Here is a 60318-nt window from a genome sequence, read left to right on the forward strand (position 1 = left end):
CTCTAGTCAAATCTTATGAACATCTATTGAGGATTTTAGTATCTTCACCTTCTGTCAAATATTTTAATAATAGCACATATGCATTTTGTAAGATTAAATGAGATGAAGAGAGGAAAGGTATTACAGATAAGACGACTACTGATTTCTCAATTTTTGACTTATACAAAATGATGACGGGTTACTCCTTAAAAAGTATCTAAGGGAGCTTTCGACATACTAATTTCTACCTACCAACTCCTTTGTTAAGTTACATCTATGACCCTTCTCTATAAATTATACCTAACAACTTTAACCTTTATTGAAAATTTTTTACATTATTTATCTGAATATAAATAATTCTAGATACAAGTCCAATATGGGAGAAAAACATGGGCTAAGATATGGGTAGTGATAATACATTTTAGACTAGCAACATATGGGTCTAATATAAAGCATGAACCCAAAAGTAGTTAAATCAAGTTTAATTTTGAATAAATACTTGGTTAATGCAAATCGATTCCTTAATGTTCGACTTCTGAAGGAGGTTGAAAAACAAAGATAATTGATGTTGCTAATCTAACAAAAAATATGTTTAATTAAGTTTAAATGAAAAGAGACATGATAGAATTTAAGGTGGGCTGACTTCTTCTACCGTCAAGCTCATATGTTGACCTGCTGGTCAAGCACTTCGTTCAATTGGGCCTAACTCTGATACTATGATAGAATTTGAGGTGAGTCTAACTCTTCACCCAATAAGGCCTTATTAAATGAGAGAATTACTCTCTCTTATAAATCAGTAAACTTGAGTGTGCTTAGTAGGTGTGAGACTCTAATAAGACATACAATGAGAGAAGTGAATAGTTAAGATTAGAAGTGGGCATTTGGGACTGGGTCCAAAAACCCGTTCCTAGGACTGGTCCTCTCAGGGACCGTCCTAGGAGGCTTGGTCCCAAAACGGGACCAAGCCTAAGGAGGAGGGCCCGGTCCCTCCACTGGGCCCTCCTCCAAGGCCTGGGTCCAAATTTGTTTACATATTTTTGTTTTAGTCTCTTGTACAATTACTAAAACTCTCTATAAATTTTGAAATAAACATAAATTATAGGGTTAAAAGAAAATTTTACAAAATTTATTTTAAAAAAAAATTCCAGGCCCTAAAAAATTTATAAAATTTACCTTTAAAAAATACTAAAAACCCCTTACAAAATTTTATTTCGCTCCAAAAAATAAAAAAAAATCGGGGGGGAAAAAAGAAATTTTTTAGAACCATAGAACTAGTCCTTAGGGCTGATCCGGGTCCCAGAATTCTCAAACCCATGAGCGACTGGTCCCATTTGGGACCAGTCCCAAAAGAACTAGTCCCAAACGGGCCAAGGCTTGGCCTGTTTGGGACAGGTCCTTGACCAACTCTAGTTAAGATAAAAACATCAAATGAACCCTCATTAAACATACAATTTGGTTCATCAATCAGTGAGAGGATCCTAATGATCAAATTATAGGTTGAATTGTCAGACAACTATAACTTTCTCGAGAAAATTATTTCGAGAAACAAACATAAAATTTAAAAGAAAAGTAAACAAGACCCGAAAAACGCATAGAATTCTGGAAACTTGAGAGAATTTTTATTAAAATCAACTAAAACTGATTTACTAGGGTTTATATAATGCGATTCAAATACAGGTTGTCAATCTTTTGTGAAATCCCTCTAATCCATCCAATTAATTACAAAACAAACACAACTGAACCTGATTTCAGCCGTCGGATTGACCAAACACCAGAGCTCATTAGTTCTAACTGCAGAAGCTGTTTCAATTCAGATTTTGTTGAACGGAAAACGCCGCCGTTTTGTGCTGAACTAACGGTGTTAAAGATGAGAAGTTGCCGTTAGCCTTCTTTTCTCATGTTATAAGTTAACTTTCGTCAGTTTCTGTTACTTTCACATCCTCCCTCAACCTCAAGCAAAGCAGAGGGTATCCTGCAGCAGCTTCCAGTCTCAACTTCTGATTCTGAAGCAAACATCCCAGCATTCTGCTGCAGTAACATAACAACCCAGAATCCTAACTCTTCATTTCTGCTCTGTTGTAATCCTGAAGCCTATTCAACCAGCCAACTTATCCTTCCTGAATCAGACTGTCATTCTTCCAAAAAACACAAAGCTAAGTTATCCTCTCTACACCAGATTGCTATCCTCATTCTTCGGTGCTAGCTGAACCATTTCCAGGTTTTTTTTTCTTCCTTCAACTCATCCTCAACTCCTCCTTTGAGCTTGAGCTAACATTCAGTGATTTTTTTTTTCTTTTTAGTGGCAGTATATTAATAGACAACAACCCTGATCAATCATGTGGTCATGAAAGAGAAGATTGCTTAATGATAATGTATTTCATTTAGAGAATACAATTTGTGTGCTTGTCAATTTAAAAGAAATGTCTCTTTGTTTTCAATTTTCTCTTCAAAATCTCTCTTCCATAGTTTATGTACTGATGAGAATATAGTACTTAGCATGACAGATTTCCGTTTAATTATTGTTTGATTAATGATAATTGTGAGGCAGAGTCGATAGAAAATTTTAAAGGAAAGCTAGTAATTTCTCTGAAGACAAACAAGTGAAACCGCTGTAGCTTGTAACAGAATCAAAGTTTGAATTTATGGCCATTCATCTTCATCATTTGGTGTTGTTGCAGATCCAAGAATAAATCATCTGCAATTTCAAGTCAATACGAAAGTGGTAAAGTCACCGTATGGTACCCTTGCGAATAATCGGAGAAACTGTTACTTTGATAATTGTTTTAATACATACCAACCCTCTGGCTTGTACTGAAAGTGAAAAAGAAAATTTGAATATAATCTAATGAATTTTATTTAGTTAGTAAGCTTGTAGGAAATTAATCTGTAACATATATTTTCTGGCTAACTTTTGTATCTGTAAAGATCTTTTGCAAATTATTTGATTTGTTTGCATATAACTCTATTATGTAATACATGTTGGTTGCAAAATCAGTACGAGAGTTTGAGCATTCCAAAAAAAAAAAAAGTATTTTTCAATACCATTCATATCATATATATGCAAGAAATTGAACACCTATATATAGCATATTAGTCTATGTTCTCTTTGTTGTATACTTAGTTCAGGAACAGGCCCCCTCAAGCCAAGCAGCAGGATGAGTTACTTAAATTTTGTCCCTGAGCTTTAGAAACCGTGAAATTGGCAGTGGCTTAGTTAGTATATTTGCACGCTGGTACTCATATGAAACATATATAATGCACAAACAACCAATTTTTAGCAAGAAAATCTCTCAAAATGCACATCTATTACAATGTGCATGGGAATATAAAATTTGAAGCCAAGGTCAAATCACATCACTGGTGTAGAGTTGAGTTCAAGTCCTAATTCTTTGAATAAAATATGTATCCATAGTATCTCTGTTGTTAATGCTTGTACCAAAGCCCTGTATCTTGCTTCAGTGGAGGAAACAAGGCTAATACCTTATGTTTCTAAAGCACTATCGAAATATATTGCCACCAAGAAAGATGCCATAACCACGAGTGGAGATCTCCTATCTAATAAGTCGCTCGCCCAAACTGCCTCTAGTTCAGAAAGAAGATTCCCGTTAGACTTAAAAGAGAGTCCATTATGAAGAGTTCCGTTGACATAACTTAGCATACTTGAGCTAACTCCCTCTCACTTTCTTGACTTAAGACTAATTGTAAACTAGCGGGTTTGGGCTTATAGGAAATAGGAAAAAATGAAGGCTGGTTTAGATTCCTTTGTTCTTATCCTCCATTTTTCCTCCCTTTCTTCTTAGAAAGGGAAAAAGGGAGAAGGATAAGTAATGCTTGTGTTTTATTGTATTAGATCAATTATTGTGACAAAGGGAAGTCCATTCCTAATGAATAATGAAATTAAAGTGAGAGATGTACATCTCTAGAAAAGATTGCTAGTGGTTGCTCATCATCATCTGCTAGTTAATGTGGTGTAATTCTAGATGTCATTTTGTTATACTTAGGACAATCGACAACATTTTTTTCTCCCTGTAATTTCTTGGAATAGCCAAGGGTGTCAAAACCTTTAATTTTTGGTAGGATGATAATTTAAAATTACACCTAAATGATGATAATGATAAATTAGTTAGGGTCAATTTTCTTTTATAAATGTTTTGGCTGTTGTTTCAGGAGTGGCTGAATTGAATAGTGGGCAAAGTGAAAAAACAAAAAGTTAGGCAGAAAAATAGATATCCTAGAAATTTTTGACATTCAAAATTTTTAAAAGCATTACGTTATATGGAATATCTTTAGTTTTCAGGTAAAGTTTTCTGTTTGAATAATATTAACAAGACAATTATTTCTGAAGGCGTAAACTTGTCAGGCACCCACTTTTCCTTCTGTAGCAAGTAGCAACGAAACAAATGAGCTGGGGCCTTCAAAGTAAAGAGGTAAACAAATGAGCTGGAAGTTGACCTGTATACCCGAATGGATTTGGGCTGGTTTGTGGGCTGGTGTGATAGAATTGATGGGTTTCGATTTGTGGGCCTGTTGGGTCATTTTGGTTGTTTGGGTCCATTTCTGTATTTGGGCTTGTTTTAGTGTTTCGGCTCATTTGGGCGTTTGGGTTGGGCTGAGTGTTGAGTGGGTTGGTTGAATCTAGGCCTATAGTTGGTGTGATGGGTTCCATTTTTGGTTTGACAAAGAAGAGGAACTAAACTGGATTTTTGTTTTGCAGGTGAGGCAACAACAGTGGATGAGATTGGACCAAGGAGAGTAGAGCAGTGAGGAAAGATTTGCTAGACAACCTGCTCTTATACCATGGTACAATCTGAAGAAGAAGCGACAAAAGCAGTAGTTGGACTACTTAAGACTGCTGGGAAGCAATAATAAAGGCAAGAGCAGCAACAAGTTGCAGAGATTGCCCAAGAAAAATAAAGCAACGTAAATGAAGAATCATTTTGTAAAAGTGTTTTTGTATAGTATTTTCATTGTATCAATGGTACAATTTATACATGAAGAGTGTAATATGTAAGGAAACAAATAAATATAAATATTTACATAATCAACACATAAATGGAAACAATATTTTGTTACTAATAATATTGTGATCTTGATCACATCAAGTCCTAACATTCCATCATCCAGTTGTCAACATTAATGAATCATGAAATTAAAGAGAGGGATATCTCTAGAAAAGATTGCTAATAGTTGCTCATCATTATCTACTATCTGGTTAATGTGGTGTAATTCTAGATGTCATTTTGTTATACTCAAGACAATCGACAATATTGTTACCTCCTTGTAGTTTCTTGGAATAGCCAAAGGTGTCAAAACCTTTAATTTTAGGCAGGATGATAATTTTAAATTATACCTGAGTAATGATAACGATAAATTAGCTAGGGTCAAACTTCTTTTATAAATTTTTTTTGTTGTTGTTTCAGAAGTGATTGAATGGAGTAGTGGGAAACATAGAAAAAAAAGTTAGACAGAAAAATAGATATCCTTATAAACTTTTTGACATTCAAAATTTAAAAGCATTACGTAATATGGAATATCTCTAGTTTTCGGGTCAAGTTTCTTGAATTTTTTTTTTAATAATATTAACAAGACAATTATTTATGAAGGCGTTAACTTGTCAGGCACCCACTTTTCCTTCTCCAGCAACGAAACAAATGAGCTAGGGTCTTCAAAGTAAAGGGGCACAGACAAGTATTCTAACTATTTAGCTAAGGAAGTTGAGCTGGAATCTTCATTTAGTATTTGATAGACTCTTTTTCAACTAATCTATGGTAAAGAAAATGGTTATGTCTCTTTCAACTTTATTTATTAATTTTTCTTAAAATGAAATTAGACAGAAGAAAAAAGGAAAAAAAAAAATAGAAACTTTTAAGCTCTAGGACTTTTGACCATTAACTCACACTACAGAAGTTTTTTTATCAGCTACAGTACGATGAAATTAATATAGTAGAAGTTGGTGTAAATGGGTCTAATTTTCCATGCGAATACAATTAGTCTTTGAGCATAAACGAAGAGTTTCAACGGTTATCAATTTATTCTCTATAATTTCCAGTCTTATGGTAGACACAAACACCTAGAAGTTGGCATTGGGATTTGGGAGGGTCTAAATTAGTTTTCATGTCATATGCAATTTTTAATAGGATATGATGGAATATTTATGTATGTGAAAGAATTAGCACAACATTTGACATTAATACAAAATATTATTCAATTCATCGTGGTTTGTGTGTAATGAAAATGGATTTGTGAATTCTGTCACAATAATTTTATAAACTTTTCAAAGATAAAAATAAGTGAATAAAGACTGATCATCAATCCTATAAGAGCTGTAATCTTTTATTAGTATAAGAAAATAAATAGTTGTACATTGACTAAACTATCCCTCACTTTTTGTTAACTATCAAACTTACTACATTTTTTGGTGGAAAACAGTAAAAAAATCACCCTTAAGCCGAAAGGTTATCCAATTCGGTTAAAGTTTTATAAAAAATCTATTTTGCCTCACTCTAATTAAATATGATAAAAAAATTTACCTTTGAATAAAATTGAAACCTAATTTATTAGTAGTGCAATACCTTACCTAAATTCAGTTATACGTGTGATTGATATTTTTATTTTTCTTTTAAATTTTTATGTTTGTGTAATAATTTATATAAAATGTTATTAATATATATTTGATTATAGTTTTGAATTGAATATTTACAAGTGCCGGGTTCAAAAATTGGAAATAACAAAAACAAATTAAAATATAATATGAAAGTTAGAACAAAATAATAATTTTACATAATTTTAAATTACAAGTTAACGGAATTGGATGACCTTAGGGCTTAAGTCTTCTTCACTTTCCCATTTTGATGTGTGAACAACGTCTTTTCATAATAGTCTCTTCTGCTCAAGGATGTAAACCATCACATCACATCTCACTCCAGCTGGAAATCAGAAATGCCTTCTTCATCTTCTAACATTTTTTGTGCATAATAAAGTATATTTAATTAACTCTAGAGTCTAGAGTCTACCCCTCATTTTCTTTGAGAATAAATCATTAACGTTTAATGCAACTAGCTAAATATACAGAAAGAACAACCATTTCCTTTGTAGAGACGTCTCTAAGACCCAAGTCTTTCTAAAGTCTAAACCAAAATTTTGGATGAAGGATCCACTAAAATATGGGTATTCATGGATTCATAAAATATCATAAATTTGGTTGAAATTTTTGGTCAAATATAAGAATATTTACTTGAAAACTTTGTATGAAACGGGTTTGGTATACGAAAATAAAGGTTATACATGTTACAAATTTTACATTTTTAATATTTATTGTATTATTATTATAATTTTAAAAATTAAAGATTTATGGAGGATTTCTGTTTCACCTAATTAATCAATGATTATTCTCTTCTTCCCATTTTGGTAAATCGAAGCAACATCTTGTTACTCCAACTGAAAGCAGTACTATGGTTTATAAATCAAACTGCAGTTAATAATTTGATTGGGCCAAACGATTTCTATCAAGTCCGCTGCGTGGCGTCAGTTGCTATTGATTTCACATGATTTACATGAACAGTATCTACGACGCTTTTTCTGTAACTTTTATATGTTTTGTTCAGATTTTGGTTTCTCTGAGTAATTGATTTTGTGAGATTTGCTTTAAGGAATTAAATACTAATTTATAAATAAAAAAGTTAAAATAAGGTTTTGATTAGTACTGGAAAGTCGGTTATACCGTCTACCTGCTAGTTTTCTATTCTATTAATAAAAAATGGGAGTAATGTTATATTCATAATTTCTTTTTACAAACTTTTTTTTATAACTCTAACATGGTAATTTGTCATTATAACTGTTTTTCATAACTCTAATATGATAATTTGTCATTAATCAGATTATAAAATGAGTCTTGTCTGTTTGTATGGATCCCGTCTATCCATTTACAAGCTAACAAATTACAAGTTACCACATCTGAGTTATAAAAAAATATTGTAAACTTAACGGGTCCATTTGGTTCATTATTCTGATAGTTTTTAGAATAATATTTTGAAAAAAAGTTAAATTAGGCGAGTATTACAATGTAGGATTTAGTAATTATAAAAATACCCCCTATATTTATTTATTTACTAAATACCCCTATAATAAAATATTAAAAGTTAACAAAAACACCCCCAACCCACCCATTAAATATGGACAGCCGACCACCACTGTCGGAGGGTGGCTGTAGTCACCGTATCGGCACATAACTGGTTGGATCTTGTTGATCGTGCGCCGATATGGCCTTTTCCATCTTTTTTAGACTTATAATTCAATTGAATTGATGGTTCACTATCTTGTATTTTCTTCCGTCTTTTTTAGACTTATAATTCAATTGAATTGATGGTTCACTATCTTGCATTTTCTTCTGTCTTTTTTAGACTTATAATTCAATTGAATTGATGGTTCATTATCTTGCATTTTCTTCTGTCTTTTTTAGAATAAGTAGGAAAATTCAAAGATTAAATTATTGATGCCCAAATGGTGAGTTTCCACTTTTAAATTCAATTGAAACAGAAGAAAAGCTGATGGAAAATCAATAAAGTTGGCAATATAGGACAATCATATAAGAAAATGCTTTTACAAACGTCCATGAAACACGTTTTGATCAATTAAAAGAATTTTTACTCGGAACTCAAACTATATAATAAACGCATTTGGTTTACGGAAAATAAAGCTTATATATGTTGTATCGCAATATCCTAGTATAGATCTCCATTTTGGCCCTTTAATTGCAGAGTTGTATTACAATATCCAATTCTAATATAATTATAATGTGATTCAAACTGAGATTGCATTTTTCATTGTCAAATTGCCTTGAATATTAAAATGTCGTTAATTAAAGACCTATATAAAGTCTTAATACATTGGATGTATATGTATCCGACCAATAAGAAAGTTCTTGCATGTCATGCACCATGACGAACACTCCTCACTTAGATGCATAAGCTATTTTTTTTTTACTCCTTGACTCTTACTACCTGAACTGGTAAAGAAGGAAAGAGTGGAGAAATAACCATTGAATACGTTGAGATACTGAAAGATCAATCTATACTAATAAAGAAGCAGAGAGTCGTATTTAAGAATCTGCTTTCACAATCTGTTAAATGCATAGAACCATTGAATACGTTGTGAAAATAAAGCTTAAAACAAATTGATCTTTAAGAGGAAAAAAAAAAAATCAAAATTTACTTAGAAAGATATTGAACTCGATCTCCTTTTGTTTCCATTTGATACGTAAACTTCCATTTGATATCCACCTAAATCTGACACATAGATTCTTTCCATTTATTTCGTGAAAATAATTAAAAATCTTAGATGGCATTACAATTGAAGGTTGGTTATTTATTATTTTCCACAAAAGTGCTATAAATAATAATTTCTAAAATTCTCCATTTAAAAAAATTGGGGAAGATTTTTGTTATTACAAGCCCCATGACTTTTCTTCTTCACCTTCTCATAGTCTCTTCTGCTCAAAATGTACACCCGAGGACAAGGGTAAACATAAATTCCTCTTCCATTTTTCTATATCTTCCTCCAAGTCTACAATCATGAAACAAGTTTCGGTCGATTATAAGAATATATACTTGGTAACTTTATATGAAACGCGTTTGGATCCAGCTAAATTCAATTGCTTTCTTCCTCATTGCTTTCTTCCTCACTTCACATGGTGGGTCACCGCTGTAATCAATTAAAATCAATTGACTGATATTCACTGTAATCTCTTTTCATCTTCAGTTTTCTTGTCCCTCAATACTTTCACACACAAACGTCTCTCACACCTTCAGGTACCATCTTAGAATTTTCTTCTGCCATCTCTGATTTTCTTTTAAATTTCTATAGGCTTTATGTGTGGTTGATGATATATGTTGTATTATTTAGTTATTATTATTATTATAATAATTAATCTGATTTCATTTTACAGTCTACAGTCTAAAATTAAAGTATGATAATTCTGATAAGTCTAAAATTAAAGTATGATAATTCTGATAAAAACTCCAAGTTTAACTATAAAATGAAAGTATGGAAAATGATATAAGAAAATACTTTTACAAAGTATGAAACACGTTTTGCTCAATTATAAGAATATTTACTTGGAAACTTTATATGAAACGCGTTTGGTATATGGAAAATAAAGCTTATATAAGTTTTACAATTTCAATATTTATTGTATTATTATTACAATTTCAAAAATTGAAGATTTATTCGGGATTCCTATTTCAGCTAATTAATTGAATGATTATTCTCTTCTTCCCATTTCGGTAAATCTTGTCACTCCAGCTGGAGAACAATACTATGGTTTATAAATCAAATTGCAGTTAATAATTTGATTGAGCCAAACGATTTTAATCCATTTAATACAAATTATTTCTATTGACTTTCACATGAACCGTATCTACCACGCTTGTTCTAGGACTTTTATTGTTTTGTTCATATTTTGGTTTCTTAAGTAATTGATTTTGTGAGATTTGGTTTAAGGAATTAAACATAAATTTATAAATAAATAAAAATAAAAAAAGGTTTTGATTAGTGCTGAAAAGTCAGATATACCGTCTACCTGTTAGTTTCACACTAACATCTTTCAACTTGAGGAACAATTCTGTTAATACAAAATAATTGTGTCATTGACTATACATAGAGAATCCAAGACTAGAACTATGCATCTTAGGAGCATCTTACAGTCTTCTTCTTTAAAAAAAAAAAAAAAAAAAAAAAAAAAAAAAAAAAAAATCACTAAGTATTAATGAATATGTTCCTATAATGAAAAACTATTCCGATCGTAAACAGAGAGCAAATTTGGTCCAAGCTATTAAGCCTTTTGAAGAGAGGAAGCCAATAAGTCTTTTGGTGATGAAAGATTAGATTTTGGTTGTTGGGATTGATCAGAATTTGACTTTGGAGGGGCGGCTGCTCAAACCCTAATCGCTCAATTGCCGATGATAGGTAGCGTTGGCGAGAGTAGGGTTTGAGGGGTTTTGGTGAGTGATGATCGAGGAAAAAAATGGTAGGGTCATTCCTTGCCTCCCATTGGCTCATAACTTAGGAAATATCCTCAAATTATTTGAAGTTTAGACAAGTGTGCGGTCTTCATTCGCTCATGGACAAAACCTGAATCTACTGGGTTGCTGTCAGTTGTATCATTTCTGTCTTGAGGTGACATGGCAGCTCTTGAACGACGTAAAACTTTTCTAAACTCTAATTGGTACTTGCTGACAGGGGTAGATCCAAAGTGTATTAAGGGTGGGCAATGGCCCACCTTCAATTTTTAAAAAACAAAAATTAAATACATTATTCTATTTAGTTTGACTTTGGCCCACCCTTAATTTTTATTGTCAAATATTAAATAAAAAATTTTATTTGGCCCACCTTAATAGAAATTTTTTGATCCGTCCCTGCTTGCTAATGTAAACTTACAGCAACCTTGATTTTTTAGGCATAACATTCTTAAATATATGTATGTGATCTTTGAAAATTAATTATGTACTATTACAAAATAAAAAACCATGTTCTGGTCATCTCTTTGAGAGAAAGGTTTTACTTTTTCTAGTTTTATTTTCCCGAGTAGGAAATTCAACTATAGCTAATTTTTTTTCATAATAATTTTAACTATACATATATTTTCTTCCTATTATAAATTTAATATTAGAAATAAAACCAAAATTCCACATTTAAAATTTTATAAGGGAGTGAATAATCCTAATTTATATTAATCATTTTCATAACATGTCGGTTCAATCTTAGAGAACAGACCAGGATGATATTTTCATTTCACATGGATTCTTTTGATGACCATTCGGCTGATATTTCCGGTGCATTAAATTTACATGTTCCCAAGGGTGGCTTAAAACGTACGGCCTTACAGCTCAATCCGATTCGAAAGCAGTTGGCTAAATTAATGCTTTCTTCATCTTTCGTTCTCTTCTTCCTTCTATCTCAGAAACTTTCTTCATATTTGTAGTTTTTTGAAGTTGGAGTGGGCTCCACTATTGATTCAACATTTCAAAAGTTATATACTATATTCATCCATTCTTTCTCTACGCACATCTCCTCATCTAGTGAAAGAAACTATATAGGATCATAATATAATACCACGGGAGAGTATCATACATTACCCGTAAGGATTTAAAATTTATAATTCGATGAAAATGAGCTCTAAAAGTTTAAAAACTATATCATAGATGCCCCTTAGTCCTAAGTTCATTATGTTATTGTTTGTAATAGATGGGTGAAATTAAAATGTCTGCTTTATAAGAAAGTGTTGAAAGAAAATGGTAACATTCGTTTTATAAAAAAGTGTTTGTAAATCTAAATGTAATGAAGTGGAAAATAGGTATATATGATAGAGGTTTTAAACATTAAGCGTCTGGTTGATTAAAAAAAAGTGTGAAAGTTGTCATCAAACGATAAATTTGAAAACCTCAAGGATAATTTGTGATATTATCCCTTAATTAATACTATTCAAGTCTGCAATTACAGTTTTAAATTAAGGGAAAGGATAGTAGCTGCCTGCGATAAAGACTTGCTATGAATTAAATGCCCAATTTGACAAATTTAAAGGCTGTAATTTAAAGTCTCTTTTTGCTCAAAACGTACAATCAATCTCCTTAAATATGACAATCAGGACCACTAATCAATCGATCTCAGGTCAACTTCAAAAGATCCGAGGGCTGAAAATGGGCAGAAGACTTGGACACTTTACGGTTGACTTGGGTGGCCGAAATCCCTTATAAGGGGCTTGACAGGGAAGACTTCGCTGTAGCTTCCGAATATCACGGTCTGCCAATCTATTATGCCAAAGCTGAAAATGCCAAAGATTGTGCTTTGCTTCATTTCTTCTCGGAGATTTGCTTTACTAGGGAATCCTTATTTAGAATAAAAGTTTGAATTAAAATTATTTGAATGTATAGTATCGGCCTTGATCATAAAGTAGTGAATTATACGAAAATTAATTTGATTTGTTGGCAGAAAAAGCAGTAAATTCCGATTATCCACTTCCTGTTATATCAAATTAACAAGTACTAATAAGTGAGTAGGCCTAGGTTATGGACCATCGCCATGGTAGACCAGCAATAGTCAAACTAACTTTTTATATCTAATCTTACTCCCTAACATCATTATTAATTCTTTAATAAAAATAAATGATATGATAAACATTTAGGAATATATCAGGTTAATGTATATGACGCATACGTAAATTGTAATTGAATAGATGTATATACTTTCATCTCACATAATACTTTTCTGTCAAAAATAACTTAAAACTCAGATACTAAATATACATGCATAAAAGTTTCAATGTGCCGAATAATTATCTAATCTCACACGTCACGCCAATATGTTTGACAATACACATGAATCGTAATTAAATAAATGGACATTTTTTATCTTAAATAAGATTTTCTCATTTAAAATACCCGAAACTCTGATTACTAAACTAGTGATTACTCTACCTAACAAAAAGTCTTTGTCTTAGCTTTGGAGGTTTACAAAATTTTCTCATAATGGACCACCATTAGTTTGGAAAAAATCTACTAATCTCATGATCTTCGTGTATGATCAAGACCTCCATCACCACCACCGTCCATTTCATGATTTGGACTCAAGTGCACCAACACAATTAACATTATAGTAATACCCAAACCCACAAATCATGAAGGCCCCATCAAGCTCTAAAACTTAATGTCATTATTTGCATAGCAGAGATCCCCTTGTGAGTTTTGGAGAATGAAGATGATAGACTTTGTTAAGATCTTGGTTTTTTAAGTAACTGATTTTATGAGATTTGGTCTAAGGTTTAATTAAACATACATTTATAAATGAAAAGAAATTAAAAAAAGGTTTTGATTGATTTCTATCAAGTTGAGGGACAATTTTGTTCATAAAAAATAATTGTGTCATTGATGTTAGTAGACCAAAACCATATGGGGGACAATCAGTTGACCCATAAAAAATTAATAGTTCTTTGAAATTACTTTTGAAACTAAAGATATGTTGAGAGAAAAGTAAAGTTGCTTTTCTTCAAAATTTCTGTTAATTTACCAATCAATACAAGATACTTTGGTCCTACAAAAATCAACCATAATTGGTTAAATTTTGTTGGCTCCTCCCAATCTTTAAGAAAATTCATGGAGATTCAACATACAAGTTAGCTTTATCATGATGCTTTTTCTTGTAATCTCTTCTACTTTTGTTAAAGGAAACCAAATAATCTTGATGCTTTTTTGTTCTTGAAGATTACCACATTACTTACCTAATTACTTAAACATAATAATTCTAGTTAATTAAGGATATTCATTAATTAATTTTGTCTCCGTTGCATCTGTCGTGCAAGTTTCGTAGAGAGATGAAGAAGATGATGATAGGAAGCAAAAGAAAGATAAGTATTGGAGGGGTTTGTTGAAATTAATCAGAAAGCAAGTTGAATAAATTATCAAAATATTTATTTAATAGTTAACAAATTATTTACCTGATTAGCTTTAGCAAGAGAAATCTAAGCTTTGCTTCTCTATTGTTACTGGATCGATTTTGTATAAGGATTATGGGCCCAGAGGGCCCGATTGAATTTGCATTGGCCCATACATTGAAGCCCGAGTTGTTTTATTTTAATCATTTTTTTGAGTTCTTTTCAAATAGCATTTATAAATATTAATTAATTTGGAAATTAATAACCGACAATGTGAGATTACTAAGAAATTAAAACATAGATTCTTTACATTGAATGTTAGGTTGCTGGTGAACGTTTTATGTAATGTTACTAGTTTCATATTTCATGTTATATTGTTGGTTTTCATAATCTTTTTATTTAAGTATGACATTAATATCGTAGAATCTTTTCTATTTCCGCTGTATAAAGAAACGGCACCGTTCTACTGATAAGAATTAACGCCGCTTAACGGAATGTGTAGTTTATGCCGTTAATCAAGCCGTTGAATAGTGAAGACTTTTTAAACAAACACTTTGTCGTTTATAAGAAGCCATAGCACCCAGGACTACCAAACTGAGTAGAAGCACAAGTAGAAATACACAGGCATCCACCAGTCGTTGAATCACTTTGATTGTTCGTTGATCAACAATGGCTGTGAATTGATTGAACACATCTGCAAGGAAAAAAAGGTTCCTGTCTGCAGCTTAATGAATTGATCACATGGTGGTCTAAAACATTTCAGAAGGACCAGCTCAATAAATGTAGTGTCTGTCCAACTATGACGCGTTGTATAAATACAAGTAATTTGCAGGCGTAGAAAATTTTGAAGTATTGCAGACACAAAAATATCTTTGAGTTTATTTGTATTAGACGATAACCATCCTCATTACAAGATGTGTTTGATTTTGTATAGTTCCCCACAATCCCCCATGTGTCTGTAATATTTTGATGCCTCATTAAAGCATTTGAGGAAGTAAAAGTTTTTATTTCGAATAGGTCCTGTCAGTAGGTTAATGAATTGATCACATGGTGGGTTTCCACCAATATTTAATTTAAAACTTTTCAATGGGACCAGCTCAGTAAATATAGTGTCTATCTAACTATGGCGCGTTACATCAATACAGGTAATTGCTGGGAATTGGGATATCCATCTGTTTTATTAAAGGCTTTTTCATATTAAATATAGTAGTACTACACTTGCAAAGTTCTTGTAGGAGGATATATATAAAAAGTGATATGTTACATTATAATTGAGAGATTGAAATGATAACTTAACTTTACAAATTGACTCTTTCAATTGAGTTAACAACTTTTTTCCGATTTAATGATATTTTTTCACCCAAAGATTTTTAAAACACCATTTTACTACTTAAATTTATATTCTGATAATAAACAAAGAGCAAATTCGGTCCAGACTATTGAGACTTTTGAAGAGGAGAAGCCAATGAGTCTTTTGACGGTGAAATGTTAGATTTTGGTTATTGAAATTGATCAGAATTTGACTTTAGAAGAACAACTGCGTAAACCCTAATCGCTCAATTACCCATGATCGGTGGCTTCGACGAGAGTAGGGTGCAACGATGTCAGAATCGGAAACGAAATATAAATTTAGATAGTAAAATGATATTTTAAAAGTCTATAGGTGAAAAGGTATTATTAAACAATTATTTGGGTAGGAAAAAGTCGTTCACTCCTCCCAAATCCCAATTAGGTATGACACATCTTTTGGATAGACACACCTTTTACTTTTTAGTTGATATAAGCTTTCTTTGGCCCTTTCATAAACCATAAACAATTCTCTGATATAGAAAAAATAGTCTTCTTTGATTGATTTTGAGTTGAGATTCTTGATATTGTTATTTATGCTGAAAAAGCAAACAAAGGCAACAAATAGGGGTTAATTTATATTTATATTAATTGTGATTTCCATTTCTAAAAAATTGTAATTCATTTTTCAAAGTTGTATTTTGATTTCATTAATTAAAATGAATATCATCACATCTTTCAATTTGTCAAATATACTAATTAAACCAACACAAATTTCAATATTGGGCCTCTAAAGACAGATTTGTATTACAGTATGCAAGTATTAATAATTTGGATAAATTACATTAAAAATTTAGTAAATCAATCGTCATTAGAAATGTTTTTTGAATTTAGTAAAAATCTCTGATACATAAAAGATGTTTATATTTAGACTGAAATGTAATTGAGAAAGAAAATATATGTTAAGATTTGCTTTACTGGGGAATTCTTATTTCAGAATAAAAGTCTGACATAATTTCGTAATCAAAATTACGATTTGGATGAATGATGTATAAGAAGTCACAGCAGCCAGGAATACCAAGCTGAGTAGAAGCACAAGTAGAAATACACAGGCATCCACAAGTCGTTGAATCACTTTGATTGTTCGTTGATCAACAATGGCTGTGAATTGATTGAACACATCTGCAAGGAAAAAAAGGTTCCTGTCTTCAAGTTAATGAATTGATCACATGGTGGGTTCCCATCAATATTAAATCTAAAACATTTCAAAAGGACCAGCTCAATAAATGTAGTGTCTATCCAACTATGACGCGTCGTATAAATACAAGTAATTTGCAGGCGTAGAAAATTTTGAGCTATTGCAGACACAAAAATATCTTTCAGTTTATTTGTATTAGACAATAACCATCCGCATTACAAGATGTGTTTGATTTTGTACAGTTCCTCACAATCCCCAATGTTTCTGTAATATTTTGATGCCTCATTAAAGCATTTGAGGAAGTAAAAGTTTTTATTTCGAATAGGTCCTGTCAGTAGGTTAATGAATTGATCACATGGTGGGTTTCCACCAATATTTAATTTAAAACTTTTCAATGGGACCAGCTCAGTAAATATAGTGTCTATCTAACTATGGCGCGTTACATCAATACAGGTAATTGCTGGGAATTGGGATATCCATCTGTTTTATTAAAGGCTTTTTCATATTAAATATAGTAGTACTACACTTGCAAAGTTCTTGTAGGAGGATATATATAAAAAGTGATATGTTACATTATAATTGAGAGATTGAAATGATAACTTAACTTTACAAATTGACTCTTTCAATTGAGTTAACAACTTTTTTCCGATTTAATGATATTTTTTCACCCAAAGATTTTTAAAACACCATTTTACTACTTAAATTTATATTCTGATAATAAACAAAGAGCAAATTCGGTCCAGACTATTGAGACTTTTGAAGAGGAGAAGCCAATGAGTCTTTTGACGGTGAAATGTTAGATTTTGGTTATTGAAATTGATCAGAATTTGACTTTAGAAGTTCTTCTGCGTAAACCCTAATCGCTCAATTGTCGATGATAGATAGCGTCGGCGAGAGTAGGGTTTGAGGGGTTTTGGCGAGTGATGATCGAGGAAAAAAATGGTAGGGTCGTTCCTTGCCTCCCATTGGCTCATAACTTCGAAAATATCCTCAAATTATCTGAAGTTTAGACAGGTGTGCGGTCCTCATTCACTCATGGACAAAACCTGAATCTACTAGGTTGCTGTCAGTTATATCATTTCTGTCTTGAGGTGACGTGATAGCTCTTGAACGACGTAAAACTTTTCTGAACTCTAATTGATACTTGCTGATATGAAAAAGCATACATAACTAGGCCTGCGTGATGGTGATCTTTGAAAATTAATTATGTACTATTACAAAATAAAAAACCATGTTCTGGTCATCTCTTTGAGAGAAAGGTTTTACTTTTTCTAGTTTTATTTTCTCGAGTAGGAATTTCAACTATAGCTAAATTTTTTTCATAATAATTTTAACTATGCATATATTTTCTTCCGATTATAAATTTAATATTAGAAATAAAACCAAAATTCCACATTTAAAATTTTATAAGGGAGTGAATAATCCTAATTTATATTAACCATTTTCATAACATGTCGGTTCAATCTTAGAGAACAGACCAGGATGATATTTTCATTTCACATGGATTCTTTTGATGACCATTCGGCTTATATTTCCGGTGCATTAAATTTACATGTTCCCGAGGGTGGCTTAAAACGTACGGCCTTACAGCTCAATCCTATTAGAAAGCAGTTGGCTAAATTAATGCTTTCTTCATCTTTCGTTCTCTTCTTCCTTCTATCTCATAAACTTTCTTCATATTTGTAGTTTTCTGAAGTTGGAATGGGCTCCACTATTGATTCAACACTTCAAAAGTTATACTATATTCATCCATTCTTTCTCTACGCACATCTCCTCATCTTTCCTTCTCCACTTGGCAGGATAAAACGTTTTAGTTAAGTGAAAGAAACTATATAGGATCATAATATAATACCACGGGAGAGTATCATACATTACCCATAAGGATTTAAAATTTATAATTCGATGAAAACGAACTCTAAAAGTTTGAAAACTATTTCATAGACGCCCCTTAGTCCTAAGTTCATTATGTTATTGTTTGTAATAGATGGGCGAAATTATAAAATTTCTGCTTTCTAAGAAAGTTTTGAGATAAAATGGTAACATTCGTTTTATAAGAAAATGTAATAGGTATATGTGATAAAGTTTTTAAACTTCGAGGGTCCAATTGATAAAAAAGTGTGAAAGTTGTCATCAACCGATGAATTTGAAAACCTCAAGGATAATTTGTGATATTCTCCCTTAATTAATACTATTCGAGTCTGCAATTACAGTTTTAAATTAAGAAACTATGAACGTTAGGTTTATCGGATTTCTTAATTTAAAACTTGAATAATAGATAAATGGCCGGCTACGTGAGACCCACCAAATTGAATTAATAATAAAGATTTTAATTAAAATTGTTAGGTTTGGGTCAATTGGCTGAGCGTTATGGGGAACTTTGATAAGGGAAAGAATAGTGGCTGCCTGCGATAAAGACGTGCTATGAATTAATTGCCTAATTTGACAAATTTAAAGGCTGTAATTTAAAGTCTCTTCTTGCTCAAAACGTACAATCAATCTCCCTAAATATGGCAATTACGATCACTAATCAATCGGTCTCAGGTCAACTGCAAAAGATCCAAGGGCTGAAAATGGGTAGAAGACATGGACACTTTATGGTTGACTTGGGTGGCTGAAATCCTCTTACTCAAATTCTTTATTATAATTTGTTTATTCATAAAAATAAGAATCCAATAAATTTTTTATTCTTTAAGTATAAATTAAAGAGTGAATTTGACTCTCCATGTTTAGAGAATCAAATTTAACTATTTATCCTAATTTTAAATAATAAATTACAAGTTTTTATGTATTTTATTTATTATTTATCTCTCATATTAGGTTTCTTTTTTGAAAAAACACATTTTCTCTTCTAAAATTTAAAGAGTCTATTGGATTTGAATAAAAATTTTATTCTTTATATTTAAAAATGAATGGAACTATTCTTTATTTATATGAAAGATGTACTTTAAAAAATAGAGCATCATTGGAGATGCTTTAAGGGATCTTGACTGGGAAGACTTCGTTGTAAGCTTCCGAAGCTATGAAGATCATGGTCTGCCAATCTATTATACCAAAGCTGAAAATGCCAAAGATTGTGCTTTGCTTCATTTCTTCTCGGATTTGTTTTTACTAGGGAATCCTTATTTCAAATACAGTAAAACCTTTCTATAGTCATAATGGTGGAACTAACTAAGTTGATTATTATGAGAAGATTATAACTTAATAAATGTGTAGTCATAATGGTGGAACTACACGCCTAACAATATTAAGATTTCAATTCATATTTTAATAATATTAAGGTTTCAATTCAATACTTCAATTGTCTACTTTTAAAACGGATAGAAGATCGTATTTTGAAGCTAACAAAGGTAACTGTCCTTGATGGAATTGTAAATGCAGTTGCTGCATGGCAACTTATGTGAAGCCACAAACAATTGGTAATTGTTTTAAGCATTACAAAATTAGGACCCCGAAAAAAGATTGCTGAACATATCTGCAAAAAGAAGAAACAGTGAAGAACAAGTGAACTATTCAATTGCCATTACTAACAAGCTGCAGCTATAGGACATCCTAGCTTGAGAGGAGCTGTCAAGATACAAGCTTAAGAACAGTCAGGGTTAAAATGCAACATTGGAAAGTAGCTGGATTATAAAATAGTTAGCTTAATCAGGGTTAAAATGTCAGAAATCAAAGTTCTGTAGAAACGCTGCGTTTTGTATCTACGGCTATATAAAAGAAGTCGTGCGCGTGATTCAGTTATTTAGTTAATCAATCAATGAAAACATCTTCTTCCTCTTCAATTTTTCTCTGTTTTTAGGTGCAATTAGTGATTAATAATGTAGTCAATCAGGAATGTTATACTGATCCTTTACAAACTCTTATTATAATCAAGTAAAAAGGAAAAAGAAGAGAAAAAGTTCTTTGAATTTAGGATATTTCTTCCATTTAGAGGATGAATTGTCCGTAGATGCTATATTTTCCACAACCTCAACAGCATAAATAGGCCTAGTTCCATTACCAATTTGACAAGGTTTGTTCTAATGATCTTTGGATGAACCTGTCGTTAGAATGTGATCGGATCTTAATATGTTGCATTAGCATATTTGAATCTAATGCTACAAATGAGCTGGATTTAGTTACTAGGGAGGTACTCAGCTGTACATAGAAAGTGTCCTGAGAACTTGGACCGAACACACAGCTGAACTCTTCACTTTACTAAGTTCTTCTTCATTAGTTGTACATAATTAACATATTTTCAAATGAATGATTATTCATAAAAATGTATGAATAATCATTCATTTGAAAATATTTTTTAGTACACTGAGAAGTTCATTAAAAGGGACATTAAAAGCTTCTATTAAATCACATAAGAGTAATTTATAGTTTTAATAACATTAGCTTAATAATGGTTGTAGATAGAATACTTGTTCAATCCTCCTTACCTTACCTTGCCTTTGATTTTGTCTTTAATTATTAAATTTTAAAGAGAAAAAAAAAGCGGTTGTGGAGCCACCCGTTGATTTGCGGAACTACACGCCTAACAAATAGAGGAGAGCAAAAAGAAAAAAGGGAAATTTAAAAAAAAGAGTTTTTTTATTGGGTGGCGGGGGCCACACGTGGGAAGGTCAGACGAATCTTCGTTGCGGAGAGTTAGAGAGAAGGGGGCCTCATGTGTTGACCAGTGTACAGTTTCGTCTTTCGTGGAAGCTGATTTTATTTTATTTTATTTTTTTTAAGTTTTAATTTAAGAAGAAAATTAATTTCTCTTCAGACTGGTTTTATTTTCCTATGCAAATATATAGGCAATACAGAGAATCTTTTTTAACTGTTAAGCTTGTGATAGATGTGTGGCTTCTTTTGCAAGGCTTTTGCTTTTGCTTTCGCTTGCTTAATTATTGTACCTGCCTATTTCAGAGTTCAGACTCAGATTTCAGATGGCTTGCTTTTGAAGGAGTCGTCGGGCCATTAATTCTCAGCTGAGATGGATTCCATTAATTCTCAGCTAAGATTTTTCTTTAATTTTGATCAAAGTTGCCGAGAAAAAAATTCTTGATACAATGGACGTATCTGTATTCCACAGATAAGAAAGGTCGTGCATTTCATGCGCCATGACTCATGAGGGAAACTCCTCATTGATCAGATGCATATGCATGTATGATCAATACGCATGTATTTGATCCAAACGAGATTGATCTTCATTATCCGATGTCAAATTTCTGATAATCTGATATTGAGAAAAATCTGGTGAAATTAAATGCTTGATGATTTTTTTTTTTTTTTTTTTTTTGAACTAAAATTTTGGGAAACCAATGTCTTTATACCAACAAAATTTTAATTCAGGGAAGTAAAATTTCTAATAATCTGATATTTTCTCTTAAAACTGCTAATATTTTCCTGAGAAAGTTTAGAGGCTCTGAAGAGAATCTTTTTTTATTGTTAGGCTTGTGATGTTTGTGTGATTTCTTTTGCTCAATGATTGTACTTGGCTTCAGAAGTTGCTCAGATTTCACATGGGTTTGCCTTTTTCTGTTTCTTCTTCATCATCGTCTGCAGATCACCCAATAATTCTGATAAAAACTCCTCCTCTATTTTTCTATAATAATTAATCCGATTTAATTTTACAGGCTACAGTCTACAATTAAAGTATGATAATTCTGATAAAAACTCCAAGTTTAACTATAAAATTAAAGTATGGAAAATGATATAAGAAAATGCTGTTTACACTTTACAAAGCATGAAACACGTTTTGCTCAATTATAAGAATATTTACATGGAAACTTTATATGAAACGGGTTTGGTATACGGAAAATAAAGCTTAAATAAGTTTTACAATTTCAATCAATCTTCCTCAATATTTTTTGGTGCATAATAATAAAGTATAATTAACCTACTCTACCCTTCCTTTTCTTTGAGAAAATTCATGAACAATAAGTTATATATATAGAATAATCATTTTCTTCTGTAGACATATCTTCTGGTCTTTATAAAAATCTAAACCAAAAGATAGACGTTCTTAGATTCGTAGTGTCATGAAATTGGCTAAATTTTATTATATAGAAATTATTAAATTGATGGGTCATATAATATAAAAAAAAATCAACAATTAAATTATGTGCCCAAATGGTGGGTTTCCACTTTTAAATTCAATTGAAACTTAAAAGAAAATTTGATGAAAAATCAATAAAGTTGGCGATATAAGACAATCATATAAGAAAATGTTTTTATAGATGTCCATGAAACACGTTTTGATCGATTAAAAGAATCTTTACTTAGAAACTATATATGAAACGCGTTTTGTATGCGGAAAACAAAGCTCATACATGTTGTATTAAAGTATCCTAGTATAAATCTCCATTTTGGCCCTTTAATTACTGAGTTGTATTACAGTATCCTAGTATAAATAATTTTGAAAATTTCTATTAAAATTTTGCAAATTCTAATCTAATTATAATGTGATTCAAACTAAGATTGCATTTTTCATTGTCAAATTGCCTTGAATGTTAAAAAGTCGTTAATTAGAGACCTATTCTTCAATTTATCATTATATATATATATAATTTGGTCAAAAACCTTTCTGCATAAAAGATGTTTATATTCAAACTGACTCTTAGCTGTGAAAGCACATGATCTTAAAATCAACTCAAATATTGATTTCTGCATAGATATTGACTAATTTATTATTGCAAAATGCAAATGATGCAGGTCAATCCTACCAGCATTAGTCAATACGTTCATAGCTTGGTTATTATACATCATTTAGATTAAAGTGATTAAGCTATGAAGGATTAACCAAACCCAAGTTTACGCAATAGAATTTAGATAAACACTACATTCGCTCTAAATTTATAATCTGAATCCATAAATATTAAAACTCAAAAAGGAATAATGTCAAATCCACAATAAGAAAGAAACAAAATTTTGGATTCAAATTAAGATTATGTTCCTTGCATGTCTACAATTTAAATGAGCAATGGAACCTATTTTATTTTGGGAAGTAAAATTATAAGACGTTGTTTAAGGGGAAGTATTTTCTCTTAAAACTGCTTATATTTTCCTGAGAAAGTTTATAGGCTCTGAAGAGAAACTTTTTTACTGTTAGGCTTGTGATGTTTGTGTGATTTCTTTTGCTTAATGATTGTACTTGGCTTCAGAAGTTGCTCAGATATCCACATGGGTTTGCTTTTTTCTGTTTCTTCTTCATCATCATCTGCAGATCACCCAATAATTCTGATAAAACTCCTCTACTATTTGTCTATAATTATTAATCTGATTTTAAGAAAGCTATGGAGAGATTAATTACTTAAATTCTGATTTTCTGAAATAAAAATTCTGAAAACCAATGGTTTAGTTAGTGGACTGATTATGATCACATAAGCTATGAAAAATAAATGACTTAATTACTAAATCATGTGAATTATACGTATATGAACAAATCTGAAATTCAGAATGAAGAAAATTTATAATTGAGAAGTAATACATGAACTATGCTAAAGCATATCCAAAAGCTCAATTCAAAGATCATCCATATGAATATTTCTTTTTAACTTATTTTTTATGAATATTTCTTTGTCTTTACTGCAAAGATTTTCAAAATGACTTGGACGAACATGAAGAAAAATCCTAATCAGACCCCACTCAATGCTTTGCTACGTAGCTTCCATTGCTTTCCCAAATTCTTCAATCCAACACACTAGAAATGTTAAAAATCTTTTTACATAAAAGATAATTATCAAAGAAAATAAATTAGAGTAATGGACCATTTACAGCCGGAAGATTTTGTATGCATGAAGTTATTCGTGTTGTTGCCTTAATAATTGCATATACAAGCCACCATTATCTACAAAGAGAAATGACGTTGAAAGGGAATGGAAAGATAAACTTAGAGAAAAGGCAAAAATATCTCTTTACTTGGTAGTAATATTAATTATTAGTCAACTTTGTGAGGCATTTCAGATAGCTCAGAGTTCTGTCAAAGATTCCGGTTGGAAGAAGTAATCTTCAATAGTTTGTGTGAGATTGAATGGTGGAAGGAACCCCTTACATTTACTAATTGTGTGAATTATGTATCTTTTGTGTACCTCGAACTATGTATATATTTACAAACTACTTTTGGTGCATTATGATGGTAGTTTATAAAATTTTATTATGAAAAGTTGTTGTAATCATTCTACTTAATCTTCTTTGATTGTTCTCGCATGCAAAATGATTCAGTGGTTGTTCATAAGAACTCAGCTCCAAGCCTGTTTCAGAATTAAAAATCTGCATCGCTGGTTGTTCTAATGTCTCTGTTTCAACTTTCAACTACTAAGTAATTTAATTGTTATGTTATATAAAACCCATTAAAACTAAAAAGAGAACAAAAACTTACATACAATTTAAATTATTGAAAAACTATTAAAAAATTCTCATTCTCAACATAAATTGGAGTTTAAGCAACAATCTCGTAAATTAAAAATCAAATCATTAATTCCTTGTCTCTTCTAAAAAAAAAAAAAAATTATTAAGTATAAAATGTTAAAGATAAAAGGGATCAACGCCATATAGTATATCAACAGACGACATTTCCTTAATTAGAGATGCATAAACAATGTAGTTATGGTGACATTTCACAACAAGATAATCGGATCATTGTAGCAATCCAACAAAGAAATACAAGTGAGGTAGCATTATCCTAATTACACTATAATGTTATCGTTAAAATAATGGCAAAAAAAAAAAAAAAAAAAAAAATACTAGCACTTCCCTTCCTAAACAATTAACTTTTACAAGTGATAATTTATCACGTTCTAAACTTGTAAGATAATTGTTCTACAAATATTCTGCGACCTTAATTAAATCCAAAAATTTAGGAATCCTACAAATGACATGGGATTTAGGATTCAGCGAAACTTTCCTCCCAAAAATAAAAATATTTGTTTATGTACAGGAGATGAAAGGGTTTTATTAATGAAGTCAATATTCAATAGTCAATTCTACCATATCAAACTTTTTCTTACTTCAATGAAATATAAATTTGTTCACACGATGAGTCTCCACCATCAATAAATTATTCTCATCAGGTCACATGAATAGAAACTAAAGAAATATTGATGGAAAATAAAGTTGCAAATTAATAGGATAAGTATTAAGAATGCGTTTTACAAACCATGAAACACGTTTTGAAAAATTATAAGAATCTGCTTTCACAATCCATTAAACGCAACAATTGAAGAAAATAAATTAGCTTATACTAGAACCATTAATATGTTGTGAAAATAAAGCTCAGTATGGATTGATCTTTCAAAAAGAATAAATACCTTTTTTGTTCTTTTTTTTTTACATAGTAAACGAAATGGGATTATACTTGTTTTTTTAGATCAAATCCAATGTTGGTTAATGCATCATCAATATGATAGATATTCTATTGGGATGCATTTTCTCTATTTCCTTTGCATATTCAGTACCCCATCTTAGCTAATTCAATAATTATTTCTCTCAGAGCTATAATGATATTAACTCCATAAAGTTTGATTAAATAATAAAATCTATTTTAAGTTTTCGAAATAGAAAAATTCTTTTATCCAATTATGTATTAAAATATAATTTAATAAATATTTATTAACTCATAATATTTTAAATTTTAACATTTTGACAAGATTCATTGTCTACCTCTCACCGTCTGTTAACTATCAAACTTATTAGATTTTTTTTGTGGGAAATAGTAAAAACCACCCGTAAGCCCTAACGTCATCCAATTTTGCAAGATAAATTTTTATAAAAGGATTTTCCTCTCAATAAGATTTTAACCTGATTCATCACTAGTTCATTATTTTAGCCAAATTAAATTATGTGTGAATGATACTTTTATTTTAATTTTAATTTTCATTGTTCGTATAATAATTTATATAAAATATTGTTGATACATACTTTGATTAGAGTTTTAAATTGAATATTTAGAAGTGCTGGGTCTGAATTAATGAAAGTGAGACCAGAATAATAATTTTACGTAAATTTCAAATTATAAGTTTAGGGATTTGGAATGTTGGGGCTAAAAGTGAGGGGTAATTTCGAAATTCTCGCTTGAAAAAGGGTTATTATTTTCTACATCCCTGAAACTTAAAAAACTCTTAACCCCCATAAACTTCAGAAACTGCCACAAACACTCCCCACAGTCACTTTTGGCCGTTAAACTTCAGAAACCATTTTTTTTTTTTTTTTTCCAAATTTCTTAAGTGTTCGTTTGCTTGTTTGATTTGTTGGTAAGGGTGAACTTGAATTTTTATTTTTTTATTTTTCAGATAAATGTTGTACAAAAATTATAATAATATTGTTGAAAAATTATAACATTTTACTCGTGCTCTTCGTAGTTTTTTTTTTTAAAGTTTCAGGGAGCGTGTGACTAACCCAAAAATTGAGGGAGATTTTTGATATTGCGAGCTCGAAGATATATCCGCATTGAATTTTAAAGAGATTAAAAAGCAGTTGCGGAGAGACCAATCTAATTTCTCTAATTACACAAAAAAAAATCTTATCTCTGATTGGTTACTTTCTTGAATCCCTTTAACACGTGGGGTCCGTTGATTCGTGGAACCACACGCCTAACAAAGAGAGGAGAGAAAAAAAGGGAGAAATTTTTAAAAAAGAGTTTTTTTTATTGGGTGGCGGGGGCCACACGTGAGTAGGGGAGACGGAATCTTCGTTGTGTACAGTTAAAGAGAAGAGCTAGAGGGCCTCATATGTTGACGCGTGTACAGTTCAGTGGGGCCAGTGGGGCCGAGTGGGGAGTTTTAGCAAAAGTCCAAATCCAGCTCTCTCTCTCTGATCTGATATTAATAATTAATAAAGTGCTTTTGGGGTAATGAGACAGAGGCACGTGGGATCGACGGGGCGGAACCCGCGTGCAAGGCCTAACTCAAGTGCTTTCTTCGTCTTTGCTTTTCTTCCTTCCTTCAATCTGTTAGACTTGTTACTTTTGTCGATGTTCAAGTGGTGGGTCGCCCCTGTAATCAATCATTCACTGTAATCTCTCTTCTTCTTCTTCAGTGTTCTTCTATCTCTCAATCTTTCAGAAATCACTAAAACACTTTCACTTGTAAACCTCTCTCAACTCTCATCCCTTCAGCTACCACAAAAAATACTCTTACTCGAAAACCAGATCGCTTGATTTTTCACTCCTCTCCTGTTCCCTTTTTTCTTGTTTACCAAAAAGAATCCTTTCCCATTTTCTTATTTTCCGTTTAGAAAAAAGAACGAAAAGATCTTCTGTATTTCGGTTTGCAGTTGTCCTGTTGCTTTCTCTGTTTTATTTTCTGCTATTTTTCCCCTTTTCCTTAATTCTTGTTAAAAAAAAAAAAAAAAAATATTTCAGCATTTTCGGTGTTTGTCCTCACCCCTCTTCTTTTCTTTGAGTTTGCATCATTGTTGTGTTGCTGTTATTTCTGTATTTTTCTTACCTCTTTTTTTTTGTGTGTTTTGCAAAATTGAAAGTTTGCACCCCCTAGTTGTCCTGCTTTAACTCTGTCTTAATATCATTTACTTTCTCTCTTATTTTTTTTCAATCTTAAAAAAAAAAAAAAGTGAAGGAGAAGGAAACAGTGTTGAGAATGGCCGATATCGCGAGTTTTGTTCTGGATGTTGTCAAGTGCTTGGCTGCTCCGGTTGGGCGTCAATTTATGTACCTGTACAACTACAAGAAGAACATTGACAATCTCCAAGGTGAAGTTAGGAAGCTGAAGAATACGAGAGAGGAAGTGCAAGTTAAGGTTACTGCTGCTGAAAGAAACGCGGAAGTGATCAAACAGAATGTTAAGGACTGGCAGACGGATGTTGAGAGGACCATTACTGAAGCAGAGCAGTTGATTCCAGAGGAAGGAAACAGCCCTCGATGTTTCAAGGGATTGTGCCCCAACTGGATCACCCGCTACAAACATGGCAAGAAAGCATTCAAGTTAAAGGAGAATGATATCAGTCAATTCCTAGATAAGAATAATTTTCCATTCCTACGGCTAGAAGATAATGTTGGCCATCCTACTATTTCTCAGGAGATATGGCTTAGATCTACCAAAGATTATGTGGCTTTGGAATCAAGAACTTCCACTGAGAAGAATGTTTGGGAAGCATTGAACGATGAGAGTATCTACATGATCGGTGTTTATGGGATGGGAGGTCTCGGCAAGACCACGCTTGTGCAGGGAGTTGGTAGGAAAGCCATGGAAGAACAACTCTTTGATGAGGTGGTTTTGATAGAAGTAACAGGAACTCCAAATATAGAGACCATTCAATCAAAAATTGCTCAAAAATTGGGTCTCAAATTGGATAAGGAGAGTGATGTAGCAGATAAGGCAAATAAGTTATATGAAAGATTGAAGATGACTAAGAAGGGTCAGAAGGATGAGAAGGGTAAGGAGGATGAGAAGGATATGAGGCCTGTGGAGATGAATAAGAAGGATGAGCAGGATGAGAAGGGTGACAAGGGTGACGAGGGTAAGAAGGATGAGAAGGATATGAGGCCTGTGAAGATTCTTTTGATTCTAGATAATATCTGGGAAGATCTTGATTTAGATGCTGTGGGAATTCCTTCCAAAGATGATCGTGGTGGATGTAAACTACTGCTCACAACAAGAAAACTTGAGGTGTTAAATAGCATGAATTCTTCCAAGAATTTCAAGATGGGTACTTTAAAAGAAGAAGAAGCTTGGAGCCTATTCCAGAAGATGGCAGGTAATTTAAGTTATAGAATTTTCACTTTTCTTCATATATTATATTTTTATTGAATTTCGTAATTTCTTTTTACTCGTACTATAGTCTTGGCCCTTCTACAAAATCTGTGTTATGGTTTCATGTGAATAAATAGAAAACTTAGACTATTAGTCTTAAGTAACGTTTAGACTAAAGGTTCAAACAAGTAACATTTTAAACTCGATTACTCATTACTCGATTGATATCAGTTGCCAGTTACCTGTTACCAACCTAACTAGCCTCCAAATTTTTACAAAAAGGTTAGGGCCTATAAAGGTTTTAGGATCGAATGAAAAGAGAAGCAGCAAGTTGCAAAACTTTCTAGAGAAACAAACAGAAAATGCAGAAAAAGTATCTAAGGAAACAAACAAGAACTTTGAGAGAAACTTTGGACACTTCCAGAACTGATTTCTTTTGTTAATTTTCCAACTTAGCTTACAAATGGTTCTTGAAACGTTTTTATACAAGTAAGAATCCACGCTGGCAATCCGTGTGACTCTTACAAATTTTGCAAAGAAACACAAAATGGTAGCTTCTCAACTGTTGATCAAATTTCCAGATTTTATAAAACTTCAGTTGAAGTACTGTAGCGTACTGTAGCATTAAAGTACTGTAGCTTTGCAAAGAAACACTAATCACTCAAGTAACTCATATTAACCATAGTCTCTGCCCAGCTAATGTAACTCATCTCAAGTAACTCTGCCCTCAATTAACCATAGTCTCAACATCCTCCCTCAAGCTAAGCAGTAAGAATTTGCTGCAAAAGCTTGCACACCGGAATTGCATCTCAATTAACCGTAGTCTCAACACGGCCATTAGACTGTAATAACTTCAATCTTTAACTTAATTTAAAATACTAATTAGTAACCATTCATAAATCATAATTTGTGTTGGAGAAGATGGGTTCCACAAAAAATATCGGAATGAACATTTTAATCGAAGAAGGAGCCTGGAGTCTATTCAAGAAAATGGTAGGTAATTGTTATAACTCATTTTAATTTGATAACACATCAAATTTGTGTTATGGTTTGATGTGAATAAGTAGTAATAACATGAAATATTTATAAATAAGTATAATTACTCTATTGATTGATAGAATAGTAGGTGGCTTAACAAGAAATCTAATTCCATATGCAGAAACAATACTTCTTTTTCCTGAGGGTCCTGAGCTAAATAATTCTGGTTTTTTAAAAACTGTAATTATTTTTCTTTTAAATTCGTAACCTATTTTTTTCTCTCTTTTTTTATTCATTTTTTAATCTGACTTTTTTAAAAAATAATCCAATAACCTTTTTTTTTTTCTTTCTCACTTTTAATTTCGTAATCTCCACTCCTGTTCTTCAAACCCAACAATTACCAACCTAACGCACGCCGTGCCCCACCCCAATCGGCAGCCATTGACAACCATCGTTTCACCCATTAGCCTCCCGTGCACCACCGCTACACCTCCAAATCATCGCCATCTCCTCCATTGCATCCACACCAGAGCCATCTCCATTGCATCCATAACACAACCATCGCCATTGCACCCATACCACAGCCCACCCTTTAGACCACCACCACAACAACCATAGAAAATCAGAGGACGACCATTGCCGCACCCATTGGCCTCCAGCCCAACACCACAACACGCAAAGTGCAGGACACTTCCATTACACGCACACCACAGCATGTCTCCATTGCACCCACAGCACAACACATCCCCATTGCAGCCACACCACAGAACACCACCCCTTAAACCACCACCACCACATCAGCCACAACAAAACCGCCACAACAAAACCAGATCACCAATCAAATTAGCTTCACAAGATCAACAACAACACCACCCATGTTTAAAACAACCTCCCTTGCCCAAATTGATGCATAAAAAAACCACCCAAGGTGTCGCTGAGTTTTCTCGAGGAAGAAGATGGGTTTAATGGGAATGGGGTGGGGGTGGGGGTGTGGCGGAAAGAAAGAGTGAATGGGTTAGGAATAGGCATGGCAATGGGGCGGGGATCTCATTCACCGTACCCATCCCCACCCTCAAAATCATTCCCCACCGCCGCCCCATCCCCGTTACGGGGATAACAAGAATTCCCCTTCCCCGCCCCAAAGGGGGATGTTGGAGGTTCGTCCCCGCCCCGTTAATTTATATAAACATAAATTAATTTGAGCATTATCAAACACAATAGTTAATTCTCATCCACATGACAAACACTTAAATTAATCATTTAAATATAATTAATTATACATAAATATGGGTCAGGGTTTATTCTTGTTCAATTGTTTAGGATGAGGGAAATTAGGAAAATATGAGTTTATACAGGTAGGATAATTGTGTAATTAGGTAAAATATAGGGATATTAGTGAAAAGTAAGTATATATATACATTTTTTTAATTTTATATATTATATATGGGGCGGGCCGGAGGAAAGGCATCACCCACCCCCGCCCCATCCCCGAGGACGGGGATTAAAACACCCCCCACCCCCGCCCCTATCCCCAAAAAAACCGGGGCTTCCCCGCCCCATATGGGGCGGGGCGGGACGGGTCCCCAAAATCTTGGGAAACATTGCCATGCCTAGTTAGGAATAAGGTTTTTAGGGTTTTATTTATCTTAATTAATACACTGTAAATATTCTCTGCCCTTCACTCTAGTTTTTCAGGGTTTTATATCGTTAATATTTAAATTAATTTTATTAGATGGCGTTAGTTAATCATTTTCAGCCTAAATTCACAGTAATGAGATTTGACTTGGCAGCTTTATTTTACATTTCCTGATTTCTCATCACTTTATTTTTCTTTTCTATAAATATTAGTCTTAAAGCTCTTTATAAGACAAATGTATTTCTATGATTTTAGAGATGAAGAGGAATTTTATTTGGAATTAAGCACAGTTTATTTTTATTTTCAAATATTTTTTATGGTCTGTTCAGAAAAAAGTCTAATAAGATTGTTAGAGGGAAAATAACAACATTTAGAAATTTTCTTGTTTAGAAAAAAAGTCTATACCCAAAACATCACCACTGCCTCTTCGAACATATGACATCACTGCTACCACTTTTCAAACCTATCACCACCATTAACAGTTATAACCATATAATTATAATCAGCAAATTTCTAATCATCCTACCAAAATCAAATTTTTCTAATAGTTTATTTTGTAATAATTTAATTTTTGTGTTTTAGTCATCTCCTAAGATTAAAGCAAATTATAAAAATCCCCTTGTGATATTCTAAATAACAAAAGAAAACCCTGACGTTAATTAGTTATTATAACCTTTGACATCTAACAATGATATAGCAATGGAATTCCGTATTTGCCCTTGAAAACGTTGCACAAAAGGGAAAAACTTAATTGTCCCTTTTATATAAAATATAAAGGGTTAGAAAGGTAGTTTCAAATATTAAATCTTGTTTTATCTTTTAGGTGCAACTTATTTATATTTAATCTACTTTTTTATTTTTTTAAATCTAATAACCGTATTTTTTCTCTATATAATTACACAACCATATAATAGTGTACATAATATAAATTTAATAATGTAAATTTTTAAACTTGAAAATGCAAATTTCATGTACTAATAAATGGCACTGTTTTGCTTTTAAGATGTTTTCACACCTTAGATCCTCTTAATTTCTACATCTTCAATCTTCTATTTTGAAATTTGTTACACTTCTTTTTAAAATGATGAAGATGAAATTTAAAGTATATTCATTAAGATAAATGTTTTAGACTAATTCTTTATATTTGAATTAGTTTTAATAGATATCATTTGTTAATTATAGTGCTTAGTGCAACTCCTATTTTAAAAACTGTCTTAAAGCTCTTGATAAGACAATTTTAGAGATGAAGAATGGAAAGGAGTACTATTTGGAATTAAATGCAGTTTATTTTTTTTTTCAAATATTTTTTTATGGTTTTATTTAGAAAAGAGTCAAATAAGATAGCTAGAGGGAAAATAACAACACTTAGAACTTTTCTTGTTTTTAAATCCAAAACATGTAAAGAGACAATGCAATTAGTATAATCCTAGCTTCTTGTGTAGGTGGTGTAATTCAAAACCGTGAATTGAATTCTTTGGCCCAAGATGTATGTAAGGAATGTGGAGGCTTGCCTATTGTCATTTGTACTGTAGCAAAAGCATTAAAGAGCAAGCGTCGTCCATCTGATTGGAAAGTTGCCTTGCAAGACTTAAAAGCTCCTTCACCAGCAAAGTTCATGGGAGTACTGGAAAAGGAATACATGAATATCGCCTTGAGTTACAAATATTTAAGAGATGATGAGCTCAAGAAAACATTTTTAATTTCTAGTCTAATGAAAAATAATACTTCCATTTCAGACTTTTTCATACATGTTGTGGGATTGGATATACTTGAAGGAGCTAACCTGAAAATGGAAGAAGCAAGGGATAGATTAGATACATTGGTTCGCGACTTGAAAGACTCTTGTTTGTTAACTGACGGTTTCACAAGCGAACAATTTGCTATGCATGATGTTGTCCGTGCTGTTGCTGTTACAGTTTCATATACAGACCACCATGTATTTACAGGGAGAAATGATGTTGAAAGGGAATGGAAGGATAAAGATAAGCTCAAGAAATGCACTAAAATCTCCTTAACTGATAGTAGTACAGTTATTAGTAAGTTATGGCCTAATGATCTGGATTGTCCAAATCTCGAATATTTCTCTATGACTAATATGTGGGGTTTCCATTCTTCTTTTGAAATCCCTAAGGACTTTTTCACTGTGATGCCAAAGCTCAAAACTTTAATTTTATGTGGAATGCATCAATCGTCGTTGCCGTCGTCACTTGATCTTCTAACAAACCTTCGAACTTTGTGTTTAAATGATAGCAACATTGAAGATGTTGCTATTATCGGAAAGCTAAAGAGGCTAAAAGTTCTTAGCTTGCGAAATTCATCTATTAACGAATTGCCAATAGAATTGGGTCAATTGACTCAACTAAGGTTATTGGATTTAAACTATTGTTGGCAATTAAAAGTTATTGTGCCAAATGTGATATCAAAATTATCTCAACTAGAAGAATTGTATATAAGGGGATGTTGTATTCAATGGAAGGTTGAAGTACTCGAGGAATTGAAGCTCTTGTCTCAACTGGCTAGTTTAGAATTAGATATCAAAGATAGCAAGATGTTGGCTAAAGACTTCTTTTCCAAAGAGCTTAAAAGGTACAAAATATCAGTAGGAGATTTTTCATCCCTATCAGGAGGAGATTGGTTATCCCTACCAAAATTGTCATCCCAATTTTCAAGATATAATGAAGATGTGGGTTTGAGGATGTTCAAATTGAAACTTAATTCTACCATCTCCTTAGAAGAATTACAAGGAATCAGGAATGTTGAACACTTAGTCTGTTTTTCAGATGTTGAGAATTGTTTGAATGATTTTGTCACTCTCATGCCACTTTTTAATGAAAAGGTTTGATTGACTATAACCTCTTGTACTTGTCTATTATATATATTCTTATTTTCTTATCTTATGCCTTTTCTCATTTGTTAACAGAGTTATCGTATTGATTTGTTTCTTCCCTTTTTTGTGCTTTTTTATGGTAATTTACATATTCATTTAAATTTCACTAGTAAATACTTCTCTTTTAATCTTGATACTACGTAATTTCTGTCGAATTGGTTTCATTAATTCATGCTTGATTCTGTTGTGAGTGAATGTTAAAACGGCGTCGTACTGAGTATTAGTGGAATGGTGTCGTTTTGAGACAGCTCCAAGATGATCCTGACCGCTGATTCAGAGAAAATCTAACGGCTGAAATCAAGCCTCCAGTCAACACTATAAAAGGATCAAGTCTTCACACAAACAGTAGATCAAAAACGAAAAAGAGAGAGAGCCGTTTTTTCATATTCTTTGTTCGATTAGGGTTCTTACTTTCTGGGTCTGATTTCAGTTGTAATCTGTGGATATCTTGAGTGGTTTGGGTTAATCAGTCAAGGGAAGAACTTCTGTGTTCTTGTTATAGGAATTTCCAGGTTAGAGTATTCCTAGGGCAAATTACGGGTTTGAATCAGAGTTGTTTGATCTAGGGTTTTGGGCGTATTCTTGTAATCGTGACTGTAAGTGATTGTTCAATAATCATAGTGTAGCGAACTCCCTTTTCGGAGTTCAACGTGGATGTAGCTTACTCAAATAGGGCAAGTGAACCACAGTAAAATCCGGTGTTGATTGTTTGTGTGTTTTCTTGTTTCTTGATTGTTTGTGATTATGTCTTGGTTGATTGCATAACAGATTCCATGATAAAATTTATTAGAGACAAAAAAACACATCGTAAATATTAATTGCATGTCATCTATAAATCCATAAGAATCAATTATTTCTTTTTTGAATTTATCTCATATGAGTTCGTAAATATTGAAACAACAAGTACTTTGATTGCAGGTTATTTTCACCAATTTGAAGGCCTTGGAATTGAAGTATATTAGTTGTGGAAAGATTTGGGATAACAAATTTGCAACACTTATGTCTTCCTCCTATCAGAATTTGACATGCTTTATCTTGGGGAAGTGTGGAAAAATAAAATATGTGTTTCCATCTTCCGTTGCCAAAAACCTCCAGACTCTACAACGCCTTGAGATAATGGATTGTGAGGTTCTAGAGGAGATTGTTGCGGAAGAAGAAGGAGCAAAAGCTGTTTTTAATTTTGCCTTTCCGCAGGTTACCTATTTGCAGCTTGAGAAATTGCCAAATCTTACAGCTTTCTATCATGGAATACATACTTGTGAATTGCCGATGTTAAAAGGGTTGGTGATCAATGAATGTGAAAAATTCACATCAAAATATCTAAGCTTCCAAGAAAATTCATTTCATATTTCAGAGCCAAAATCCCTTTATCTGAAGCATAAGGTACGAGTTTTTTATTTATTTTTTTATTTAAAAATAAAAAAAATTTTTTTTTTTTTTTTTTTATATTATTTATTATTTTTTAATTTTTTTTTTTTTATCTTTTTTTTTTTTTTTTTTTTTTTTTTTTATTAATTTTTAATAAATATTTTTTTTCTTTTGGTTTTTTTTATTTTTTTTATTTTGTTTTTTTTATTTTTTCTTTTTAATTTATTATATTTTTATTTTTTATTTTTTTTTTATAATTTTTTAATTTTTTTTTTTTTTTTTTTTTTTTTTTTTTATTTTTTTATTTTTTTTTTTTTTTTTATTATTTTTTTTTTTTTATTTTTTATTTTTGTTTTTGATAATTTTTTTTTTTTTTTATTTGTATTTTCCCAAAACCAAAGTCATTCTACTCACAATTTGCAGCTGCCAAATCCCTCCTCTCACAACATTGCTAGCCTTGCAAGTGGTGCGCGGCTGGCCAAGGCCCCTGCTTAATTTTTTTTTAATTATAAAATAATAAATATTTAATTATTATTTTTTTATATAAATTTACTTTTCAACTAAAAATATGTTAAAGTTGTATAAAATTATACCCTTATAAAATGTTAAATCTAACTATCTTTAATAACATTTAATCCCTTTTTAAAACTACTTTGGAACTTGTTTTCTTTTTGATAGCAGTCCCTTTATTTTTACTAGAAATTGTGTCTAACAAGTGATCCTTCTTATGATTGGAAATCATATCACAAATTCAAAGTTATTTAACATGATTTGGTAGCTGATTAGCAAAAAATCAGTTCAAAAAGGACAACACTAATTTAGTTACCATTAAATTTAAGAGGAAGAAAATTATAAGACATAGATACCCATATAATAATAGGGAGAATGACAAAAAGGACACCTTTTTACTATACCCACCAAAAAACAGGCCAGTTTTTAAAACATGTTTGGTTTTCATAGGTTAGTAGCGTCTTTTATGAAATTAATTTGACTAGTAAATTATAGAATCATATGTAATTATCCTTTGTTCTTCTCACAGTTAATTTAAACTAATTTCAATGATTCCATATTTAAAATTTATTTCTATTTTATTATAATGAAATTCATTGTATTGTCGTATTTACAATATTAAAATTCAACTACAATATGATGTTTCAAATCTATTTTAGTGTTTGCAATTAAATTTGAAAACATTTCAACAGTATATTAAATAATTTTCATTAATTATTAATTTCCTATACAATAATTTATTAATTGGGAACCTAAGGGAACCTAACTTTAATATTTCATCATCCACATTAACTATTAATTATTAATTGCCAAGGCCCGTGCATAATTTACTATTGTTTTTTTAGCTTTCTCTTCTTTTTTTGTATCTTTTAATTATTATAAAACTAATAAAGAAAATAAATGTCCAAAGTCCAACTTATAGTTAGGATGGGCCGGTTTTGTATGTTAAAGAAGATAAGATTGACATTTCATACCAAAAGGAAAGATTAAACAAGAACATTTCAAAAATAGAAGATAAAACTAGAAAAACTTAAAACAAAGCTAAGCTTTTGGGTTTGGCCTATGACTTTTGAGCCAATAACTAAACTTTTGTTTTAAGTATATAATTAAAAAGCTAATGGGATTTTGTTTTTGATGGATCTGTAGATCAATCATGATTTGGAGGTACTTGAATTAAGAAATGGTGGGAAAGGGATTATATGGCAAAGCCAATCTAAAGCTCTCACGATCAAAGGTGATGAGTTAGCAAATAATCCACTCCAACACTTTCAAAGATTTGAAAATATGAATAAGCTCAAACTATCTGGATGTGATCAAATCAAAGAGCTATTCTTTCCAAATCTTCCAAATCTTGAAGTTCTAGATGTACAGGACTGCAGTGAATTGATTTATCTAGCGTCATCCTCAACTTCTTTCCAGAATCTTAAAGCTTTGACAGTCGACAATTGCCATGAGTTGATGAAGTTAATAACACCTTCAACAGCAAGACTTTTTATCTTGACGAGATGTGGAAAAATAAAATATGCATTTCCATCTTCCGTTGCCAAAAGCCTCCATACTCTACAACGCCTTGAGATAATGGATTGTGAGGTTCTAGAGGAGATTGTTGCAGAAGAAGAAGGAGCAAAAGCTGCTTTTAATTTTGCCTTTCCGCAGATTACCTATTTGCAGCTTGAGAAATTGCCAAATCTTACAGCTTTCTATCCTGGAATACATACTTGTGAATTGCCGATGTTAAAAGGGTTGGTGATCAATGAATGTGAAAAATTCACTTCAAAATGTCTAAGCTTCCAAGAAAATTCATTTCATATTCCAGAGCTAAAGTCCCTCTGCTTGGAGCATAAGGTATGAGTCTCTTGTTTACTTCTTTATTGAAAAAGAAAAAAAAAACCTTATATATAACATAAATTAGAACTTAATAATTTGTTTTTTAACATCTCTTTCTTTTTTTTTAAACAAAAATTTAGAAAAAAGAAATAAAAATTAACTGTCTATTGGATTTGGACAATTTTGGTATAGTCTTGTCAATTAAACTCATTAAATTACTATGTTTAAATCATCCAATATAATTCTAGAAATTATCAATATGATTTTATTTTCGGATATTATCAATTGGAAGAGAACGTTTTGTTATTAATATTTTAAGTTCGTATTAGAGAAGATATAGGGTCCGTTTGGTTCAGTATTTATATCCATATTCCCAATCCTATTCCCCAAATATTGTTTGGCACATTATTCCAGAAATACTATTATATTTTTTTAATTACTTTTAGACCCCTTAAGCTTATTAATTTCATTAAATACCCCTAGAAAAAAGTTTAAAAATTAACAAAAACACTCCCATCAACCCATACTTGCCAGATTCCGACAACCACCGTCGGTGGTAGCCGAAATCTATACAACGGCCTACCTGCCGACCAGAAATGGCCAGCAGTCCACTGATCTGTCCTTTTCCGACTAGATCCACCACAGATCTGGTCGGAAAAGGCCAGATCTGGCCGTTAGCGACGGCCAAAGAAATGGTCTTCGTTGACGGTCAATGACGGCCAAATCTTGGCCATCGTTGACCGAAAATGATGGCCATATCTTTGGCCTTCGCTAACGACCAAAGATGGCCTTCTTTGGCCTTTTCCGGCCGTTGATCTGGCCTTTTCTGGCTAGATTCGTGGTGGATCTGACTAAAATAGGCCATAGCAACACGTTACAACACAGATTCGACCGGTCTGTGTCGTAACGAAATTTTTCGACCAGATTCCGATGGTGGTGGCCGAAATCTGGCACTACAGGTGGTGAGGGTGTTTTTGTCATTTTATATATTAGGGTCTTTAATTAAATTAGCAAACCTAAGGGTTTTTTCATAAAATTTTTAAGTTTACCTCGTAATACTCCCTTATCCAACTACCCAATATTATTCCCAAAATCTTATCCAAAATAATGAACCAAACTTACCCATAGATATTATCAACTGACACTTCCCCAAAACCAAAGTCATTCTACTCACAATTTGCAGCTGCCAAATCCCTTCTCTCACAACATGGCTGGCCTTGCAAGTGGTGCGCGGCTGGCCAAGGCCCCTGCTTAGTTTACTTTTATTATTTTTTAAATTATTATAAAAATAATAAATCTTGTAATTATTATTATTTTATATAAATTTACTTTTCAACTAAACATATTTTAAAGTTGTACAAAATTATACCCTTACAAAACGTTAAATCTAACTATCTCTAATAACATTTTATCCCTTTTTAAAACTATTTTGGAACTTGTCTTCTTTTGCTTATATTTTCTTAAAATATTATCCCTCAATTGATAACAGTCTCTTTATTTTTACTAAAAATGTGCCTAGCTAACGAGTGATCTTTCTTATGATTGGAAACCAGATCACAAATTCAAAATTATTTAACATGATGAGTGAAAAATCAATTCAAAAAGGACAAAATTACGTTAGTTACGATTAAATTTAAGAGAGAGAAAATTATAAGACATAAATACCCATATAATGATAGGGAGAATGACAAAAAATGGACTCCTTTTTTCTACACATGCCAGAAAAAGACAAGTTTGTTTAGAACATGTTTAGTTTTCATAGGATAGTAGTGTCTTTTATGAAATTAATTTGACCAGTAAATTAAAGAATCATATGCAATTACCCTTTGTCCGTCTTACAGAAAGCGAAACAGAAGCAGTAATGAAGAAACAAGGTTAGTGGAAGGTGATTGAGTATGGAGGGAGCAAAATGGGCTTAGGTCCAATTAACAATCCCCAAATCTAAAAGAATCCAACAAACATAAGAGAAGAAGCAAATCTTAAAATGATATAATGTCAAGGAGATTCACAAAAACCATGGGGTGAATGTGACTATGACATTATCAAATTAATTAACTTTTTAAGATTTTCCTTCGAAAAGAGATTTAACACCTTTTCATATTCTTCTCTCTGACCAATCATCTAATTCGTTATTGTTTGAAGATCCATGAATCTTCATTTATAATGAAAGTGGATACTGTTCAGAAGCCATAGATTTTTACATTATTCGAATAATGATAAAAAACTAATTAGATTTTTGTTTCAATGGATTTGTAGATCAACTCTAATTTGGAGGATTTGTATTTAAAGAATAAGGAGAGACAGATTACATGGCGGAGTCGATTTAAAACTCTTGAGATCATACATGATGAGTCAGCAAATATTTCATTTGGGCTCCTTCAGAGATTTGAAAAAATGGAAGTGCTTAAACTAATTACGTGTAGATACGAAGAAATGTTCTCATGTGGAAAGGATGAGAAACATATGCAGATCACTCGAAGACCATCTTAGTTTCTTTCCAGAATCTTAAAGTTCTGAATGTAAGTTAGTGCAGAGAGTTGATGAAGTTAATGACATACGTTCAACGGCTAGGAGCTTGGTGCAGTTGAGAGAATTGAGTGTAGAGGGATGTGAAATGGTGATAGAAATAGTAGAAAATGAGGGAGATGCAATAACAAGTATTGAAATTGTTTTTGATAATTTGAAGAAGTTTTCACTTCTATGCTTAGAAAGTCTTACATGCTTTTGCTCTGGGAATTACTCTGTCAATTTCCCATCTTTGGAAGAGTTAATGATAGAAGAACGCCCCAATATGAAGACTTTCCCTCAAGGAATCTTAAGCACACCAAAGTTACACAAAGTCAATTATATGAGTTGGAATATGACTAAAATAGAGTCGGAGACAATGGAAGTAAAGAATAAGGGGAATGACCTTGGAAGTAAAGAATAAGGGGAATGACCTTAATACAATCACACAACAAGCACACAAAAAAAGAGGTATATGCATTCATTTAATTAGTTTAAATATTTATTTTATAATAATATTATGTTTTTAGGGTTAATTATAATAAAATGTTTTTCAAAGTTTGTTTGTGTATAGGTATTGTAATGCAAATATTGCGTTAGAATAAGAATCACATATTTCCTTCCAGCATTGGAAGCTGTAATCTAGTGGTTGCGTTTTAGAAATGTATTTGAGAGATGTTTTTTCTTTATTCTATTTAATTATCTTATCTTATTTTTTGTCTTCACCTGAATGTGTTAAAGCAACGTCAGTTTCATTATCCAAGTAATTGGACTAATTACATGGTAATTGTAAGCAAAAAAAGAATGTAAAAAGAATATCTTTTTCTTGCTTAATATATATATATATATTATATGTTTTTATGGGAAATATTAATTTTAATTTGATTGATATGATTTTTCTTTAGGCTGACTCCAATTTGGAGGAATTGACATTAAGTGGAAGGGACATCATGTCGATTTGGGTAAGAGAATTTCAAGAGAGCTTTGGCAAAGTAAAAACTATTCAATTGATTAATGATGTATATGCAAACATTTCAATTCAAATCCTTCACAAATTTAACAGTCTTGAAGAACTCATACCGAAAGCGAGTTCATATGAAGAGATATTCTCGTTTGAAGAGGATAAAGAACACATTGGAGCACTCACAAAATTAAAAGATTTAGAATTGCGAGGACTTTCAAATTTAAAGTGTATTTGGAAACAAGACTCCCGATTGAACTCAGTTCTGCAAAATCGTGATTGTCTAAGGGTGGAATATTGTCACAAATTAACTACTTTATTGCCATCTTTAGCATCTTTTGAAAATCTGAGGACTTTGAGGGTAAACTATTGCAATGGAATGCAAAACTTAATGTCATCCTCAACAGTCAAAAGTCTAGTGCAGTTAGAAGAGTTTTTTTATAGGTAAATGTGAAATGATCACATAAGTATTAGCAAATGAGGGAGATATAGAGAAAGGTAAAATTGTTTTTGAGAAATGGAAGGTGTTGTACTTGTATCATTTAGAAAGTCTCACATGCTTCTACTGCTTTGAGGATTACACCTTAAAATTCCTCTTCTTGGAAAGATTATTTGTGAGAAGATGCTCCAAGATGAAGACTTTCTCTAGAGGAGGGTTAAGCATGCCAAGGTTACAAAAGTTGAACGTGAGAGATTGTTCAGAAAGTGACATTGATACAATCACATAACAATTACAAAATGGTAACTACTTATTTACTTAGCAATATACTTTTTTCGTACACTTCTTCGTTTTCTTTCATTGAATTAATACTAGTCAATCCCCAATGATCTTTATTATTGATTTTATCTTTAATTAAATTCCTCTAAGTGAATCAATTATAGACTATCAAGTATATATAGAGAAGCTATTATATTATAATTTATGTTTTCTTAAAATTAATTTATACATGTTTTTGAAGCATATATTGAAGTAGTTGTTGGGGAAATTCCTCATTTTCTTGTTTAATTGATAAATTATGATCAATTTAGAGTCTAAAATAACATTCTCTACAGTTTTTGCTTTTACTATTAATATGTTGTTCTTTATGCTTATAGATTGTTCACAATTATGAAAAAGATTCCCATGTCCATATTAGTTCATCAACACACAACGAAGTCATGTGATAAGTGTATGGTATTAGATAAGTTGACATTTCTTTTCAAATATAATTCAAAAGAATATAAATAAGTTGCCTAACACTTGACTATGCAATTATAGCATTTCTCTTTCATATATATTACAGTATTAATATTTTCTTGAAAAATAAAAGATTATAAAATATGTTTACTTAATATTTATTAATTTATTTAATTCTGAAGTTAGTGTAAAACATATAAACTAAAATTAATGGTACTGCCATTCATTAAGAGGGAAGCACTTTTGTTTTCGTATGTAGAGTTTTAACCCATATGTGCATAATAATGTTCCATTTTTTTCCTTCATGTTATCAGGCAGAATCGAGCAAAGGCTATTGAGATTCTTGTCTAGGACCTTAATGTTTTTGCATCCTTCAATGAAGAACTTTTCAAGGAGATTTACCCAGCTTCTTACACTTGATAACTTTAGGTGACTACACCATTCTTTTTAATTGGTATGTTATGCCATGAAAATTTTGGTTGATTTTTTCTGTTGCACTTTGTGATCAGGCAAAGTGGGTAGCTTTCCAAGTATGGAGACACAAAGTCGGTTAGCAACATTATGCTTGTAGAACTTAAAAAGCTAATTGAAGCAAATCCCCTGTTTCGTGACAAGCTTACATTCCCAGCCTCCAAAAGTTCACAACTGAGGACATTAATAAACCAGAGGTTATTCTTGAATATTTTCATATCGGTTAATTTTCTTGTGCCAGTGTGCAGCAGCAAGTTTTTTGGTAAAAACAAACCTAGAGAATGCATTTTGCAAATATTTCTATGTATTAGTATATTATATATTAGTTGATTTCTACTTTGGGTTTGCACTTTTGCTCTTATATTTGTAAGGTGATTGATATCATTTACACTTGCAGATGATATTACCTCCTCCTGATAGACTTATTCTATAGAACTCACTTCCTTTTGAAAAAAAAAATTCAGTTTAAATTAGCAGCATCAACATTGCAGGAATCCTCGTCCAAACCCTGATATTAAAACACTCTTCACTGATCATTCTTGCAACCCTATGGCTAATGGAGCCTGCCCTCCTCCTACAAACAGCCCAACTTGTGGGACCAACTCCTAAGGCTGGTGCATTTCCGCCTATTGGTGCTCATGGTGTGAGTATTTTGCATCTATCTACCATATAAAGCATTGGTGCATCCTGAAATAATAATTGTAATGATTTTACTGTGCAGCCTTTTCAGAGTGTTGTTTCCCCATCTTCTGGTACTATTGCTGGTTGGATGTCAAACAATAGTCCTTCCTTACCTCACCCTACTGTGGCAGCAGGCCCCCCCGGTCTTGTGCAGTCTTCTAGTGCTGGTAAGGACATTTGTAATTGTGTAGTTTGCATTGTTTTTTCCCTCTTTAGGCTTTATATGTTAGGTTGAATTACTCTAATCTTTTATTTATTTATTTTTATTGGGATGTCTACAGCTGCATTCTTGAAACATCCAAGGATGCCGACAGGTGTGAATGGGATGGATTATCAATCAGAGTATTCAGAGCATTTGATGAAGCGTATCTGCACTGGCCAATCTGATGATGTCTGGATGAGTGACATAATCTATTGTTTTTTCAAGCTTGAAAGCTGCTATAAATTTCTAAATGGCCTTTATATCAGCTGGTTGTAACAATTCTCTTGTTCCTTTCTCACCTCTTATTATCTTTTGGTTTTTCTAGGTGTCTTTTTTTGGTGTAGCAGATACTCCCTATCTATATTCCCAAGATAACCTTACTAAAGCCATTGTGCGAACCCTTCATCAAGGATCTAATGTCATGAGCATGGACTTCCATCCACAGCAGCAAGATATTCTTCTTGGTAAAAAAATAGAAAAAAACCACTGTTTAATGACTGATCACTGAAAAATTTATAAAACTTTTTCCAGAGATTATTTATTATTGATTGAAATTTTTGTTCTTTGGACTGTAGTGGGGACAAATGTTGGTGACATTAGCCTTTGAGAGGGGGGGTTAGGGGTTCTGGGGATTGGCACACAAATGAAAGCTCTGTGCGTACCTAATTCTATAGCACCAAGCAAGGTAGGTGGTAAAGAATTCAAGTATTTGCATGTTATTTCAGTTGGGAAGAAACCCCTCTGCTTCTATGGTACTGGATATTTTCTTTGTAGTTGGTTATTTACTGCCGTTTGTGTGTCTGTGCTCATATATGATATATTTTATAAGCTATGCAAATCATATGCAACCATATCTTTCGTTAATATACCAACCGTATATTCTAAAGAATAAAATGCATAATGCCAGGAACTCTGGAACGTTAAGTTAAATGCTGGAATGCTAGTTTAAACCTACTCATCTTATGTGCTAACCTTTCTTTTGACATGCTTCTGAGGATGATGGTATGTGGACTGTCAATTCACATGGTAATGCCACCTTAGTCGTGAAGTTAGGGCATAATACACCTTCTCTGCATGGTAGTGCTTGTTTCATGGATTAACAACGTAGGAGAGGACTGACAAAATAAATTTAAACTACATGACTTCTTACAAATAGACACAGAAGAAGAAACATATCAAGTTCATCAAAAGCTTAATACCAATCAATGTATAAATAGCCAAATAAAACATTAGGCATAAATTATGTGAAATACATTGGTAATTTCCCCTGCATTTAGGCCTGGGATACACCAACTCTGGTCTAGCTCTATTGGCCCTTACCGCCAGCACTGTTCACAAGCTTTGGAAATGGCAGTGTAGTGAAAGGAATCCCTCGAGGAAGGTTTATTACTTCCCATTTGCAGATTTCTTTTGTTTTTATATTTTGACCTTTTTAATGTCAGTTGCAAACTCGTCAGGCTACTGTTTACATAGCACCCTAGTGGAGGCAACCTCGCAATGGAACTCTTATGACCAATGACATAAATAATGGTAAACCTGTTGAAGGGGTCTGCTGCATGCATCGCTTTATCCGAAAATGATTCTTACGCTATGTTTGCTTCTGGAGGAAAGGTTTCCTTGTTCAACATAATGACATTCAAGGTAAGTTGTTGCACCTATCCAAATTTGAAGTCTGTATTTCATACATGTTCAACAATATTTGTTTGAGATAATGCTTTTGCAATATTTTGAGGTTCCACGACTGAATAAGATTGCTTACTGTGTCTCAAGTCATGACAATGTTTATGCCCTCACTTCCGGCAGCTACCTATTTCGCATTCCATCCTCAAGATAATAATGTTATTGCCATTGGGATGGAGGATTCTACCATTCAGATATACAATGTCAGAGTTGATGAGGTGAGGTTTCTCACTTGATCTGTCGTTTTCTTTACTTAATTTCTGAAGCTAGTTTTATGTATACCTGGTCAAAGGATATGTTCAATTGACTTTTGCTCCATTTATTGCTAGTGTTAATTTATGGTTGATTACGATGATATTTTGAGATTGTTAATATAAATTTTATTCTGGTTTGGCTGAATCATTACCTATATCATACAGTCTGATTTATGCTTCTTAGCTCAGTTCATTAGAGGGAATGTCTTATTGTTACCATCTTGTTTTACGGAATTGATGGTTAGTATAATTCCGTAAGAACTATTGAAATCAATTTTTTTTTTTTTTTTTTTTAAATGAAGCATATCATCTTCTTGAACAAACGCAGATGTAACAAAAGTACAAAAAGGCAAACCTGAGTCCATCACAATAGAAAAAACCTGCTCAAAAATTGTCAAAGCTCAAGTATAGCTATCTTAATAATCTAATCAATAGCTCTCTTGATTATCTAAAGCTTATTACGTGACATGTAATGAGGAAGGATAACTAATGTTGGATGTTGTTGGCAGTTCAAAATCAAACTTAAGGGTCACCAAAATTGAATCACAGGGCTTGCCTTTTCCCAAACTTTAAATGCACTGGTGTTTTCAGGGGGTGATGCTCAGGTTAGTGCCTGACTAATATGAAATTTAATATTTTAATGTTTATGGCTAGTAGTTGTTCTTAATTATGTTTAATTGGGATGCTATAAATTTTTTGTGAAGAGTAAGAAACCTTGTAACATTTGAACCATTAAGGGTTTGCCCTATGAACCATTATCTGGGAAGCAAATTACTTTATATGAAATCGAAGTCACAATTTGAGATTGATCTTAAGCCATTTAGGGTAATCAATGCCTGCATACATGAGCCTTTTCTTTGGTAAAATTTCAAAACATAGTTGAATTACTATGTAAATATAGTTTTCTTGGATGTTACCTTCTCAGCAATAGGTGTTGAGTAAGTGCCCAAATATAAGCTGTCGTTTGAATAGGTGAAGTTGAAGATCTTTCCCTGAAAATGCTCTTTTAGAATTATTTTTGAACATCAGTCAGGTTATTTGGTTAGTGTCATAGCTTAAATACCATTATTGGCTCTTATCTATAAGCTGAAGCTTTTGATATGGCTTTTAGATCACGTGGTTATTTAACATGGTATCATGCCAAGTGAGCCAAGTAATTTGAGTTCAAATCTCTTAGCTTTAATGTTAAATCAAAATAAGTTTACTACAAGTTTCAAACATGGCTTCCCCCACTCACGTCTAAATGCTATTGAAGTTCAATCAAGGTTCCAAAAATCAAGTTGAAGCTTTCTCTTTTTTGTTATCTCTGGGTTTCTGATTTCCCTTTTTTAATAATTTATTTATATTCAATTAAATTGATGTAGCTATGTACGCGGAGTATTGATATATGGGAGAAGCTAAAATCAAGGTTCATACTAGCACCAGCTGACCATCAATCCCCTTTGGTCAGAAAAACTCAAAAGTCTAGTTTCATAATGATCAAACACCTGTTGGTGGTTGTAGTTTTTCTTCAGTTGTCTCTCTCCAAGTAAACTTACCGGCCATGATCTCATTTCTAATAGAGTGGAAAGATCGCATCACAATAATTAAGGTCAATGAGACCCCAAATCACATCCTGGTTGTTTGCATAAAAAATTTAGTTATGTAGCTTACTATCGTCATTGTACTCAGTCCACATTGACTCACTAGAGTAAAATTTACTACTTTAATGCCTTTTAATGGATAGTATATTAGCAGCCTTGGCCTAGTGCGTGGCTTATCTCTCTAAGCTATTTGTTGGAAGATTTATTGATGGTGCTGCATACATGTCTGGCAAATCTTACTATGTCTTTTACATTTCCAAGTAATGGAGAATTAATAAGATCTTCTAATGTAAGAGGTTAAACCAGTCAATGTGAAATTTCACGAATACTGGCTCATTTGTACATGTGGTATCCATATAATTTATTTTAACATGTTATTTTTCAATCTCTCTTATCATGGTCCTTATGCTATGCTTTTATAACTTGTAGTGGTCTCCAAAAGATACACTCCCTGCTCCCATTTCAAGTGCAATATATTCATGTGATGGTTTACTGGTGTATGCTGGTTTTGTGACGGTGCTATGGGAGTTTTTGATGCGGATCATTTAAGGTTCAGATGTAGAATAGCAGCTTGTGCTTACATACCTTCCTTCTCTTTCAGGTAAGTGGACCTTTTATTCGGCGAATTCTGAACATTCAGTTATTTTGTATAAACCAGTTCAGATGTTTCAAGGCATTTTTCGTATATTCATTGTATCAAAATGTCGAAGCCCATAAAATCAATCACTCATTGACAATGTATATTGTGCAGCAGCAACACTACCATATAGCAGCACATCCATCCGAGCCTAATCAGATCGGTCTTGGCATGAGCGACGGAGCAGTGCATGTAGTCGAGCCTTCTGATGCAGAGCTGAAGTGGGTGGCACACTCTCCCAAGACAACGGCTCCCTCCCTTCTAATTTGTCAAATCCTTCCTTGAGTGGTCAACCATTCGTCAAAACCTTTAAAAAATACGAAAAAATGGTCAACCGTTGGACAAAAGGAATTGTAAGTTCATGTAGAAAAATACCTTTAGAATTCACAGGACTATGAGTATACATAATACCTTTATCCTTAAAAGTAAGATTTATCATCTATAACTGAACAGTATACTTGTTTACACTTCATTTGAATCCACTCAGTATTTCTTTTTATCAAGCTTAAAAATCTTCAAATAGAATCTTTGATATCTACCGCTAGAATTGGCAAACGAGTTGCCAAAGTATAAATCATACACAGAAATGAGATGATTCAAAAATTAAATTTTTATATTTCAAATTGAATAGATATTTCAAATTTCTAACCAAAGCAGATCCAATCAGTCAAAATCAAAATATCAAATTAAAATCATTTTTTTTTTTTAATGATTTTGAGATGATTCAAAAATTAAAGTGAATTTTGAGGAACCCATATATCAAAATCTCATTTTGGGTAATTATCTCATGTTTCAAACATCTTTAACAGGACTTATAAGATTATATAGAAAAATCAGGGGAATTTTTAAAGTACAAATTAACTTTCACTAATCTCTCCAAGTAATAGCTCTCCAAGATACAATACAAGTACTAATCTCTGACACTGAGCAGTCAACATTGTTACAAATTATTCAGAAATTAAATGCTCAGGAGCAATAGCCGTACAAGTAGCAATATTATTATGCTTCATAGCATTAAGAGAATACACCAAATTCACCATGAGAATGCTAATATTATGTGGAACTGAAGAGAAATGAGTGGCAGTGGACTGGTAGCAATCAGTTTGAACTAAGCAATAGAATCCTCCCCTAATAATTCCTTGAAGAAGGAGAATCTTTGTGTTCTTGTCCTTTATCAGACAACGTTGATCAGTAAACTAAATATACATAGGATTATCATGTAATAGTCGAGAAATACTGATTAATTTTTTAGTAATTTCAGGTACATGAAATACTGTTAAAATCCCACGGGAAAAAGGGTGGACATGTGGTTTATAAAGACTTGGACACCCTCCCTTGGTAAGCCGGTTTTCTAAGAAGAATTTTAATGAAACACACAAAGAGCCCATTGTTTAGCCCAATTATTTGAGTTGTTGGAGTGGTTCCTATTGTTTGCCGGCCCAATACTCTCTTTAAAGTTAAGTATTGATTAGAAGCATGACTCAAATAAGCAAAGCCAATATGTAGAATGGATAAAAGTTGACCATTATGATCAGAAGCTCCACTATCAAGATACCAGGATCCATCATCGACACTAGCTGGTGAATCAATATAAGCTTGAGATCGTGGTGGTGATGCAATGACTGAACCATTTGAGAGTTGGAAGCATTGGAGTGTGAATTTGGACTTGAAATAGGTCATTGAAAGCAGATATCAAACCTGCGGTAGCACTACATTGCCACATGGCCACTCTTACCACAGAGTTGGCAAATTTGCCTACTGCGACCACCTGATGTTCATCCTCGACCCTGTAGCAACTCGAACAAAGTATTGACAATTCTCAAATGGTGGTGACCGATACTGAGGAGTAAAAGATAGTGAACCAGTAGAATTAACAATTTTTTTTTTTTTTGTTAGTACCATACAGTGCTAAGCTACCAGGAACATCATTAGAATGTGAAGGAATTTGACAAGCAAGACTATTTTCATAAGCCTGTAGTTCAAACAAAGCTTCTTCAAATGTAAACAACTTATTTGGTGAAGCTAAGGATGTCAAATACACAACCATTGCATCAAATTCAGGACCTAAGCCACTTAAAATATAAAGTATGAGTTTTGAATATGAGATATCTGTGCCAACTATGAGAGCATATCAGCAGCATCTTTCATTTTCTGAAAATATTCATGAACACTTAAGAGAACCGTTGGTTCTGGTATGTCCAAGATGCATCACTTGTGTGATAGTCAATCTGTCCAAAACAGTCCAAATTTCACAAGCCGACATACTCTTAACTCCATGTCGCAACATTGACTTAAAGACATTTTAGCCAATTCACAATTAACTGGTCCATTTGACTAATTTATGTCAAGTGGAGGAATTCATTAATGAGGTGGTAATAATATCTCAAATTAATCACAGAAATGTGGTTCAATTACTAGGGTGTTGCTTAGAGACAAAAGTTCCAATTTTGGTTTATAATTCATTTTTAATGAAACTTTATTTTATTTTATTATATTCACGACGAAAATGAGGAATTTCCAATCACATGGAAGTTACGCCTACACATTGTCTTTGATGTTACAGATGTTTTGTCATATCTACATTCAGTTGCTTCCATACCTATATATTTTCGAGACACTTAAGTCAACAAACATACCCTTGGATTACAAATATCAGCAAAAGTTTCAAACTTTGAGACTTACAAATCTGCTATAATTAACCAAACTTATTTGACAACTCAAATACATGAAACCTTTGGATGTGTAGATCTAGAGTATTTTCAATCAAATCAGATTACTGACAAAAGTGATGTTTATAGTATTGGAATAGTTTTTGCTGAACTCTTAACTTGACAAAAACCTTCTTTGCTCATCCTACATTCAAATATGACATGAATAGGTAGTTAAAAACCTAATAAAAAATGAACTAAGACCATGATCAGCACCAACTGCTAACAAAATGAAAGTAACAAAAATATAAAACGGAAAATAGCACTGACTCTGAAGTTAGAACACCCGGTTCCAAGCAGCATCCAAGTAAGCAATGCAAAGCCTAATAAGTGTGATACAGACTTATCTAGATAATAGCTAATCCACATACAATATAAAATTCTCGTGGCCCAATTACACTAATGGTAAGAGGAATACTATCTAATTTTTCCATGGCCAATGCATTAGGGTCTGGTTTTGATTAATGCCACCAATCTAATGGCTGATTGACTGCCATTGTCACAGTACACCTCATCATTTGAAAATTACAAACTCTGATCTGGTCTTCAGGTTTAAGTTTGATTCTCAACTTCGGTTCGAAAAATTCACTTCCCAGGGAATTCAAAATTCAAAAAAGATTACCAAAGACAGATCTTATGACATATGATAATATTGAACAACCATACCTATCACATTTGTTTGATACTGAAGGCTCAAATTTAGAAGGAAGATTAAAGAGGTGTCCAAAAAAGTGTCAAATTACAAATGTAGGTCATCGCTTTAACTGATTGATTGCCAGAGACCATGAGATCAATCTGCACAAACAATGAGCAACAAGCAAACAATTAAATATCAATTTCAGACTACATATTGAAGCCAATTAAATTTGCCTCATAATACATAAAATTGTGTACCCAGAAATCAAATTATATTCCTAGAAACTTTCATCTGAGCCACTAACATACTTCAGTTCCAATGCATCAGCTTTTTTCAGTTCTTCATCTAGTATGAATCCAAATCTTGCACCTAATATGAAAACAAACGACAAAAGCTGGCGTGAGAAGCGAGTTTGAGAAAAAAACAATTAAACAAGCAGGACCATGGTGAGATCATTTCTCCAAATCTAATCATAAGGTGTACCAAGAACCTTATGCAGTATAAAAAGATTGGCAATAAGATGCTACGGTTAAAATATGTTAGGCATTCACTCAATGTTCACCATTTGCAACAGTCTCACCATGCTACCACAGAATTAGTCGTCAGAAAAGCAATAACTAAAACAAGAGCTTGATATCTAATATCAAGGCTAAGAAAAATTTGTTATTCCAGTGACTGATGCCAATTCAATATCTTGGTAAGAAACAACGACTGAATTAACAACTACTAAATTGCAGTAATGGCTTCCTTAAGATCCAACACCAGTTCTCAATATTTACATTACAAATAGTCCAATTTGAGCTTAGTGCTGCCAGAAATGTGAATGAAATCGTGCAGTTTGTAACAATTTTTTGTTACTTCTTGATGAGCATATCTGTGTGTGTGCCTATAAAAGCATCAACTGATTTAGTTAAAGATGCACTGGAAGGGAAAAAGAGGTCAACAGTGATCGCCAAGTGAGACATTAACTAAAATTTATCTTGAAAATTTCAGAAAGTACCAAAATGAATAGCTCAAAGAACTCGAAGGGGATCATCCAAAAATGTAGCTTTTGGAGGTAACAGTCACAATATTCCCAGATTTTAGATCTTCAATTCCTGAAAATGTTTTATAAAGAAGGAAAAATAATAAAAATGAGAAGTTTAACTCTCTGGACAAGTGCTTGAAAAGATAGAAGCAAATGAAAATCCGTATCAACCTCTTCCTGTAAGATCTTCAACAGAGCTGGTGTTGATATTGTAGAACAAGCTTCCGAAGGGAAAGTAAACCCATTATTCCAATAATATGGAATTACCTTCAAAGTATGTGTAGAAAGAAGTCCAAGGAAGCTGTATATAACCAAAAGAAATGATTTACAATAGACAAATTCTAAGCATTTAATGAGTTATACCAACTACCAAGTAAAGCCAAATATTGACAAGATATGAATTATTCCAAGTGATGACTGTTTCAAAAACAAATATAAATACTATGGTTTTAATCTTCCATTATAGAGATTCTGTCATCTATAGTACATAGGAAAGAAAAGATATCTAATACTGGTCAAATCCCTTTAACAAGCATCTTCTTTTGCTGTGCCAAATTTCTGCAAATTACTACATCCTCGTCTACGCTTATAAAATCATTCCAAATTGAGAAAGCAAAACTGATATTACTAAAGGATTACAAGAAGTTTAAGAGAATATAATAAAGCAGAAAGCTTCTTAGCACTAAATACATACATTTAGGCAAAAAAATGTGAACACAAATGAGTAATAAAAATCGCAAAAGCTATTCTTGCTGTAGTCTTCACATCTTAAGTTTACAAAATCAATCATTAAAACAAAAAGGTACATCCTTGCCGTCTCTAAGTGTTTGGACTGATCTGGATTACTGGAAAGTAAAATTAAACTGTAAAATGGCCAGAAGTAACAAAATAGCACACAACATTTAAAAAATTTAACATCCGTAAGCCCATGGATACAATCATTACATGAAAAAGTGAATCCAGCAAACATGTTCTATCCAGCAAACATGTTCTATGACATGAACATGGATATGCATTTGCAAAAGAAAAAATCTAAATAAGGATAATGAATGGAAAAAGGAGAAACAAATTACAAAAAGGGAGAGGAAAGCCGTCAAAGATAATTATATAGAACAAAAAAATAAGTCATATATAAAATATCGAGCAAAGGACAAAAACATACCACAGTAATCAGAAAAAAGATGAAAAATCATTCATACTCAACTGACAACAAGAATCAAATTAGGCCAATGAGGACATAAACTTAGCTAAGGAAGTTTTGATTAAGCCCACAGGTGAAGAGGGTGACTTTGACAATTTTGTAATTCTATTATGTGAAGTTAGCCGATCGATGGTTATAAGGAGTTACTGTTGCTGCTTTAAAGACCTGCAACTTGCATATAAATGCATCAATAAATATGTTTAAAGTGTTCGATTTAATGTTTCAATGAAAAAACAAATCTTCATATTTAGTAGCCATCAGTTTTGATTTCTCTATATTTACCATTAGATTGGATTTGTAGAGATATCAAAATAGATTAGATTGGCTTTAACCTAACCTGTTCTAAGCCCAATGCCCAGTAACATTTTCTTAAAAGGATTGGCAACTTTCCCCGCTTGGAAGGGTATCCCTGAGTCCATGCCCTGTTCAGCAATGGGATTTTAAAACAATCCCTGAATTACTTTAGCGCCGAGATGGGGATTGCTACTCCCTCCCTACCCCATCTCCGATCCTCAAAAGCATTAATTTATAAAATAAATTCTTTTAATTTCCTATTAAAAATATTATTTAAAGAGTCATACTCCGACATCACAATTTATGGGGAAAAAAATTAAGAGTTTCAATGTAATAGTAATCGTCATTCTAATATTAAATTAAAAACGATCATTGAATTATGATTAAGTTTTTTATCATTCTAATATTATACATTTAGTTAAAAATTAATTATCATAAATGTTTTCTATAATTACACTATCAATTATATCCTTGAGTTGAATAATTCAATACAAAATTAATTATTAGTTTTTGATATTAAATAAAATACACTTTCAAAATGATAAAATATTAAAATAAAATAAATAATTTTTTTATTTTTTACTATTTAGAGATAAGGTCTTCACAAGGATCCCCATCCCATCCAGTATTAGTCAATTCAAGGATGGAGTTATTTTACAACAACTACCAACTTGACAAAAGTAACATATATATTGCTCCTCCAAACAAAAAATCCCCCTTTCTTAATGTGTTTTTCTTTTTCTTTCTGATAAAGTTTCCTCAGCTGTCGAGATTAGGGTTGCACAACATGTATTCATACCGCTATGAGCTCATTTAGGAGCTCGTTGTCATGTCTAAAAGAGGAAGAACATGAAAAAACAATGCACTTTCTAATAGTTGATTTAATAATATATACCATGACCTAATTGCAACAAAAATAAAACTTTTGATGATCAAATCATTCCTGCTTTAAATTTTTTTAAAGATAATTTCATTAAAAGTCTAAAAGAGCATTGAAATCAGAGAAAAATTATTATGAATCAAGTGTTCCCAAGGAGTATTATTACATATCAGCCTACCTAGAAGATCCTTACATTTCTAAACATTTATACGAGTTACTTGCATTGACCCCCTAGGGTTTAGGTCCACTAAGGTCCAATTGATGATTCACGTTGATCTCACTCCATTAAAAAAAAAAGAAAAATTGTTTTTATAAGCCACACAATCCCTGAAAGAGAATTTGTAGTTATAATCTAATTCTTCTACTACACTTAAGCAAAAACGCAAAATCTCAAAATTTTTATTCTACGCAATGTGGTTTTTTATGTATTGTACTCAACTCTATATTTAGACATTAAGATCATATAAGACAACATATCAACACCTAGAAATGTTTTTCTTATTACATTCTTCATGTCATTTGTTCTATAATACAACTCGCACCAACAATTGCTCCAAATATCTTGATAGTTGTCACCGTTATCAAGCCATGACCATTGCATAGGAACCAAATTTGGTTATATTAGGGCTTATGTATTTTATTTTGTATTTTGCAGAAATGGGCTCAAATAAAAGTAGTGTAGGGCCAAAACTTGGTAAAGAGAAAGAGATTAACAAAAAAAGAGTCTGAAATCAAAGAGTAGTATGGGTAAGACATTTTAGACTAGCACAGATTCAAAAGTGCTTAAATCAAGTTTAAAGTTTGTAACAGAACCAAAGTTTGAATTTATGGCAATTCATCTTCATCATCTGGTGTTGTTGTAGATCAAAGCATATATCATCTGGTTTCGTGCAAGTACTGAAAGTGAAAATTAAAAGAACATATATAGCATATTAATCCATGTTCTCTTTGTTGTTTACTTAGTTCAGGAACATTATTCAATTTTTTTTTCCAGCATAATTAAGAGATGAAACATCGAGCTAATTGAAGTAGGCTAGTACCGGCACATTGTTTAGCATTATCAAGATTTGAAAGTCTAAAAGGAAGAAGAATGAAAGAGCAATGCACTTTCTAGGTAACTACATGCATTCACTAGATGAGTATATATAATTTATTATGTTATATATAATCTAATGTTATTTGTTTTGGGGTCAACTTTCCTGAAATTTCTTTGAATAATATTAATTATCAAATAATAATAATTCAATCTCGAAATTAAAGCTACATGGTTCTTCTAAGTGAGAAAACGTCGCAACGACATTTGCAAGTGACAAGAATAATTCAATTGTAGTTGGAGCTTTCGTTTATGAATTATATATTTAAAAAGCCAGCTCATGTTGATTGTTTGAAAATTGCCCAAGGCTTATTATATTTAGTATAATTAATTTCTTTTAACTTCCTGATGTGAAATTCTAATTAAATAAGAAAATCAAATGAAACAAAATAAAATTTTGGTTTAAATTTTAAAATAATGTGTCCGACATCACTCTAGGTTTTTTGTCACTTTCAATTTGACCAAATTAACTAATTTTCACTTATTTATTTGATTATTTAATATTTATATGCTGGAGGTTTTTGGCTTTTTTGTTTTTACTTTTGGATTTTTCTAAACATGTATTACAATGTAATTAGGGATAATTCCTTTAAACCTGTGCGGCTTGGCCTAAACCAGAAAAACCCCCTTAGTATCGTTATTATCTTAAAACCCTTTATCGCCTTATGGACTTACCGTTAGGTGAACGTTAAGATTTTTCTGTTAGTTTTAATTAAAATGAGGGCAAAAGAGTAAATCGCTAATAAATTTTATAGTTAAGCAATTATTAATCAAGTTACCACAAAAAAAAAAAAAAAAAAAAAAAAAAAGGATAAACCACTTTAACCCATGGCAAAACCCAAACCCACCAACAACCAGAAACCCTTTGGCAAAACCCACTGTACAAGCGCCTGCAACCCAGCTAGCGAACCCACAGCCGCTTGCACCCCTTTCTCCATCGTGTTTCCTCCTTTCCTCGTATCTTCCCACCCCAATCTCTTCAACGACACCGCATTGCCATTAAGATTGTCAAAACATACATTCAAGTTTCAAAATGATCGAATTAATTTCACAGATTAAATCATGCGGGTACACTGATATTTGGATTTGTACTAATTTCTAACGATCCACAAGCTTTAGTTAACAGCAAAATGTGGGAAATTTTCATATATCTGTAGTTGCGGCAAGTGCACACATAGAAAAAGGGAGCTGAAAGAGTTGGTAAACTTACTGTTGAAATTCTTAATCGGAAACGATGCAGCAATCACTTTGGCTTTATATTTTTTTTTTTTGGTGTGAAATGGTTGTTTCCTTTTTTTTATTTGGTAATAATGTTATGTGGGTATGAGAAAGGTAGAAAGTTGTTGCAAGAGGAGAGTTTATAAAAGCATAGAAGATGTTTGATCAAACGCCCGAATGGTTTTTTATTTTTATTTTGTGCGGTATGGTTGCGGTGAGCGGCTTCCTGGCTATGGTGGTTGAGGTGTTGTTGTGGCTTATACGGGGAGGAGGGTTTGGGGCATGATAGGGTAGTTGCTGGGCATGTTAATGAAGAAGTGGGGTGTTAGGATGGAAAGACGAGGGTATTAAAGTCATTCATCCTTTTATATGAAAACTAACTAAAAATGACTAATGACAGGGGGTTTAAAGTCAATGCCAATACCTCAGGGGATTTTTAAGATTTTGGACAAACCTCGGCGGTTTTAAAGTATAGTATTAAAATATTTTTAAATTGCAATAATAGATACCTAATCTTGTTAACATATTCCATTTTAAAAACAATTTGATACAAGAAATATTTTATGTCTTAATCAATGGCCGACTTATGCTTAGGCTTAGAGCCCGTATTATCACCACTTGAAATTAAATATATACATCTGTTTAGCTCTATATCAAATAGGTAACAGATGGGTATTCGGCTTATAAGAGTGGGCACTACACACCTCAATAGGCTAATATTTTGGGGAGAGGGGTAATGGCCCCAATACATTTTGAAAGTGCAATATTAAAAAATTATTATTATTTTTTCAATATTAAAAAATAATTATTATTTTTTTATTGAATTATTCAATTTAAGAATGTATTCCATAGTGTTTTTATAAAAAAGGTTTTATAAGAATTAATTCTTCACTAAATGTATACTATTAAAATAATAAAATCATTAATCATAATTGAATGATTGTCTTTAATATATTGTTAGACTAAAGATTGCTATTATATCAAAACTCTTAATTCTTCTATTTATCCCTGAAATTGTTATCTGAGAGTAGAAATGTAGCATTCCTTGAATAATATTTTAATATGTCCTATTATTATATTAAGTAGAAACAGCTCAAGTCGGTGGGTTTCCATTTTTAAATTCAATTGAAACTTAAAAGAAAAGTTGATGGAAAATCAGTAAACTCAACTGCTCTTTTGGACTTTTATGGATGTTTACAATCAATTGTTGTTTCTCTTCTTCTTCTTCTTCTTCTTCTTCAGTTTTCTTCTCTCTCTCTTTCTCAATCATTCAAAAATCACTAAAACATACTTTCATTCAAAACCCTCTCTCTCACCTCTTCAGACACCACTAAAGTCAGATCGCTTTTGTTTTTCACTTCTCTCTTGTTCCCTTTTTTCCTTTTTAAAGAAAAAAGTAAAAATCCTTTCTCCTTATTTCCGTTTAACAAAATTATATATATATCTCCAACATTTTTCCATATTCTTGTTCTGTTACTTGAGTTTGCACCCTAGTTGTCCTGTTATTTTTCTGTTTTATTTTCTTCTTTCGTTGTCTTCTGTTTATCAAACTTGACAAAGGGTTGTGTTGTAAATCGACCCATATAAAGTGAATCATGCAATAGTCCAGATTAGGAATTCAAAACATAACAAGCATAAAAGTGGAAGATAAGCTAAAGAAAATAGACAGAGAGACACCAATTTATAGTGGTTCGGTAATCTGAAAGATTACTTACATCCACTCTTCAAAGGCAACCAGAAAAGTATTTTACTATGAGTTTGAGAAACCTTACAGAAGAATCGGCTCACCCCTTTTACACCAAGGCATCAACCCGATACAAACCCTCTGATTACACACCCTATACCCAGATGCTCTCACCACTCATACATTCCACACAAAGCAGAAAATCAGTACAGATTTATACAAACAAAAGGGTTATAACAGAAAGGACAAGCTCACACCTACCATCATCGTTGATTCCATGGACGAGTATGGATTTCCAGCACAGCACCTCTACCCATTTCTCTCTCTGTTAACCAACAGAGAAAAGGGAGAAATGAGCTGCGCACACAAAACCTAATTCGATTTAGGTTTCTGGAACAAAGGGAAAAGACAGAACTGCCCCTCTTGCTTAACAAATTACTTTGACCAGCCAACCTCCAGTTTTGACTCCTACGTGTCATTTAAAAATGCCACATCACTACAATCTCCACTTGGCATTGATCTTCTCCCTTTCTAGTTGCCCCTGAAAATTCTTCTTAATTCTCTTCGATATGCAGCTCTTGAAGAGCCTTAACTTGTCTAAGGTTACTGTCTTGTGAACATGTCTGCTGGATTCTCCTTACAGGGATTCTCCACCTTGA

General features: G+C 32.3%; 1 protein-coding gene and 1 long non-coding RNA gene across 5 annotated transcripts; both read left to right on the forward strand.

Moving 5' to 3' along the window:
- The first annotated feature begins 27906 nt into the window (after positions 1 to 27906).
- LOC116139445 (probable disease resistance protein At4g27220) lies at positions 27907 to 44437 on the forward strand. 3 transcript variants are annotated; one of them, XM_031425111.1, is made up of 8 exons: positions 27907 to 29564; positions 33617 to 35010; positions 35980 to 36444; positions 38086 to 38784; positions 42177 to 42973; positions 43724 to 43838; positions 43919 to 44077; positions 44278 to 44437. In XM_031425111.1, the coding sequence occupies exons 1-5, from the start codon at positions 28448 to 28450 to the stop codon at positions 42678 to 42680; spliced, it is 4179 nt and encodes a 1392-aa protein (XP_031280971.1). In that variant the 5' UTR covers positions 27907 to 28447; the 3' UTR covers positions 42681 to 42973; positions 43724 to 43838; positions 43919 to 44077; positions 44278 to 44437. The 3 variants fall into 3 exon arrangements, with proteins under 3 accessions (XP_031280971.1, XP_031280973.1, XP_031280972.1); XM_031425113.1 differs by lacking the exon at positions 42177 to 42973; XM_031425112.1 differs by lacking the exons at positions 43724 to 43838; positions 43919 to 44077; positions 44278 to 44437 and adding an exon at positions 41023 to 41742 and having other exon boundaries at positions 42177 to 42263.
- A 1019-nt stretch (positions 44438 to 45456) lies between these two features.
- Positions 45457 to 49420, forward strand: LOC116139449. 2 transcript variants are annotated; one of them, XR_004129463.1, is made up of 6 exons: positions 45457 to 46404; positions 46534 to 46661; positions 47207 to 47302; positions 48062 to 48225; positions 48710 to 48881; positions 49032 to 49420. It is a non-coding gene; the product is annotated as an uncharacterized LOC116139449 (long non-coding RNA). The 2 variants fall into 2 exon arrangements; XR_004129464.1 differs by lacking the exon at positions 48062 to 48225.
- The last annotated feature ends 10898 nt before the right edge of the window (positions 49421 to 60318 follow it).

Source organism: Pistacia vera, unplaced genomic scaffold, assembly GCF_008641045.1.
Source record: "Pistacia vera cultivar Batoury unplaced genomic scaffold, PisVer_v2 Contig351, whole genome shotgun sequence".
NCBI classification, from domain to species: Eukaryota; Viridiplantae; Streptophyta; class Magnoliopsida; order Sapindales; family Anacardiaceae; genus Pistacia; species Pistacia vera.

Excerpts from the sequence above, each read along its gene's own strand:
- LOC116139445 (XM_031425111.1), top strand. The coding sequence starts at position 28,448 with ATGGCCGATATCGCGAGTTTTGTTCTGGATGTTGTCAAGTGCTTGGCT. Across the intron at positions 36,445-38,085 it reads CCCTTTATCTGAAGCATAAG|ATCAATCATGATTTGGAGGT; the intron begins GTACGAGTTTTT and ends ATGGATCTGTAG. Across the intron at positions 38,785-42,176 it reads CCCTCTGCTTGGAGCATAAG|GCTGACTCCAATTTGGAGGA; the intron begins GTATGAGTCTCT and ends ATTTTTCTTTAG.